Here is a 64,019-nt window from a genome sequence, read left to right as displayed (position 1 = left end):
CATGTTGTTCTTGAAATGCTGACTAGTATCTAATTAGTGGCAAGGTGGATTCACCCTTCTGTATTCTTAGTGGGGTGGGAGATATTATTCTGCATGTCTAGCATTCTTGCCCGTACTGGTAGACTGGGTATTTCAGCCAACACCCTTTGCAATTGCATGAATGTCTCTCCAATCAGTTCAATGGTGTTGGAATCAGGCCTTCTGGGTTACAATACTGTGCTGGACATATGACCAGGACAATAGCACAAACTGATAAATTAAATGGTAATAAGTCACCAGGACCAGATGGTGTTCACCCAAAAGTTCAGAAGGAACTCATATATTAAATTGGAGAATTGCTAACGGTGGTAACTAGCCTATTGCTTAAATCAGCCTCTCTATGAGATGACTGGCAGATAACTAATGTGATGCCAATATTGAGAAAAGTCTCCTAAATTCAGTATCAGCTATATTGGTTGCAACTTGGTAAAGATCAGAATGATCAGCCACATCATAGAGTGGGGCAGAATCAATATGACTTTGTGAAGAGAAATCATCTCTTACCAATCATTAGAATTCTTTGAGTTGGTCAACAAATACGTGGAGAAGGATGTTCCAGAAGAGAATGTATACTTGGACTTTCAGAAAGTCTTTGACAAGCTCCTGCACTGAAAGCCCTTAAGTAAACTAAGCAGTTATGGGATAAGAGGGAAGATCCTCTCATGAATCAGTAACTGGTTAAAACATAGGGAGGAAAAGGGTAGGAAGAAAATGTTCAGTTTTCAAAGTGGAAAGAGGTAAATAGCTGGCTTCTTCAAGGATCTGTACTGGAACTAGTGCTGTTCAACTTACTCATAAATGAAAAAGGGGGTATACTGTGAGTTGGCAAAGTTTGCAGACCACACAAAATTACTCCAGATAGTTAAGTTGAAGCATAGTGCAAAGAGTTACAAAGGGATCTTACAAAACTGGGTGACTGGCAAGAAAATGGCAGATTAAATTGCATATTGGAAAAGGCAAAGTAATGCACATTGAAAAACATCACCCCAACTCTACATACACAATAATGGGGTTTAAGTTAGCTGTTACGCCTCAGGAATTAGATTTCAAACTCACTGCAGGAAGGTCTCTGAAAATATCTGCTCAATGTCCAGCAGCAGTCAAAAGTGCTAAGAGAAGGTTAGGAAGACAGAAAAACATTGTAATGCCACTGTATAAATCTATGGTGTGCCACCCCTGGAATACTGCATGCGGTTCTGGTCACCCCATCTCAAAAAAGATACAAGTCCAGAGAAGGGCAACACGAATGATTAAGGGTATAAAACAGCTTCCATATGAGGCAAGATTAAAATGACTAAGAGTGTTCAACTTGGAAAAGAGAGGACTGAGGGGGAACGTGACAGAGGTCTACAAAATCATGTATCATGTAATGGAAATGCATAAGGAAGTGCTTTTACCCATTCACATAACACGTGAACCACGGATCACCCAAAGAAATTAACAGGCAGCAAGTTTAAAACAAACATGAGGAAGTAATTTTTCATACAACACACAGTCAATCTGTACAACTTGTTCCCAGGGGACAAGGCCAAAATGATAACTGGATTCAAAAAAGAATTAGGCCCATAGAAGATAGGTCTATCTATGCCTAGTTACCCAGTTGGTCAGGAAGGCAACGCCATGTTCTGGGTGTTCTTGAACCTCTGACGACTAGAAGCTGGGACTGGATGACAAATTGCCCATTTCTGTTCCCTCTTGCTGAAGCATCTGGCACCGGCCACTGTTGGAAGATAGGATACTGGGCTAGATGGACCATTGTTCTAACCCTGCAGGGCATTCTTATATTCATGACTTATGCACAATGTGTTAAATGACTTTTTATTTCAATTTTCACCAGAAAGGTTAGTAATGATAAGAGGTCTAATGTAGTGAACGCCAGTGAAAATGAAGTAGGATCAGAGGCTAAAATAAGGAAAGAACAAGGTAAAAACAATTAGACAAATCAGATGTCTTCAAGTTACCAGGGCCTGATGAAATACATGTTTGAATACTCAAGGAGCTGACTGAGGTGATATCGGAGTCATTCGGGATCATTGGAGAAGAGAAAGAAAAATGATTAAAGGTCTAGAAAACATGACCTAAGAGGGAACATTGCAGAAATTGGGTTTGTATACTCTGGAGAGGAGAAGACTGAGAGGGGACATAATAACAGTTTTCAAGCACATAAAATGTTGTTAGTAGAAGGATGGAGATCTCAAGAGCAGGTTAAATAAACACCTGTCAGGGATGGTCTAGATAAAACTTAGTCCTGCCATGAGTGCAGGGGACTGGACTACATGACCTCCTAAGGTCCCTTCCAGTCCTACATTTCTGTGATTCTAGGATGGAGCGGACATTTTCAGAAAACTCCCCACAATAATTCCAAGATCTTTCTTGAGTGGCAACAACTAAATTAGACCCCATCATTCTTAGTGTATAATTGAGATTATATTTTCCAATCTGTATTACTTTGCATTTGTCGACTTGAAATCATACTACCATTTTCTTGCCCAGTCTTCCAGTTTTGTAAGATTTCTTTGTAACTCTTTTCAGTATGCACTTCACTTAACTATCGTAAGTATTTTGTGTGGTCTGCAGACTTTGCCGATTCAAAGTTTAGCTCTTTTTCCAGATCATTTATGAATACATTAAAGAGCACTGGTCTCTGTACAGCTCCTTGAGGGAGCCCACTGTTTACCTCTTTCCACTTTGAAAACTAAAAGTTTCCTGTCTACCCCTTTCCCATTATATATTAACTGGTTACTGATCCATGAGAGAACTTTCCCTTTTACCCCATAACTGCTTAGTTTGTTTAAGAGCATTTGGTGCGGAAGCTTGTCAAAGACTTTCTGAAACTCCAAGTCCCCATTCTCCACTGGATAACCCTCGTCCATATATTTGTTGACTGACTCAAAGAATTCTAATTATTAGTAAGCCATGACTTCTCTTCACAAAAGCCATATAGACTCTTAACCCAGAATACCATGTTCCTCTATATGGCTGAGAATACTGATTTTTACTATAGTTTCAAACAAGTTACCTTGTACTGAACTTAAGAACCATTTTTAAAAAATCGGCATCACATTAGATATCCGTCAATCATCTGATAGAGAGGCTGCTGTAAGCGATAGACTTCTTACCACAGTTAGTACTTAGGCAACTTCATATTTGAGTTCCTTCTGAACTCTTGGGTGAATACCATCTGGCCCTGGTGACTTATTACCATTTAATTTATCAGTTCGTGCCATTGCCTGGTCATGTGTCCACCACAGTATTGTAACCCAAAAGGCTTGGTTCCAAGGCCATTGAACTGATTGGAGAGACATTCATGCACTTCAAAAGGCTGTTAGCTCAAACATACATGGTATAGCTAAGGGTGGGAATACTAAGCATGCAGAATAATGTCTCCCACCCTAGAAGGATTTAGAAGGGTGAACTCCACCTTGTCACTAATTAGATACTAGTAGGGATTTAATGAAATAACATGGAATCCTGTATGTCACAACAGATTGTAATCTTGATACACCTCTGAGTCATCCTCTTATTTTGAAGTTTTTCAATGGAGTACTAATGAAATGGAACTGGATTTATATCTGTGTCAACACCAAGGAGATCAGAGGGATAATATCAGGGAGGTATCTTGCCCATAAAGATTTAAGATGAAATGTTCATGTCATCTATGTGGAACTGAGAACTGAGTAATTGATTAATCACGATCAAGGTTATTGTACTTATTAGAGGTGTTACCCATCGAGAAAAACACTTTGTTTTGTTACCAATAAGTTCTTAGTACAGAAAGGGTGTCACCTAGCCTTCTCATTGGCTAAGAAGGCATACAAAAGTGCTCGCCAGGCTGGGTTCTTCTATCCCTCTCTCTTGACTTCATCCCCTTGGTGAACTGGGTAAGTCTATTGAATTCAAACTACTTTAGTTGTTGGTTTAGAGATAGTTTAACTATGGACTGAACCTGCACCAACAGTCTGTAATATTAGCCATATTGAGGAGGTTAGTTCTTTCTTTCCAAAAGAGGCTCTCTGGAACTAGTCCATTGTAGGCCTTGGTGGATGCCGACTTTAAAAATATCATGCTAGGAAAACAAATGGAACTGGGACACCCATTCCCAATAATTATACTAAGGTAGGCTATGTAAATCCATTACACAATTCTGAAAAATTGCAGCCTTAAACAACTTAAACGACCCAACATAGATAAGTAAGATTGCCAGACCTTAAGCTGACTCCAATGGATTCAGATGTATTTGCATGAGGGGATGATCTGATCCTGCTGTTTCCATAAAACCCTGGAGATCAGTTTTAAAATATAACAATTGAAATGCAACCTGATTGTTCTTTTTTAGTTTAGTAGATGATCCAGATCAAGGTAAGTTTGAGAAGTTGGAAGTGCTAAATGTGAATTCCTCTTCAGGGCAATTCTAGTGTCTTCGTTAGTAATGTTAGGAAGAAATTCTCCTTATGAGCAGTTTCTTCAATAACGCGCCATTACAGGGCTCCTATAATTTCCTCGGAAAGGGGTGGTGCTGCACAACATTAGAGACAGGGTACTGAATGAGTTCAACCACTGAGCTTACCAGTATCGCAAAATGTAAAGTGTTATTGGTGCAACTTGTAATCTTCAATCCAGATCTGTACCTGGTGTAAGTTGAAATAAGACCTTTGAACTAAAGGTAGCTATGATGACTTAGATCATATCAGGGTTCTAGCCCCACTTTTGAGCTCAGTTAACAAGGCGACCCGCATTCTTAATAGTGTCTCTGCACTTCTTTCTGGTAAAACTTTCCAAACGATTTGAAAATTCCAGGCATCCATAAGGGAAATAGTTTCAACTGTGGGTTTAATAATTAGACTCTATGTTTTTTAACTCATTCCTCCTGGGCTGGTGAGAACAGAAGGTCCTGTGGTCAGGGCAGAGGACAAGGACTCAGTTAATCTGCATTAGGTTTCTGCATTTGATTTCCTGTGTGATGGCGGGCAAGTCCGATAGGACGAGCTTCTCAAACAGCTCAGCACTCAGACAGTGTAGCTGCATTGAAAGCTGGCACTCTAATTTCCTGAAGCTACATCAACAAAGAGACGTAAGCATCTAAGGTCCTCTCTAGCCAATGAAGTCCAACAATAAGGTGACACTGATGTCTTCCAAACTGCTAACACTGCAGGCACCTAAATTCTCTCAACATCTAAGTTTCTATTTGTGAACATGCACAAAACCACCAATGTCCTGATTCTCCCATGGTGCTCAGTGTCTTGGCCCCAGAGGGAATTTCCGCCTGATCTCTCCTATGGCTCATAGTGCATTAGGTTGCCTCAGGGCACACCTACCAGTTCAAGACGCACCACAGATACAATTGAAGGTGACCACATCGGGGCTTTGGTGGGCTAGTAGCATGGGAGTGATCTAGAATATCTGATAGACCAGTGGTTAGAGCACTGTGCTCAGATTTAGGAGACCTGTTTTCAGAATCTCACTCTGTCAAAGTCAGAGCAGCAACTTGACCCCAGATCTGACACCTCCCAGGTGAGCTCCTTATCCCTGGTCTTACTCTTTGTTTGTTGTACAGTGCCTGTCACAATGGGGCCCTAGTCTCAGTTGCAGCAATTAGGAGCTATTGGAATTTCCTAATGATCAATTCTATCACAAATAGCCACGAGGAAGGCCTAAATTCTGCTTCCAACTCATCCAATGACTCACCAATGATGGTGAGCAAGTCACTTGCATCTATCCTCTGTGCTGTTAATATTGTTTCCCAGCGAAAATAACCACTCACTTCACTTGTGTGTTGTGCAGCTTTATGCTTGCATGGAGAAGTGAAAAGGTAACTTCTCATGAAATAGCTTGGAATTGCTTTAGTTTATTTTTGTTTCTGAAGCCTAAGGGGCAAAGGGTTAAGAGGAATAGAAGGAAGAAACAGGAGCAGATATGTGGCCTTCAACAAAACTTATCAACCTACCTAGCCCCCATTATTCTAAAACTCAATGCCTGAATCTCTTTTTCCACTATCAGTTGTATCTTACATTTTCCTCCCTCCTGTGTTTTTCAGGATTCTCTCCATCACAGAAGATGTCTTACTCTTATTGCCCACCCCAGGATTGCTATCCTGATATAGTCCCACGCCCATGTATTGACGTCCGCAACGAGCCGTGTGTCACATCATGTGGAGACTCGAGTGCAGTGGTCTATGCGCCACCAGTTGTTGTGAGATTCCCAGGACCAACTCTCGCTACTTGCCCTCAAGACAGCATTGTGGGAACAACCTTACCATATTTGCCCGCAAGACCTGGAATCTCATATGGTTCTGGTGGAGGTTTCAGAGGCTCAATCGGTTCTGGGGTAGTTATGGTGGTGGTTATGGGGGAGATTATGGTGGTGGTTACGGGGGAGGTAACATTGTTGTTTATGGGGGAGGAGCCAGGGGTGGTTATGGGGGTGGTTATGGAGGCTCATATGGTTATGGGGGCTCATGTGGTTATAGCAGGAAGTCATATCGTACCATTTCTGGGGGAGGATATTCTGGGTCCAGCTATGGAAATTGTGGGCCATGTTAAACCCAGAAGAACGATCCATGGAATGAGAAACAATCAGGAAATGACAAGATAGAGATTCCGCACTGATCTGATTGACAATGATGCCTACAACTCTACTTGCATCATGTCTATAAATCAGGCCTATCTCTGTCTTCCACTTTTTACATATTAGTGTAGGTTTACGATGTAATGATTTTACAGCTTAGTCTTCTGCTCCTATTGTGCTTTGTGCTATTTCATGTTGAACTGGCTAAAACAAGTCACTTGGTTGAAAAAGGGACGTGATTTTCAAAATCAGCAGCTTCAAGACAGAAAGCACAACATCTTGTGTGAAAAGCAACACTTTGGAGCGGATGATTGGTTCTTGCTCGTACCGTAACCCTGAAAATACATTCTTTGTACTCTGCATTAATTCATTCTGCAAGTGTGTGCTCCGCTGCTCATTCTCATTAAAAATTATTCTGCATCATAGCATTGGCCTTCTGGTTTTACATTCTTCTCCCTTCGTTCTATCCAAAGCAATTTGGATGAAATTCACCACAGTGTAGATGCTCCGTATCTGCTCCCCTGCACTACAACCCTCCACCTCAAGGGAATAACTAAGCAGCAACTGGTTAATTGCATGGTGCTGACCATCTGCCCATTGGAGATATTCCGCCTTGTTCCAAAAGTTTCAGAAGGGAATTAGAATATATTTCCCTACTCTAAATATTACATATAATTGTAAAAAGAAAAGGAGTACTTGTGGCACCTTAGAGACTAACAAATTTATTAGAGCATAAGCTTTCGTGAGCTACAGCTCACTTCATCGGATGCTCTAATAAATTTGTTAGTCTCTAAGGTGCCACAAGTACTCCTTTTCTTTTTGCGAATACAGACTAACACGGCTGCTACTCTGAAACATATAATTGTAGAATCCTTGAATTATAGGGCTGGAAGGAATCTTGGGATGTCACCTAGTCCAGACACCTCTACAGACGCTGGACCTGACCTGACTGGTCTTTGTCAAACCTCTCCTGATAAACTGTCAGTGATTTACAACTTCCTGTGAAAGCCTGAATTCAATGCTTTACAATCATTATAGTTAGAAAGTTATGGCTAATATCTAACCTGTATCTACCATCACGCAGATGAAGCCACGTACATCTCATCTTATCTTCAGCAGACATGCAGAATAATTGATCACCATGCTCTTTAAAGTATGTTACGCATATTTGAAAGTGTTATCCAGTTCCCCGTCAGTCTGCTTTTCTTAACACTAACCAGGACCAGTGCTTTCAATTTTTCCTCAGACGTCAGGTTTCTAAAACTTTTGTCATTTTTGTAGCTCTCCTCTGGACTCTCTCCAGTTTGTCCACATCTTCCCTATTGAAGTATGATCCCCAAACTGGAGACAAAACTCCAACTTAGGCCTCACCAGTGCCTATCCGAGTGTGACAATTTCCTTCCCAATCTTCATACTTTGTACTTGCCTTTATTTCATTTCATTTTAATTATATCAGATGAAGTCTCCAATTAATGAAGCTCATTTTGAATTCTTATCCTGTCTGCCAAAGTGCTTGCAACTTTTCTCAGCTTGGTGTCCTCTGCAAATATTATCAATGAATTGTCCACGCCATTATTCAAGTTATTAGAGAATATACTGAAGAGTAAAAGACCCAGGATAACCTCCTCTGGGTACCGCCCTATGTATAGCGTTCTAGGTTGACGTGGTTGGGGTAAATGTTTCCCAAATTTGCTTATAAGAATATCTGGGGTGATTGTCGAATACTTTCCAAATATCAAGATATAGATTGGTCTCTAAAATAATAAAATCATAACCCTTAAGAGAATATGAGTGAAAGGATTTTTAATTGAATAATAATTTTTCTTCAACTGACACCTACTTACTATACTAGAAACACTTGGCTTGTTTCATGCCCGAAATTTTTAAGTCTCTGTTCCTGCAAAATGTATTCACAGAAGAACTGAAAACTAAGAATTTCAAAAGTGCATGGTCCTTGATCAATTGTTCTGAATGTCCGCTGAAGATAAGATGAGATGTAATTGGCTTAATCTGCCTGATGGGAGATACAGGTTAGACACTGGACATAACTTTCTAACTATGATGATTGTAAAGTATTGATTTCAGGCTCTCATGGGAAGTTGTGGAATCTCCATCATTGACGGTTTATAAGGAGAAGTTCGACAAAGACCAATCAGGTCAGGTCCTGCATCCGCACAGGGGGCTGGACTAGCTGACATCCCAAAGTTCCTTCCAGCGCTATATTTCCAGGATTCTATGATTTTATATCATATTTAGAGCAGGGAAATACATTCTAATTCCCTTCTGAGACTTTTGGAACAAGGGGGAATATCTCCCCTGGGCAGATGGCCAGCACCATGCTATTGACCAGTTAATGCACTTTGCTGCTTAGTTATTCCCTTGAGGTGGAGGGTTGTAGTGCAGCGGGCAGGTACTGAGCATCTGCACTGGGGTGAATTTAACTCACATTGCTTTAGGTAGAAAGAAAGGAGGAGAAAGTAAAAAAAGAAGGCCAATGCTATGATGCAGAATAATTTTTAATGGGAATGAGCATCGGAGCACACACTTGCAGATGAATTAATGCAGAGTACAAAAAATGTATTTTCAGGGTTACAGTACAAGCAAGAACCAATCACCCGCTCCAAAATTTCGCTTTTCACACAAGATGATCTGCTTTCTATCGTGAAGCTGCTGACTTTGAAAATCACGTCCCTTTTTCAACCAAGTGACTTATTTTAGCCAGTTCAACATCAGATAGCACAAAGCACAATAGGAGCATAAGACTAAGCTGCAAAACCATTGGATCATAAACCTACACTAATATGTAACAAGTGGCAGACACCGATAGGCCTGATTTACAGAGCTGATGAACACCCACAGTCTGCAAGTAGAGTTGTAGGTATCATTGTCCATTAGATCAGTACGGAATCTCTATCTTGTCATTTCCTGATTGTGTCTCATTCCATGGATCGTTCTTTTGGGTTTAACATGGCCCACAATTTCCATAGCCGGACCCGGAATATCTTCCTCCAGAAATGCTACGATATGACTTCCTGCTATAACCACATGAGCCCCCAGAACCATATGACCCTCCATAACCACCCCCATAACCACCCCAGGCTCCACTCCCATAACCACCATTGTAACCTCCCCCATAAACAACACCGTTACCTCCCCAGTAACCACCACCATTGTAACCTCCCCCATAACCACCACCATAAGTAACCCCAGAACCGATTGAGCCTCTGAAACCTCCACCAGAACTATATGGGACTCCAGCTCTTGCGGGCAAATTTGGTAAGGTTGTTCCCACAATGCTGTCTTGAGGGCAAGTAGCAAGAGTTGGTCCTGGGAATCTCACAACAACTGGTGGCGCATAAACTACTGCACTCGAATCTCCACATGATGTGACACACGGCTCGTTGCGGACGTCAATACAGGGGCGTGGGCATATATCATAATAGCAATCCTCGGGTGGGCAGTAAGACATCTTCTGTGATGGAGTGAGTCCTGAAAAACACAGGAGGGAGTAAAGAAAACATGAGACACAACTGATAGTGGAAAAAGAGATTCAGGCTTTGAGTTTTAGAGTAATGGGGGCTAGGTAGGTAGATAAGTTTTGTTGAAGGCCACATATCTGCTCCCGTTTCTTCCTTCTATTTCTTCGCACCCATTCCCCTTAGGCTTCAAACACACACTAAAAAATAAAAACAAAAAAAAATCCCAGCAATTTCAAAACAAGTTACCTTTTCACTGCTTCATGCAACCATTAAGCTGCACAACACCCTGAGAAATCAGTGAGAGCTACTTTTAATTCAAAGCTGCTATTTCAGCTTCTACCAACTAAAGATCAGGATCGAACATTACAAGTTCTACCCTTAAGACTTTACATTTTGCCATAGTGGGTCAGCTCATGGTCCAACTCATCCAATGTCCTCGACGTGGCCCATTATGGAGGAAACTGCTCATAAGGAGAATTTCTTCTTAGCATCACTAAACTAGGGGCTAGATCTGCCCTGAAGGGAAATTCATTTAAAGCACTTCTAACCTCTCAAACTTATTTAGTACTTGATCATCCACTAAACTAAAAAGAACAATCAAGTTGCTGTTCCATTGTTACATTTCAAAACTGATCTCCAGCATTTTATGGAAACTGTAGGATCAGATCATCCCCACATGCAAATACCTGTGAGTCCAGTGAACTCAGCTGACGGTCTGGTAATTCTATTTATCTATAAAGAGTCAGAATAAAGCTGTCCATTCCTAAAGTAGTTTAAGGCTGAGAGTTTTTAGAATTGTGTAATAGATTTACATGCACTATCCTTTTATACTTATTGCAGATGTTTGTCCTAATCCCATATGTGGATTTGAAAATCCCAGCATGATATTTTTAAAGTCTGCCACTGCCAAGGCCTGCAACTGACTAGTTACAGAGTCTCTTTTGGAAAAAAAAACTACCCGCATTAATATTGCTAAAATCACACAGTATTGGTGAAGGTTCAATCCATAGTTAAAAGTAACACTAAAGCAACAACTAGAGTAATTTGAATTCAATAATACACTTACCCAGTTCACCAAGGGGATGAAGTCAAGAGAAGTGGATAGAACAACCCAGAGTTGCAAGCACTTTTATATGCTTTATTAACCAATGGGAAGGATAGGAGACACCCTTTCAATAACCAACCAACCAAAGTGTTTTCTTGCGTGCATTACCACTGACCAAACAAAATGTTTTCTTGCTTTATATGATCATTATTATTAGCCTATATTTATTTTAAAGACTTTGCCATGGTTCATCAATTACTCAATTCCCAATCCCACAAATGGATGACATGCGAATTACACCCTGAAGTTCCTTTAATCTGAAAGCTTTATGGGCAACATACCTTCCTGGTATCATCCCACTGATCTGCTTGGTGTTGACAGAGGTATAAATCCAGTTCCATTGCATTTCTTCTTCAATGAATAACTTCAAAATATGAAGGTGTATCAATATTACAATCTGCTTTGATGTACAGGATTCCACGTCACTCTTGAAATGCTGACTAGTATCTAATTAGCGGCAAGGTGGAATTCACCCTTCTGTATTCTTAGTGGGGTGGGAGATATTATTCTCCATGTCTAGCATTCCCTCCCTTACTGGTAGACCGGGTATTTCAGCCAACACCCTTTGGAATTGCATGAATGTCTCTCCAATCACTTCAATGGTGTTGGAACCAGACCTTCTGGGTTACAATACTGTGCTGGACACATGACCAGGACAATAGCACAAACTGATAAATTAAATGATAATAAGTCACCAGGACCAGATGGTGTTCACCCAAAAGTTCAGAAGGAACTCATATATAAAATAGCAGAACTGCTAACTGTGGTAACTAGCCAATTGCTTAAATCAGCCTCTCTATGAGATGACTGGCAGATAACTAATGTGATGCCAATTTTGAGAAAAGTCTCCTAAATTCAGTATCAGATAAATTGGTTACAACTTGGTAAAGATCAGAATGATCAGCCACATCATACACTGGGGCAGAATCAATATGACTTTGTGAAGAGAAATCATCTCTTACCAATCATTAGAATTCTTTGAGTTGGTCAACAAATACATGGAGAATTATGTTCCAGAGGAGAAGGTATACTTGGACTTTCAGAAAGCCTTTGACAAGCTCCTGCACTGAAAGCCCTTAAGTAAACTAAGCAGTTATGGGATAAGAGGGAAGATCCTCTCATGAATCAGTAACTGGTTAAAACATAGGGAGGAAAAGAGTAGGAAGAAAATTTTCAGCTTTCAAAGTAGAAAGAGGTAAATAGCTTCAAGTATCTGTACTGGGACCAGTGCTGTTCAACTTACTCATAAATGAAAAAGAGGGGATACTGTGAGTTGGCAAAGTTTGCAGACCACACAAAATAACTCCAGATATTTAAGTTGAAGCATAGTGCAAAGAGTTACAAAGGTATCTTACAAAACTGGGTGACTGGCAAGAAAATGGCAGATGAAATTGCATGTTGGAAAAGGCAAAGTAAAGCACATTGGAAAACATCATCCCCACTCTACATACACAATGATGGGGTTTAAGTTAGCTGTTACCCCTCAGGAAAGAGATTTTAAATTCACTGCAGGTAGGTCTCTGAAAATATCTGCTCAATGTCCAGCAGCAGTTAAAAGCGCTAAGAGAATGTTAGGAAGACAGAAAAACACTGTAATGCCGATGTATAAATCTATGGTGTGCCACTCCTGGAATACTGCATGCGGTTCTGGTCACCCCATCTCAAAAAAGGTACAAGTCCAGAGAAGGGCAACACGAATGATTAAGGGTATAGAACAGCTTCCATATGAGGCAAGATTAAAATGACTAAGAGTGTTCAACTTGGAAAAGAGAGGACTGAGGGGGAATGTGACAGAGGTCTACAAAATCATGTATCATGTAATGGAAATGCATAAGGAAGTGCGGTTTACCCTTTCACATAACACATGAACCAGGGGTCACCCAAAGAAATTAATAGGCAGCAAGTTTAAAACAAACATGAGGAAGTACTTCTTCATGCAACACACAGTCAATCTGTACAACTTGTTCCCAGGGGACAAGGCCAAAATGATAACTCAATTCAGAAAAGAATTAGGCCCATAGAAGATAGGTCTATCTATGCCTAGTTACCCAGTTGCTCAGGAAGGCAACGCCATGTTCTGGGTGTTCCTGAACCTCTGACGACTAGAAGCTGGGACTGGATGACAAATTGCCCATTTCTGTTCCCTCTTGCTGAAGCATCTGGCACTGACCACTGTTGGAAGATAGGATACTAGGTGAGATTGACCATTGTTCTAACCCTGCAGGGCATTCTTATGTTCATGACTTATCCACAATGTGTTAAATGACTTTTTATTTCAATTTTCACCAAAAAGTTTAGTAATGATAAGATGTCTAAAGTAGTAAACGCCAGTGAAAATGAAGTAGGATCAGAGGTTAAAATATGGAAAGAACAAGTTAAAAACAATCAGACAAATCAGATTTCAGGCTTGACAAAGCCCTAGCTGGGATGATTTAACTGGGACTTGGTCCTGCTTTGAGCAGGGGGTTGGACTAGATGACCTTCTGGGGTCCCTTCCAACCCTGATATTCTATGATTCTATGATTCTATGTCTTCAAGTTACCAGGGCCTAATGAAATACATGCTTGAATACTCAAGGAGCTGACTGAGTTGGTATCGGAGTCATTCGGGATCATTGGAGAAGAGCAACAAAAATGATTAAAGGTCTAGAAAACATGACCTATGAGGGAACATTGCAGAAATTGGGTTTGTATACTCTGGAGAGGAGAAGACTGAGAGGGGACATGATAACAATTTTCAAGCACATAAAATGCTGTTCGCAGGAGGATGGAGAAAACTTGTTCTCCTTAACCTCTGAGGATAGGACAAGAAGCAATAGTCTCAAATTGCAGACTGGGTGGTTTAGATTGGACATTAGGAAAAAATTCTGAACTGCCACGGAGGTTAAGCACTGGAATAAATTGCCCAGGGAGGTTGTGGAATCTCCATCAATAGAGATCTTAAGAGCAGGTTAGATAAACACCTGTCAGGGATGGTCTAGATAAAACTTAGTCCTGCCATGAGTGCAGGGGACTGGACTACATGACCTCCTAAGGTCCCTTCCAGTCCTATATTTCTGTGATTCTAGGATGGAGCGGACGTTTTCAGAAAACTCCCCACAATAATTCCAAGATCTTTCTTGAGTGGCAACAACTAAATTAGACCCCATCATTCTTAGTGTATAATTGTGATTATATTTTCCAATCTGTATTACTTTGCATTTGTCAACTTGAAATCGTACTACCATTTTCTTGCCCAGTCACCCAGTTTTGTAAAATTTCTTTGTAATTCTTTGCATTATGCATTGCCCTTAACTATCATAAGTATTTTGTGTGGTCTGCAGACTTTGCCGATTCAAAGTTTAGCTCTTTTTCCAGATCATTTGTGAATATATTAAAGAGCACTGGTCTCAGTACAGCTCCTTGAAGGAGCCCACTGTTTACCTCTTTCCACTTTGAAAACTAAAAGTTTCCTTTCTACCCCTTTCCCATTATATATTAACAGGTTACTGATCCATGAGAGAACTTCCCCTTTTATCCCATAACTGCTTAGTTTGTATAAGAGCATTTGATGCGGAAGCTTGTCAAAGACTTTCTGAAACTCCAAGTCCCCATTCTCCACTGGATCACCCTTGTCCATATATTTGTTGACTGACTCAAAGAATTCTAATTATTAGTAAGCCATGACTTCCCTTCACAAAAGCCATATTGACTCTTCCCCAGAATATCATGTTCCTCTATATGGCTGAGAATACTGATCTTTACTATAGTTTCAAACAAGTTACCTTGTACTGAACTTAAGAACCATTTTTAAAAATCGGCATCACATTAGATATCCGTCAATCATCTGATAGAGAGGCTGCTGTAAGCGATAGACTTCTTACCACAGTTAGTACTTAGGCAACTTCATATCTGAGTTCCTTCTGAACTCTTGGGTGAATACCATCTGGTCCTGGTGACTTATTACCATTTAATTTATCAGTTTGTGCCATTGCCCAGGTCATGTGTCCACCACAGTACTGTAACCCAAAAGGCCTGGTTCCAAGGCCATTGAACTGATTGGAGAGATATTCATGCACTTCAAAAGGCTGTTGGCTCAAACATAGTATATGGTATAGCTGGTATAGCTAAGGGTGGGAATACTAAGCATGCAGAATAATGTCTCCCACCCTAGAAGGATTTAGAAGGGTGAACTCCACCTTGTCACTAATTAGATACTAGTCGGGATATAATGAAGTACCATGGAATCCTGTATGTCACAACAGATTGTAATCTTGATACACCTCTGAGTCATCCTCTAATTTTGAAGTTTTTCAATGGAGTACTAATGAAATGGAACTGGATTTATATCTGTGTCAACACCAAGGAGATCAGAGGGATAATATCAGGGAGGTATCTTGCCCATAAAGATTTAAGATGAAATGTTCATGTCATCTATGTGGAACTGAGAATTGAGTAATTGATTAATCACGATCAAGATTATTGCACTTATTAGAGGTGTTATCTATCGAGAAAAACACTTTGTTTTGTTACCAATAAGTTCTCCGTACAGAAAGGGTGTCACCTAGCCTTCTCATTGGTTAAGAAGCCATACAAAAGTGCTTGCAAGGCCGGGTTGTTCTATCCACCTCTTTTGACTCCATCCCTTGGTGAACTGGGCAAGTCTATTGAATTCAAACTACTCTAGTTGTTGGTTTAGAGATAGTTTAACAACGGATTGAACCTGCACCAACAATCTGTAATATTAGCAATACTGAGGAAGTTAGTACTTTCTTTCCAAAAGAGGCTCTCTGGAACTAGTCCATTGCAGGCCTTGGTGGATGCCGACTTTAAAAATATCATGCTAGGAAAACAAATGGGAATGGGTGTCCCAGTTCCAATAATTATACTAGGGTAGATTATGTAAATCCATTACACAATTCTGAAAAATTGCACCCTTAAACGACTTTAGGAATGGACAGCTTTATTCTAACCCGTCATAGATAAGTAAGATTGCCAGACCTTGAGCCGACTCCACTGGATTCAGAGGTATTTCCATGAGGGGATGATCTGAGCCTGCTGTTTCCATAAAAGCCTGGAGATCAGTTTTAAAATATAACAATTGAAATGCAACCTGATTGTTCTTTTTAGTTTAGTAGATGATCCCGATCACGGTAAGTTTGAAAAGTTGGAAGTGCTATATGTGAATTCTTCTTCAGAGCAATTCTTAGCCTCTTCGTTAGAGACAGGGTACTGGATGAGTTCAACCACTGAGGTTACCAGTATCGCAAAATGTAAAGTAAATGTAAAATTTGTTAGTCTCTAAGGTGCCACAAGTACTCCTTTTCTTTTTGCAAAATGTAAAGTGTTATTGGTGCAACTTGTAATCTTTAATCCAGATCTGTACCTGGTGTAAGTTGAAATAAGACCTTTGAACTAAAGGTAGCTATGATGACTTAGATCAGATCAGGGTTCTAGCCCCACTTTTGAGCTCATTTAACAAGGCTACCTGCATTCTTAATAGTGTCTCTGCACTTCTTTATCGTAAAAGTTTCCAAACGATTTGAAAATCCCAGGCATCCATAAGAGAAATAGATTCTACTGTGGGTTTAATAATTAGACTCTATGTTTTTTAACTCATTCCTCCTGGGCTGGTGAGAACAGAAGGTCCTGTGGTCAGGGCAGAGGACAAGGACTCAGTTAATCTGCATTAGGTTTCTGCATTTGATTTCCTGTGTGATGGCGGGCAAGTCCGATAGGACGAGCTTCTCAAACAGCTCAGCACTCAGACAGTGTAGCTGCACTGAAAGCTGGCACTCTAATCTCCTGAAGCTACATCAACAAAGAGACGTAAGCATCTAAGGTCCTCTCTAGGCAATGAAGTCCAACAATAAAGTGACACTGATGTCTTCCAAACTGCTAACACTGCAGGCACCTAAATTCTCTCAACATCTAAGTTTCTATTTGTGCACATGCACAAAACCACCAATGTCCTGATTCTCCCATGGTGCTCAGTGTCCTGGCCCCAGAGGGAATTTCCCCCTGATCTCTCCTATGGCTCATAGTGCATTAGGTTGCCTCAGAGCACACCTACCAGTTCAAGACGCACCACAGATACAATTGAAGGTGACCACATCAGGGCTTTGGTGGGCTAGTAGCATGGGAGTGATCTAGAATATCTGATAGACCAGTGGTTAGAGCACTGTGCTCAGATTTAGGAGACCTGTTTTCAAAATCTCACTCTGTCAAAGTCAGAGCAGCAACTTGACCCCAGATCTGACACCTCCCAGGTGAGCTCCTTATCCCTGGTCTTACTCTTCGTTTCTTTGGTTTCAGAGTAGCAGCCGTGTTAGTCTGTATTCGCAAAAAGAAAAGGAGTACTTGTGGCACCTTAGAGACTAACAAATTTATTAGAGCATAAGCTTTCGTGAGCTACAGCTCACTTCATCGGATGCATTTGGTGGAAAAAACAGAGGAGAGATTTATATACACACACACAGAGAACATGAAACAATGGGTTTATCATACACACTGTAAGGAGAGTGATCACTTAAGATAAGCCATCACCAACAGCTGGGGGGGGAAGGAGGAAAACCTTTCATGGTGACAAGCAGGTAGGCTAATTCCAGCAGTTAACAAGAATATCAGAGGAACAGTGGGGAGTGGGGTGGGAGGGAGAAATACCATGGGGAAATAGTTTTACTTTGTGTAATGACTCATCCATTCCCAGTCTCTATTCAAGCCTAAGTTAATTGTATCTAGTTTGCAAATTAATTCCAATTCAGCAGTCTCTCGTTGGAGTCTGTTTTTGAAGCTTTTTTGTTGAAGTATAGCCACTCTTAGGTCTGTGATCGAGTGACCAGAGAGATTGAAGTGTTCTCCAACTGGTTTTTGAATGTTATAATTCTTGACGTCTGATTTGTGTCCATTCATTCTTTTACGTAGAGACTGTCCAGTTTGGCCAATGTACATGGCAGAGGGGCATTGCTGGCACATGATGGCATATATCACATTGGTAGATGCGCAGGTGAACGAGCCTCTGATAGTGTGGCTGATGTGATTAGGCCCTATGATGGTATCCCCTGAATAGGTATGTGGACAGAGTTGGCAACGGGCTTTTGAAGCAAATACTCACCAGCAACCACACACCACACAACAGAACCACTAACCCAGGAACCTATCCTTGCAACAAAGCCCGTTGCCAACTCTGTCCACATACCTATTCAGGGGATACCATCATAGGGCCTAATCACACAAGCCACACTATCAGAGGCTCGTTCACCTGCGCATCTACCAATGTGATATATGCCATCATGTGCCAGCAATGCCCCTCTGCCATGTACATTGGCCAAACTGGACAGTCTCTACGTAAAAGAATGAATGGACACAAATCAGACGTCAAGAATTATAACATTCAAAAACCAGTTGGAGAACACTTCAATCTCTCTGGTCACTCGATCACAGACCTAAGAGTGGCTATACTTCAACAAAAAAGCTTCAAAAACAGACTCCAACGAGAGACTGCTGAATTGGAATTAATTTGCAAACTAGATACAATTAACTTAGGCTTGAATAGAGACTGGGAATGGATGAGTCATTACACAAAGTAAAACTATTTCCCCATGGTATTTCTCCCTCCCACCCCACCCCCCACTGTTCCTCTGATATTCTTGTTAACTGCTGGAATTAGCCTACCTTGCTTGTCACCATGAAAGGTTTTCCTCCTTCCCCCCCCTGCTGTTGGTGATGGCTTATCTTAAGTGATCACTCTCCTTACAGTGTGTATGATAAACCCATTGTTTCATGTTCTCTGTGTGTGTGTATATAAATCTCTCCTCTGTTTTTTCCACCAAATGCATCCGATGAAGTGAGCTGTAGCTCACGAAAGCTTATGCTCTAATAAATTTGTTAGTCTCTAAGGTGCCACAAGTACTCCTTTTCTTTCTTCGTTTCTTGTACAGTGCCTGTCACAATGGGGCCCTAGTCTCAGTTGCAGCAATTAGGAGCTATTGGAATTTCCTAATAATCAATTCTATCACAAATAGCCACGAGGAAGGCCTAAATTCTGCTTCCAACTCATCCAATGACTCACCAATGATGGTGAGCAAGTCACTTGCATCTATCCTCTGTGCTGTTAATATTGTTTCCCAGCGAAAGTAACCACTCACTTCACTTGTGTGTTGTGCAGCTTTATGCTTGCATGGAGAAGTGAAAAGGTAACTTCTCATGAAATAGCTTGGAATTGCTTTAGTTTATTTTTGTTTCTGAAGCCTAAGGGGGAAAGGGTTCAGAGGAATAGAAGGAAGAAACAGGAGCAGATATGTGGCCTTCAACAAAACTTATCTACCTACCTAGCCCCCATTACTCTAAAACTCAATGCCTGAATCTCTTTTTCCACTATCAGTTCTATCTTACATTTTCCTCCCTCCTGTGTTTTTCAGGATTCTCTCCATCACAGAAGATGTCTTACTCTTACTGCCCACCACAGGATTGCTATCCTGATATAGTCCCACGCCCATGTATTGACGTCCGCAACGAGCCGTGTGTCACATCATGTGGAGACTCGAGTGCAGTGGTCTATGCGCCACCAGTTGTTGTGAGATTCCCAGGACCAACTCTCGCTACTTGCCCTCAAGACAGCATTGTGGGAACAACCTTACCATATTTGCCCGCAAGACCTGGAATCTCATATGGTTCTGGTGGAGATTTCAGAGGCTCAATCGGTTCTGGGGGTAGTTATGGTGGTGGTTATGGGGGAGATTATGGTGGTGGTTACGGGGGAGGTAATATTGTTGTTTATGGGGGAGGAGCCAGGGGTGGTTATGGGGGTGGTTATGGAGGCTCATATGGTTATGGGGGCTCATGTGGTTATAGCAGGAAGTCATATCGTACCATTTCTGGGGGAGGATATTCTGGGTCCAGCTATGGAAATTGTGGGCCATGTTAAACCCAGAAGAACGATCCATGGAATGAGAAACAATCAGGAAATGACAAGATAGAGATTCCGCACTGATCTGATTGACAATGATGCCTACAACTCTACTTGCATCATGTCTATAAATCAGGCCTATCTCTGTCTTCCACTTTTTACATATTAGTGTAGGTTTACGATGTAATGGTTTTACAGCTTAATCTTCTGCTCCTATTGTGCTTTGTGCTATTTGATGTTGAACTGGCTAAAACAAGTCACTTGGTTGAAAAAGGGACGTGATTTTCAAAATCAGCAGCTTCAAGACAGAAAGCACAACATCTTGTGTGAAAAGCAACACTTTGGAGCGGGTGATTGGTTCTTGCTCGTATCGTAACCCTGAAAATACATTCTTTGTACTCTGCATTAATTCATTCTGCAAGTGTGTGCTCCGCTGCTCATTCTCATTAAAAATTATTCTGCATCATAGCATTGGCCTTCTGGTTTTACATTCTTCTCCCTTCGTTCTATCCAAAGCAATTTGGATGAAATTCACCACAGTGTAGATGCTCCGTATCTGCCCCCCTGCACTACAACCCTCCACCTCAAGGGAATAACTAAGCAGCAACTGGTTAATTGCGTGGTGCTGGCCATCTGCCCATTGTAGATATTCCGCCTTGTTCCAAAAGTCTCAGAAGGGAATTAGAATATATTTCCCTACTCTAAATATTACATATAATTGTAGAATCCTTGAACTATAGGGCTGGAAGGAATCTTGGGATGTCACCTAGTCCAGACACCTCTACAGACGCTGGACCAGACCTGACTGGTCTTTGTCAAACCTCTCCTGATAAACTGTCAGTGATATACAACTTCCTGTGAAAACCTGAAATCAATGCTTTACAATCATTATAGTTAGAAAGTTATGGCTAATATCTAACCTGTATCTACCGTCACGCAGATGAAACCACGTACATCTCATCTTATCTTCAGCAGACATGCAGAATAATAGATCACCATGCTCTTTAAAGTATGCTACGCATACTTGAAAGTGTTATCCAGTTCCCCGTCAGTCTGCTTTTCTTAACACTAAACAGGCCCAGTGCTTTCAATTTTTCCTCAGACGTCAGGTTTCTAAAACTTTTGTCATTTTTGTAGCTCTCCTCTGGACTCTCTCCAGTTTGTCCACATCTTCCCTATTGAAGTATGATCCCCAAACTGGAGACAAAACTCCAACTTAGGCCTCACGAGTGCCTATCCGAGTATGACAATTTCCTTCCGAATCTTCATACTTTGTAGTCGCCTTTATTTCATTTCATTTTAATTATATCAGATGAAGTCTCCATTTAATGAAGCTCATTTTGAATTCTTATCCTGTCTGCCAAAGTGCTTGCAACCTTTCTCAGCTTGGTGTCCTCTGCAAATATTATCAATGAATTGTCCACGCCATTATTCAAATTATTAGAGAATATACTGAAGAGTAAAAGACCCAGGATAACCTCCTCTGGGTACCGCCCTATGTATAGCGTTCTAGGTTGACGTGGTTGGGGTAAATGTTTCCCAAATTTGCTTATAAGAATATCTGGGGTGACTATCGAATACTTTCCGAATATCAAGATATAGATTGGTCTCTAAAATAATAAAATCATAACCCTTAAGAGAATATGAGTGAAAGGATTTTTAATTGAAAATTAATTTTTCTTCAACTGACACCTACTTACTATACTAGAAATACTTGGCTCGTTTCATGCCCGAAATTTTTAAGTCTCTGTTCCTGCAAAATGTATTCACAGAAGAACTGAAAACTAAAAATTTCAAAAGTGCATGGTCCTTGATCAATTGTTCTGAATGTCCGATAAAGACAAGATGAGATGTAATTGGCTTAATCTGCATGATGGGAGATACAGTTTAGACACTGGCCATAACTTTCTAACTATGATGACTGTAAAGTATTGATTTCAGGCTCTCATGGGAAGTTGTGGAATCTCCATCATTGACGGTTAATAAGGAGAAGTTCGACAAAGACCAATCAGGTCAGGTCCTGCATCCGCACAGGGGGCTAAACTAGCTGACATTCCAAAGTTCCTTCCAGCGCTATATTTCCAGGATTCTATGATTTTATATCATATTTAGAGCAGGGAAATACATTCTAATTCCCTTCTGAGACTTTTAGAACAAGGGGGAATATCTCCCCTGGGCAGATGGCCAGCACCATGCTATTGACCAGTTAATGCACTTTGCTGCTTAGTTATTCCCTTGAGGTGGAGGGTTGTAGTGCAGCGGGCAGGTACTGAGCATCTGCACTGGGGTGAATTTAACTCACATTGCTTTAGATCGAAAGAAAGGAGGAGAAAGTAAAAAAAGAAGGCCAATGCTATGATGCAGAATAATTTTTAATGGGAATGAGCATCGGAGCACACACTTGCAGATGAATTAATGCAGAGTACAAAAATGTATTTTCAGGGTTACAGTACAAGCAAGAACCAATCACCCTCTCCAAAATTATGCTTTTCACACAAGATGATCTGCTTTCTATCGTGAAGCTGCTGACTTTGAAAATCATGTCCCTTTTTCAACCAAGTGACTTATTTTAGTCAGTTCAACATCAGATAGCATAAAGCACAATAGGAGCATAAGACTAAGCTGCAAAACCATTGGATCATAAACCTACACTAATAAGTAACAAGTGGCAGACACCGATAGGCCTGATTTACAGAGCTGATGAACACCCACAGTCTGCAAGTAGAGTTGTAGGTATCATTGTCCATTAGATCAGTGGTGAATCTCTATCTTGTCATTTCCTGATTGTGTCTCATTCCATGGATCGTTCTTTTGGGTTTAACATGGCCCACAATTTCCATAGCCGGACCCGGAATATCTTCCTCCAGAAATGCTACGATATGACTTCCTGTTATAACCACATGAGCCCCCAGAACCATATGACCCTCCATAACCACCCCCATAACCACCCCAGGCTCGACTCCCATAACCACCATTGTAACCTCCCCCATAAACAACACCGTTACCTCCCCAGTAACCACCACCATTGTAACCTCCCCCATAACCACCACCATAACTAACCCCAGAACCGATTGAGCCTCTGAAACCTCCACCAGAACTATATGGGACTCCAGCTCTTGCGGGCAAATTGGGTAAGGTTGTTCCCACAATGCTGTCTTGAGGGCAAGTAGCGAGAGTTGGTCCTGGGAATCTCACAACAACTGGTGGCGCATAAACCACTGCAGTCGAATCTCCACATGATGTGACACACGGCTCGTTGCGGACGTCAATACATGGGCGTGGGCATATATCATAATAGCAATCCTCGGGTGGGCAGTAAGACATCTTCTGTGATGGAGAGAGTCCTGAAAAACACAGGAGGGAGTAAAGAAAACATGAGACACAACTGATAGTGGAAAAAGAGATTCAGGCTTTGAGTTTTAGAGTAATCGGGGCGAAGTAGGTAAATAAGTTTTGTTGAAGGCCACATCTGCTCCCGTTTCTTCCTTCTATTTCTTCGCACCCATTCCCCTTAGGCTTCAAACACACACCAAAAAATAAAAACAAAAATAAAATTCCAGCTATTTCAAAACAAGTTACCTTTTCACTGCTTCATGCAACCATTAAGCTGCACAACACCCTGTGAAGTCAGTGAGAGCTACTTTTAATTCAAAGCTGCTATTTCAGCTTCTACCAGCTAAAGATCGGGATCGAACAGCACAAGTTCTACCCTTAAGACTTTACGTTTTGCCATAGTGGGTCAGCTCATGGTCCAACTCATCCAAAGTCCTCGACGTGGCCCATTATGGAGGAAACTGCTCATAAGGAGAATTTCTTCTTAGCATCACTAAACTAGGGGCTAGATTTGCCCTGAAGGGAAATTTATTTAAAGCACTTCCAACCTCTCAAACTTATCTAGATCTTGATCATCCACTAAACTAAAAAGAACAATCAAGTTGCTGTTCCATTGTTACATTTCAAAACTGATCTCTAGTATTCTATGGAAACTATAGGATCAGATTATCCTCTCATGCAAATACCTGTGAGTCCAGTGAACTCAGCTGACGGTCTGGCAATTCTATTTATCCCTAAAGAGTCAGAATAAAACTGTCCATTCCTAAAGTAGTTTAAGGCTGAGAGTTTTCTGAATTGTTTAATGGATTTACATTCACTACCCTATTATATTTATTGCAAATCGGTGTCCCAATCCCATATGTGGATTTGAAAATCCCAGCATGATATTTTTAAAGTCTGCCACTGCCAAGGCCTGCAACTGACTAGTTACAGAGAGTCTCTTTTGGGAAGAAAAACTACTGCCATTAATATTGCTAAAATCACACAGTATTGGTGAAGGTTCAATCCATAGTTAAAAGCAACACTAAAGCAACAACTAGAGTAATTTGAATTCAATAATAGACTTACCCAGTTCACCAAGGGGATGAAGTTAAGAGAAGTGGATAGAACAACCCTGAGTTGCAAGCACTTTTATACATTTTAAGCATTACCACTGACGAAACAAAATATTTTCTTGCTTTATATGATAATTATTTTTATCCTCTAATTATTTTAAAGACTTTGCCATGGTTCATCAATTACTCAATTCGCAATCCCACATATGGATGACATGCGTATTACACTCTGAAGTTCCTTTAATCTGAAATATTTATGGGCAACATTCCTTCCTGTTATCATCCCACTGATCTCCTTGGTGTTGACAGAGGTATAAATCCACTTCCATTGCATTACTTCTTCATTGACTAACTTCAAAATATGAAGGTGTATCAATATTACAATCTGCTGTGATGTACGGGATTCCATGTTGTTCTTGAAATGCTGACTAGTATCTAATAAGCGGCAAGGTGGAATTCACCCGTCTGTATTCTTAGTGGGGTGGGAGATATTATTCTACATATCTAGCATTCCCGCCCGTACTGGTAGACTGGGTATTTCAGCCAACACCCTTTGGAATTGCATGGATGTCTCTCCAATCAGTTCAATGGTGTTGGAACCAGGCCTTCTGGGTTACAATACTGTGCTAGACACATGACCAGGACAATAGCACAAACTGATAAATTAAATGGTTATAAGTCACCAGGACCGGATGGTGTTCACACAAAAGTTCAGAAGGAACTCATATATAAAATTGGAGAATTGCTAACTGTGGTAACTAGGCTATTGCTTAAATCAGCCTCTCTATGAGATGACTGGCAGATAACTAATGTGACGCCAATTTTGAGAAAAGTCTCCTAAATTCAGTATCAGCTATAGTGGTTGCAACTTGGTAAAGATCAGAATGATCAGCCACATGATACACTGGGGCAGAAACAATATGACTTTGTGAAGAGAAATCATCTCTTAAAAATCATTAGAATTCTTTGAGTTGGTCAACAAATACGTGAAGAAGGGAGTTCCAGAGGAGAATGTATACTTGGACTTTCAGAAAGTCTTTGACAAGCTCCTGCACTGAAAGCCCTTTAGTAAACTAAGCAGATATGGGATAAGAGGGAAGGTCCTCTCATGAATCAGTAACTGGTTAAAATATAGGGAGGAAAAGGGTAGGAAGAAAATGTTCAGTTTTCAAAGTGGAAAGAGGTAAATAGCTGGTTTCTTCAAGGATCTGTACTGGAACTAGTGCTGTTCAACTTACTCATAAATGAAAAAGGGGGTATACTGTGAGTTGTCAAAGTTTGCAGACCACACAAAATTACTCCAGATAGTTAAGTTGAAGCATAGTGCAAAGAGTTACAAAGGGATCTTACAAAACCTGGTGACTGGCAAGAAAATGGCAGATGAAATTGCATGTTGGAAAAGGCAAAGTAATGCACATTGGAAAACATCATCCCAACTCTACACACAATGATGGGGTTTAAGTTAGCTGTTTCCCCTCAGGAAAGAGATTTTAAACTCACTGAAGGTAGGTCTCTGAGAATATCTGCTCAATGTCCACCACCAGTCAAAAATGCTAAGAGAATGTTAGGAAGACAGAAAAACATTGTAATGCCACTGTATAAATCTATGGTGTGCCACCCCTGGAATACTGCATGCGGTTCTGGTCACCCCATCTCAAAAAAGATATAAGTCCAGAGAAGGGCAACACGAATGTTTAAGGGTATAGAACAGCTTCCATATGAGGCAAGATTAAAATGACTAAGAGTGTTCAACTTGGAAAAGGAGGATTGAGGAACGTGACAGAGGTCTACAAAATCATGTATCATGTAATGGAAATACATAAGAAAGTGCTGTTTACCCTTTCACATAAGACATGAACCAGGGGTCACCCAAAGAAATTAATAGGCAGCAAGTTTAAAACAAACATGAGGAAGTAGTTCTTCATGTAACACACAGTCAATCTGTGCAACTTGTTCCCAGGGGACAAGGCCAAAATGATAACTGGATTCAAAAGAGAAATAGGCGAGTTCAGAGAAGATAGGTCCATCTGTGCCTACTTACCCAGTTGGTCAGGAAGGCAACGCCATGTTCTGGGTGTTCCTGAACATGTGACGACTAGAAGCGGGGACTGGAGAACTAAATGCCCTTTTCTGTTCCCTCTTGCTGAAGCATCTGGCCCCGGCCACTATTGGAAGATAGGATACTGGGCTAGATTGACCATTGTTCTAACCCTGCAGGGCATTCTTACGTTCATGACTTATCCACAATGTGTTAAACGACTTTTTATTTCAATATTCACCAAAAAGGTTAGTAATGATAAGATGTCTAATGTAGTAAACACCAGTGAAAATGAATTAGGATCAGAGGCTAAAATAAGGAAAGAACAAGTTAAAAACAATTAGACAAATCAGATGTCTTCAAGTTACCAGGGCCTGATGAAATACATGCTTGAATACTCAAGGAGCTGACTGAGTTGGTATCGGAGTCATTCGGGATCATCAGAGAAGAGCAACAAAAATGATTAAAGGTCTAGAAACATGACCTATGAGGGAACATTGCAGAAATTGGGTTTGTATACTCTGGAGACGAGAAGACTGAGAGGGGGCATGATAACAATTTTCAAGCACATAAAATGTTGTTAGTGGGAGGATGGAGAAAACTTGTTCTCCTTAACCTCTGAGGATAGGACAAGAAGAAATAGTCTCAAATTGCAGATTGGGTGGTTTAGATTGGACATTAGGAAAAAATTCTGAACTGCCACGGAGGTTAAGCACTGGAATAAATTGCCCAGGGAGGTTGTGGAATCTCCATCAATAGAGATCTTAAGAGCAGGTTAGATAAACGCCTGTCAGGGATGGTCTAGATAAAACTTAGTCCTGCCATGAGTGCAGGGGACTGGACTACATGACCTCCTAAGGTCCTTCCAGTCCTATATTTCTGTGATTCTAGGATGGAGCGGACGTTTTCAGAAAACTCCCCACAATAATTCCAAGATCTTTCTTGAGTGGCAACAACTAAATTAGACCCCATCATTCTTAGTGTATAATTGTGATTATATTTTCCAATCTGTATTACTTTGCATTTGTCGACTTGAAATCGTACTACCATTTTCTTGCCCAGTCACCCAGTTTTGTAAGATCTCTTTGTAACTCTTTGTAGTATGCACTGCACTAACTATCGTAAGTATTTTGTGTGGTCTGCAAACTTTGTTTAGCTCTTTTTCCAGATCATTTATGAATACATTAAAGAGCACTGGTCTCAATACAACTCCTTGAGGGAGCCCACTGTTTATCTCTTTCCACTTAGAAAACTAAAAATTTCCTTTCTACCCCTTTCCCATTATATATTAACTGGTTACTGATCCATTAGAGAACTTTCCCTTTTACCCCATAACTGCTTAGTTTGTTTAAGAGCATTTGGTGTGGGAGCTTGTCAAAGACTTTCTGAAACTCCAAGTCCCCATTCTCCACTGGATCACCCTTGTCCATATATTTGTTGACTGACTCAAAGAATTCCAATTATTAGTAAGCCATGACTTCCCTTCACAAAAGCCATATTGACTCTTCCCCAGAATATCATGTTCCTCTATATGGCTGAGAATACTGATCTTTACTATAGTTTCAAACAAGTTACCTTGTACTGAACTTAAGAACCATTTTTAAAAATCGGAATCACATTAGATATCCGTCAATCATCTGATAGAGAGGCTGCTGTAAGCGATAGACTTCTTACCATAGTTAGTACTTAGGCAACTTCATATCTGAGTTCCTTCTGAACTCTTGGGTGAATACCATCTGGTTCTGGTGACTTATTACCATTTAATTTATCAGTTTGTGCCATTGCCCTGGTTATGTTTTCACCACAGTATTGTAACCCAAAAGGCCTGGCCTGAACTGATTGGAGAGACATTCATGCACTTCAAAAGGGTGTTGGCTCAAACATACATGGTATAGCTAAGGGTGAGAATACTAAGCATGCAGAATAATGTCTCCCACCCTAGAAGGATTTAGAAAGGTGAACTCCACCTTGTCACTAACTAGATACTAGTCAGGATTTAATGAAATAAAATGGAATCCTGTATGTCACAACAGATTGTAATCTTGATACACCTCTGAGTCATCCTCTTATTTTGAAGTTTTTCAATGGAGTACTAATGAAATGGAACTGGATTTATACCTGTGTCAACACCAAGGAGATCAGAGGGATAATATCAGGGAGGTATCTTGCCCATAAAGATTTAAGATGAAATGTTCATGTCATCTATGTGGAACTGAGAATCGAGTAATTAATTAATCATGATCAAGACTATTGCACTTATTAGAGGTGTTACCCATCGAGAAATACACTTTGTTTTGTTACCAATAAGTTCTTAGTACAGAAAAGGTGTCTCCTAGCTTTCTCATTGGCTAAGAAGGCATACAAAAGTGCTTACAAGGCTCGGTTGTTCTATCCACCTCTCTTGACTTCATCCCCTTGGTGAACTGGGTAAGTCTAGTGAATTCAAAGTACTCTAGTTGTTGTTTTAGAGATAGTTTAACTATGGACTGAACCTGCACCAACAGTCTGTAATATTAGCCATATTGAGGAGGTTAGTTCTTTCTTTCCAAAAGAGGCTCTCTGGAACTAGTCCGCTGCAGGCCTTGGTGGATGCCGACTTTAAAAATATCATGCTAGGATTAACAAATGGGACTGGGACACCCATTCCCAATAATTATACTAGGATAGGCTATGTAAATCCATTACACAATTCTGAAAAATTGCAGCCTTAAACGACTTTAGGAATGGACAGCTTTATTCTGACCCGTTATAGATAAGTAAGATTGCCAGACCTTGAGCCAACTCCACTGGATTCAAAGGTATTTGCATGAGGGATGATCGGATCCTTCTGTTTCCATAAAACCCTGGAGATCAGTGAGCAAGTCACTTGCATCTATCCTCTGTGCTGTTAATATTGTTTCCCAGCGAAAATAACCACTCACTTCATTTGTCTGTTGTGCAGCTTTATGCTTTCATGGAGCAGTGAAAAGGTAACTTCTCATGAAATTGCTTGGAATTATTTTAGTTTATATTTGTTTCTGAAGCCTAAGGCAGAAGGGTTCAGAGGAATAGAAGGAAGAAACAGGAGCAGATATGTGGCTTTCAACAAAACTTATTTACCTATCTAACCCCCATTACTCTAAAACTCAATGCCTGAGTCTCTTTTTCCACATCAGTTGGAGCTTACGTTTTCCTCCCTCCTGTGTATTTCAGGATTCTCTCCATCACAGAAGATGTCTTACTCTTATTGCCCACCCCAGGATTGCTATTATGATATATGCCCACACCCATGCATTGACGTCCGCAACGAGCCGTGTGTCACATCATGTGGAGATTCGAGTGCAGTGGTTTATGCGCCACCAGTTGTTGTGAGATTCCCAGGACCAACTCTCGCTACTTGCCCTCAAGACAGCATCGTGGGAACAACCTTACCAAATTTGCCTGCAAGACCTGGAGTCTCATATGGTTCTGGTGGAGGTTTCAGAGGCTCAATCGGTTCTGGGGGTAGCTATGGTGGTGGTTATGGGGGGGGTTACAATGGTGGTGGTTACAGGGGAGGTAACATTGTTGTTTATGGGGGAGGAGCCAGGGGTGATTATGGGGGTGGTTATGGAGGCTCATATGGTTATGGGGGCTCATGTGATTATAGCAGGAAGTCATATCGTAGCATTTCTGGGGGAGGATATTCTGGGTCCAACTATGGAAATTGTGGGCCATGTTAAACCCAGAAGAACGATCCATGGAATGAGAAACAATCAGGAAATTACAAAATACAGATTCACCACTGATCTAATGGACAATGATGCCTACAACTCTACTTGCAACACGTCCATAAATCAGGCATATCTCTGACTTCCAGTTGTTACATATTAGTGTAGGTTTATGATGAAATTGTTTTACATCCTGGTCTTATGCTCCAATTGTGCTTTGTGCTATTTGATGTTGAACTGGCTAAAACAAGACACTTGGTTGAAAAAGGGACGTGATTTTCAAAGTCAGCAGCTTCAAGACAGAAAGCAGATCATCTCGTGTGAAAAGCATCACTTTGGAGCGGGTTATTGGTTCTTACTCATATTGTAACCCTGAAAATACATTCTTTGTACTCTGCATTAATTCGTTCTGCAAGTATGTGCTCCACTGGTCATTCTCATTAAAAATTATTCTGCATCATAGCATTGGCCTTCTGCTTTTACATTCTCCTCCCTTTTTTCTATCCAAAGCAATTTGGATGAAATTCACCCCAGTGTAGATGCTCCGTATCTGCATCCTGTACTGCAACCTTCCACCTCAAGGGAATAACTAAGCAGCAACTGGTCAATACCATGCTGCTGACCATCTCCCCAGGGAAGATATTCCCCCTTGTTCCAAAAGTCTCAGAAGGGAATTAGAATATATTTCCCTGCTCTATATATTACATAATATTGTAGAAACCTTGAACTATAGGGCTGGAAGGAATCTTGGGATGTCACCTAGTCCAGACCCCTCTACAGGCGCTGGACCTGACCTGACTGGTCTTTGTCAAACCTCTCCTTATAAACCGTCAGTGATTTACAACTTCCCGTGAAAGCCTGAAATCAATGCTTTACAATCATTATAGTTAGAAAGTTATGGCTAATATCTAACCTGTATCTCCCATCATGCAGATTAAGCCATGTACATCGCATCTTATCTTCAGCGGACATGCAGAATAATTGATCACCATGTTCTTTAAAGTATGCTATGCATACTTGAACACGTTATCCGGTGCCCCGTCAGTCTGCTTTTCTTAACACTAATCAGGCCCAGTGCTTTCAATTTTTCCTCAGACGTCAGGTTTCTAAAACTTTTGCCTTTTTTGTAGCTATCCTCTGGACTTACTCCAGATTGTCCACATCTTCCCTATTGAAGTATGATGCCCCAAACTGGACACAAAACTCCAGATTAGGCCTCACCAGTGCCTATCCGAGTGTGACAATTTCCTTCCCAAACATCATCCTTTGTAGTAGCCTTTATTTAATTTCATTTTATTGATTTCAGATGAAGTCTCCAATTAGTGAAGCTCATTTTGAATTCTTATCCTGTCTTCCAAAGTGCTTGCAACCTCTCTCAGCTTGGTGTCCTCTCCAAATATTATCAGTGAACTGTCTACGCCATTATTCAAGTTATTAGAGAATATACTGAGGAGTAAAAGACCCAGGATAACCTCCTCTGGGTACCCCCCTACATATAGAGTTCTAGGTTGACGTGGTTGAGGGAAATGTTTCCCAAGTTGGCTTATAAGAATATCTGGGGTGACTGTCAAAAACTTTCCTATTATCAAGATATAGATTGGACTCTAAAATAATAAAATCATAACCCTTAAGAGAATATGAGTGAAAGGATTTTTAATTGAATAATAAATTTTCTTCAACTGACGCCTACTTACTATACTAGAAACACTTGGCTTGTTTCATGCTCGAAATTTCTAAGTCTCTGTTCCTGAAAAACGTATTCACAGAAGAACTGAAAACTAAGAATTTCAAAAAAGCATGATCCTCGATTCTGCTTGAGAGGTATTCATGAGAACAGGGGTCCAGAGAATAGACAGTGAGTACTTCTAAAAACAAGGATTTTTTCAAGATGTCTGAAGTTAGGATCCAAAATCACCAGTTGCTTTTGAAAATTGACATCTTGGGTTTCGCCAAAGGGGTCTTGAGTGATCTTTGCTAAATAAATATTCTCTTTCATCTCCCTATAAGTAAAAAGGGTGGTGGTGATAAATCACTCATTCTGGGGAGATTACAATCTATTTATCTATCTAAGGACTGGTCTACACGATGAGGGGTGGGAATCGATCTAAGATACGTATCAAGCAGAATCTAGCACCCAGCACTTTTGAAATTCTTAGTTTTCAGTTCTTCTGTGAATACATTTTGCAGAAAGAGAAACTTGGTGGTTTTGTGTAGGGCCATTTTAAAGAGCATGGTGATTAATTGTTCTGCATGTCCACTGAAGATAACATGAGATGTAATTGGCTTAATCTGCATGATGGGAGATACGGGTTAGATACTGGCCATAAATTTCTAAGTATTATGATTGTAAAGCGTTGATTTCAGGCTTTCACGGGAAGTTGTGGAATCTCCATCATTGACGGTTTATAAGGAGAGGATCAACAAAGACCAGTCATGTCAGGTCCTGCGTCCGCACAGGGGGCTGGATTAGGTGACATCCCAAAGTTCATTCCAGCGCTATAGTTCCAGGATTCTACGATTTTATATCATATTTAGAGTAGAGAAATATATTTTAATTCCCTTCTGAGACTTTTAGAACAAGGGGGAATATCTCCCCTGGGCAGATGGCCAGCACCATGCTATTGACCAGTTAATGCACTTTGCTGCTTAGTTATTCCCTTGAGGTGGAGGGTTGTAGTGCAGGGGGCACGTACTGAGCATCTGCACTGGGGTGAATTTCATCCAAATTGCTTTAGATTGAAAGAAGGGAGGAGGAAATAAAAAAAGAAGGCAAATGCTATGATGAAAAATAATTTTTAATGGGAATGAGCATCGAAGCACACACTTGCAGAATGAATTAATGCAGAGTACAAAGAATGTATTTTCAGGGTTGCAATACGAGCAAGAACCAATCACCCGCTCCAAAGTGATTCTTTTCACACAAGATGATCTGCTTTCCGTCTTGAAGCTACTGACTTTGAAAATCACGTCCCTTTTTCAACCAAGGGACTTATTTTAGCCAGTTCAACATCAAAGAGCACAAAGCACAATTGGAGCATAAGACTAAGCTGCAAAACCATTAGATCATAAACCTACACTAATATGTAACTAGTGGAAGACACCGATAGGCCTGATTTACAGAGCTGATGATCACCCACAGTCTGCAAGTAGAGTTGTAGGCATCATTGTCAATTAGATCAGTGCCGAATCTCTATCTTATCATTTCCTGATTGTTTCTCATTCCATGGATTGTTCTTCTGGGTTTAACATGGCCCACAATTTCCATAGCTGGACCCAGAATATCCTCCCCCAGAAATGGTACGATATGACTTCCTGTTATAACCACCTGAGCCCCCAGAACCATATGACCCTCCATAACCACCCCCATAACCACCCCAGGCTCCACTCCCATAACCACCATTGTAACCTCCCCCATAAACAACAATGTTAACTCACCCATAACAACCACCATAATCTCCCCTATAACCACCACCATAACTACTCCCAGAACCGATTGAGCCTCTGAAACCTCCACCAGAACTATATGGGACTCCAGCTCTTGCGGGCAAATTTGGTAAGGTTGTTCCCACAATGCTGTCTTGAGGGCAAGTAGCGAGAGTTGGTCCTGGGAATCTCACAACAACTGGTGGCGCATAAACTACTGCACTCGAATCTCCACATGATGTGACACACGGCTCGTTGCGGACGTCAATACATGGGCGTGGGCATATATCATAATAGCAATCCTGGGGTGGGCAGTAAGACATCTTCTGTGATGGAGAGAGTCCTGAAAAACACAGGAGGGAGGAAAGAAAACATGAGGCACAACTGATAGTGGAAATGAGATTCAGGCTTTGAGTTTTAGAGTAATGGGGGCTAGGTAGGTAGATAAATTTTGTTGAAGGCCACATATCTGCTCCCGTTTCTTCCTTCTATTTCTTCGCACCCATTCCCCTTAGGCTTCAAACACACACCAAAAAATAAAAACAAAAAAAAAATCCCAGCATTTCAAAACAAGTTACCTTTTCACTGCTTCATGCAACCATTAAGCTGCACAACACCCTGTGAAGTCAGTGAGAGCTACTTTTAATTCAAAGCTGCTATTTCGGCTTCTACCAGCTAAAGATCGGAATCGAACATTACAAGTTCTACCCTTAAGACTTTACGTTTTGCCATAGTGGGTCAGCTCATGGTCCAACCCATCCAATGTCCTCGACGTGGCCCATTATGGAGGAAACTGCTCATAAGGAGAATTTCTTCTTAGCATCACTAAACTAGGGGCTAGATTTGCCCTGAAGGGAAATTCATTTAAAGCACTTCCAACCTCTCAAACTTATTTAGATCTCGATCATCCACTAAACTAAAAAGAACAATCAAGTTGCTGTTCAATTGTTACATTTCAAAACTGATCTCCAGTATTCTATGGAAACTGTAGGATCAGATCATCCCCTCATGCAAATACCTGTGAGTCCAGTGAAGTCAGCTGACAGTCTGGCAATTCTATTTATCTATAAAGAGTCAGAATAAAACTGTCCATTCCTAAAGTAGTTTAAGGCTGAGAGTTTTCAGTATTGTGTAATGGATTTACATGCAGTACCCTCTTATATTTATTGCAAATCGGTGTCCCAATCCCATATGTGGATTTGAAAATCCCAGCATGATATTTTTAAAGTCTGCCAATGCCAAGGCCTGCAACTGACTAGTTACAGAGAGTCTCTTTTAGAAAGAAAAACTATCCACATTAATATTGCTAAAATTACCCAGTATTGGTGAAGGTTCAATCCATAGTTAAAACTAAAACTAAAGCAACAACTAGAGTAATTTGAATTCAATAGACTTATCCAGTTCACCAAGGGGATGAAGTCAAGAGAAGTGGATAGAACAACCCAGAGTTGCAAGCACTTTTTTATGCTTTCTTAACCAATGGGAAGGATAGGAGACACCCTTTCAATAACCAAACAACCAAAGTGTTTTCTTGCGTGCATTATCACTGACCAAATTAACCAAAATATTTTCTTGCTTTATAAGATTATAATTATTATCCTCTAATTATTTTAATGACTTTGCCATGGTTTATCAATTACTCAATTCCCAATCTCACATATGGATGACATGTGTATTACACCCTGAAGTTCCTTTAATCTGAAAGCTTTATGGGCAACATACCTTCCTGGTATCATCTCCTGATCTATTTGGTGTTGACAGAGGTATAAATCCAGTTCCATTGCATTACTTCTTCATTGAATAACTTCAAAATATGAAGGTGTATCAATATTACAATCTGCTGTGATGTACTGGATTCCATGTCGTTCTTGAAATGCTGACTAGTATCTAATTAGCGGCAAGGTGGAATTCACCCTTCTGTATTCTTAGTGGGGTGGGAGATATTATTCTGCATGTCTAGCATTCCCGCCCTTACCGGTACAATGGGTATTTCAGCAAACACCCTTGGAATTGCATGAATGTCTCTCCAATCTGTTCAATGGCCTTGGAACCAGGCCTTCTGGGTTACAGTACTTTTTGGACGCATGACCAAGACAACAGCACAAACTGAAAGATTAAATGGTAATAAGTCACCAGGACCAGATGGTGTTCACCCAAAAGTTCACAAGCAACTCATATATAAAATTGCAGAACTACTAACCGTGGTAACTAGCCTATTGCTTAATTCAGCCTCTCTATGAGATGACTGGCAGATAACTAATGTGATGCCAAATTTGAGAAAAGTCTCCTAAATTCAGTATAAGGTAAATTGTTTACAACTTGGTAAAGATCAGAATGATCAGCCACATAGATTAACAGGATATAGTGGGGCAGAATTAATATGACTTTGTGCAGAGAAATCATCTCTTAAAAATCATTAGAATTCTTTGAGTTGGTCAACAAATACGTGGAGAAGGATGTTCCAGAGGAGAATGTATACTTGGACTTTCAGAAAGTCTTTGACAAGCTCCTGCACTGAAAGCCCTTTAGTAAATGAAGCAGTTATGGGATAAGAGGGAAGGTCCTCTCATGAATCAGTAACTGGTTAAAACATAGGGAGGAAAAGGGTAGGAAGAAAATGTTCAGTTTTCAAAGTGGAAAGAGGTAAATAGCTGGCTCCTTCAAGGATCTGTACTGGGACCAGCGCTGTTCAACGTACTCATAAATGAAAAAGGGGGTATATTCTGAGCTGGCAAAGTTTGTAGACCACACAAAATTACTCCAGATAGTTAAGTTGAAGCATACTGCAAAGAGTTACAAAAGGATCTTACAAAACTGGGTGACGGGCAAAAAAATGGCAGATGAAATTGCATGTTGGAAAAGGCAAAGTAATGCATATTGGATAATATCATCCCAACTCTACATACAAAATGATGGGGTTTAAATTAGCTGTTACCCCTCAGGAAAGAGATTTCAAACTCACTGAAGGTAGGTCTCTGAAAATATCTGCTCAATGTCCAGCAGCAGTCAAAAATGCTAAGAGAATGTTAAGAAGACAGAAAAACATTGTAATGCCACTGTATAAATCTATGGTATGCCACCCCTGGAATACTGCATGCGGTTCTGGTCACCCCATCTCAAAAAAGATATAAATCCAGAGAAGGGCAACACGAATGTTTAAGGGTATAGAACAGCTTCCATATGAGGCAAGATTAAAATGACTAAGAATGTTCAACTTGGAAAAGAGAGGACTGAGGGGGGAACATGACAAAGGTCTACAAAATCATGTATCATTTAATGGAAATCCGTAAGGAAGTGCTTTTACCCATTCACATAACACATGAACCAGGGGTCACCCAAAGAAATTAATAGGCAGCAATTTAAAACAAACACGAGGTAGTACTTCTATATGTAACACACAGTCAATCTGTGTTCCCAGGGGACAAGGCCAAAATGATTACTGGATTCAAAAAAGAATTAGGCCCATAGAAGATAGGTCCATCTATGCCTAGTTACCCAGTTGGTCAGGAAGGCAACCCCATCTTCTGGGTGTTCCTGAACCTTTGACGACTAGAAACTGGGACTGGATGACAAATTGCCCATTTCTGTTCACATTTGCTGAAGCATCTGACACCGGCCACTGTTGGAAGATAGGATACTGGGCTAGATTGACCATTGTTCTAACCCTGCAGGGTATTCTTATGTTCATGACTTATCCACAATGTGTTAAATGACTTTTTATTTCAATTTTCACCAGAAAGGTTAGTAATGATAAGATGTCTAATGTAGTAAACACCAGTGAAAATGAAGTAGGATCAGAGGCTAAAATAGGGAAAGAACAAGTTAAAAACAATTAGACAAATCAGATGTCTTCAAGTTACCAGGGCCTGGTGAAATACATGCTTGAATACTCAAGGAGCTGACTGAGTTGGTATCGGAGTCATTCGGGATCATCAGAGAAGAGCAACAAAAATGATTAAAGGTCTAGAAAACATGACCTATGAGGGAACATTGCAGAAATTGGGTTTGTATACTCTAGAGAGGAGAAGACTGAGAGGAGGCATGATAACAATTTTCAAGCACATAAAATGCTGTTAGCAGGAGGATGGAGAAAACTTGTTCTCCTTAACCTCTGAGGATAGGACAAGAAGCAATGGTCTCAAATTGCAGATTGGGTGGTTTAGATTGGACATTAGGAAAACTTCCGAACTGCCAGGGTGGTTAAGCACTGGAATAAATTGCTCAGGGAGGTTGTGGAATCTCCATCAATAGAGATCTTAAGAGCAGGTTAGATAAACACCTGTCAGGGATGGTCTAGATAAAACTTAGATCTGCCATGAGTGCAGGGGACCTGACTACATGACCTCCTAAGGTCCCTTCCAGTCCTACATTTCTGTGATTCTAGGATGGAGTAGACGTTTTCAGAAAACTCCCCACAATAATTCCAAGATCTTTCTTGAGTGGCAACAACTAAATTAGACCCCATCATGTTAGTGAATAATTGAGATTATGTTTTCCAATTTGTATTACTTTGCATTTGTCGACTTGAAATCATACTACCATTTTCTTGCCCAGTCGCCCAGTTTTGTAAGATTTCTTTGTAACTCTTTGCTATATGCACAGCACTTAACTAGCATAACTATTTTGTGTGGTCTGCAAACTTTGCCGATTCAAAGTTTAGCTCTTTTTCCGGATCATTTATGAATACATTAAAGAGCACTGGTCTGAGTACAGTTCCTTGAAGGAGCCCACTGTTTACCTCTTTCCACTTTGAAAACTAAAAGTTTCCTTTCTACCCCTTTCCCATTATATATTAACTGGTTACTGATCCATGAGAGAACTTCCCCTTTTACCCCATAACTGCTTAGTTTTTTTAAGAGCATTTGGTGTGGGAACTTGTCAAAGACTTTCTGAAAGTCCAAGTCTCAGTTCTCCACTGGATCACCCATGTCCATATATTTCTTGACTGACTCAAAGAATTCTAATTATTAGTAAACCATGACTTCCCTTCACAAAAGCCATATTGACTTTTCCCCAGCATATCATGTTCCTCTATATGGCTGATAATACTGATCTTTACTATAGTTTCAAACAATTTATCTTGTACTGAACTTAAGAGCCATTTTCAAAAATCGGCATCACATTAGATATCCATCAATCATCTGATAGAGAGGCTGCTGTAAGAAATAGACTTTTTACCACAGTTAGTACTTAGGTAATTTCATATTTGTGTTCCCTCTGAACTCTTGGGTGAATACCATCTGGCCCTGGTGACTTATTACCATTTAATTTATCAGTTTGTGCCATTCTCCTGGTCATGTGTCCACCACAGTATTGTAACCCAAAAGGCTTGGTTCCAAGGCCATTGAACTGATTGGAGAGACATTCATGCACTTCAGAAGGGTGTTGGCTCAAACATACATGGTATAGCTAAGGGTGAGAATACTTAGCATGCAGAATAATGTCTCCCACCCTAGAAGGATTTAGAAAGGTGAATTCCACCTTGACACTAATTAGATACTAGTCGGGATTTAATGAAATAACATGGAATCCTGTATGTCACAGCAGATTGTTATCTTGATACACCTCTGAGTCACCCTCTTATTTTGAAGTTTTCAATGGAGTACTAATGAAATGGAAATGGATTTATACCTGTGTCAACACCAAGGAGATCAGAGGGATAATACCAGGGAGGTATCTTGCCCATAAGGATTTAAGATGAAATGTTCATGTCATCTATGTGGAACTGAGAATTGAGTAATTGATTAATCATGATCAAGACTCTTGCAAACATTAGAGGTATTACCCATCGAGAAAAACACTTTGTTTTGTTACCAATAATTTCTTAGTACAGAAAGGGTGTTTCCTAGCCTTCTCATTGTCTAAGAAGGCATATAAAAGTGCTTGCAAGGCCGGGTTGTTCTATCCACCTCTCTTGACTTCATCCCCTTGGTGAACTGGGTAAGTCTATTGAATTCAAACTACTCTAGTTGTTGGTTTAGAGATAGTTTAACTATGGATTGAACCTGCACCAACAGTCTGTAATATTAGCAATATTGAGGAGGTTAGTTCTTTCTTTCAAAAAAAGTTCTTTCTTGAACTAGTCCGTTGCAGGCCTTGGTGGATGCTGACTTTAAAAATATCATGCTAGGATTAACAAATGGGACTGGGACATCTATTCTCAATAATTATACTAGGGTAGGCTATGTAAATCCAATTACACAATTCTGAAAAATTGCACCCTTAAACGACTTTAAGAATGGACAGCTTTTTTCTAACCCATTATAGATAAATAAGATTGCCATACCTTGAGCCGACTCCACTGGATTCAGAGGTATTTCCATGAGGGGATGATCTGATCCTGCTGTTTCCATAAAACCCTGGAGATCAGTTTTGAAATATAACAATTGAAATGCAACCTGATTGTTCTTTTTAGTTTAGTAGATGATCCAGATCAAGGTAAATTTGAGAAGTTGGAAGTGCTATATGTGAATTCTTCTTCAGGGCAATTCTAGCCTCTTCGTTAGAGGCAGGATACTGGATGAGTTCAAGCACTGAGCTTACCAGTATCGCAAAATATAAAGTGTTATTGGTGCAACTTGTAATCTTCAATCCAGATCTTTACCTGGTGTAAGTTGAAATAAGACCTTTGAACTAAAGGTAGCTATGATGACTTAGATCAGATCAGGGTTCTAGCCCCACTTTTGAGCTCAGTTAACAGGGCTAACTGCATTCTTAATAGTGTCTCTGCACTTTTTTCTGGTAAACTTTCCAAAACAATTTGAAAATTCCAGGCATCCATAAGGGAAATAGATTCTACTGTGGGTTTAGTCATTAGACTCTATGTTTTTTAACTCATTCCTCTTGAGCTGGTGAGAACAGAAGGTCCTGTGGTCAGGGCAGAGGACAAGGACTCAGTTAATCTGCATTAGGTTTCTGCATTGGATTTCATATGTGATGGTGGGCAAGTCCTATAGGACGAGCTTCTCAAACAGCTCAGTACTCAGATAGTGCAGTTACATTGAAAGCTGGCACTCTAATCTCCTGAAGCTACATCAACAAAGAGACTTAAGTATCTAAGGTCCCCTTTAGGCAATGAAGTCCAACAATAAGGTGACACTGACGTTTTCCAAACTGCTAACACTGCATCTGATGAAGTGAGCTGTAGCTCATGATAGCTTATGCTCAAATAAATTTGTTAGTCTCTAAGGTGCCACAAGTACTCCTTTTCTTTTTGCAAATACAGACTAACACAGCTGCTACTCTGAAAGCTAACACTACAGGCACCTAAATTCTCTCAGCACCTAAATTTCTATTTGTGCACATGCACAAAACCACCAATGTCCTGATTCTCCCATGGTGCTCAGTGTCCTGGCCCCAGAGGGAATTTCCCCCCGATCTCACCTATGGCTTATAGTGCATTAGGTTGCCTCTGGGCACACCTACCAGTTCAACACGCACCACAGATACAATTGAAGGTGACCACATTTGGGCTTTGATGGGCTCGTGGCATGAGGGTGTTCTAGAATATCTGATAGACCAGTGCAAAAAGAAAAGGAGTACTTGTGGCACCTTGCATGCATCCGATGAAGTGAGCTGTAGCTCACGAAAGCTTATGCTCTAATAAATTTGTTAGTCTCTAAGGTGCCACAAGTACTCCTTTTCTTTTTGCGAATACAGACTAACACGGCTGCTACTCTGAAACCTGATAGACCAGTGGTTAGAGCACTCTGCTCAGATTTAGGAGACCTGTTTTCAGAATCTCACTCTGTCAAAGTCAGAGCAGCAACTTGACCCCAGATCTGACACCTCCCAGGTGAGCTCCTTATCCCTGGTCTTACTCTTTGTTTGTTGTACAGTGCCTGTCACAATGGGGCCCTAGTCTCAGTTGCAGCAATTAGGAGCTATTGGAATTTCCTAATGATCAATTCTATCACAAATAGCCACGAGGAAGGCCTAAATTCTGCTTCCAACTCATCCAATGACTCACTAATGATGGTGAGCAAGTCACTTGCATCTATCCTCTGTGCTATTAATATTGTTTCCCAGCGAAAATAACCACTCACTTCACTTGTGCGTTGTGCAGCTTTATGCTTGCATGGAGCAGTGAAAAGGTAACTTCTCATGAAATTGCTTGGAATTATTTTAGTTTATTTTTGTTTCTGAAGCCTAAGGGGCAAAGGGTTCAGAGGAATAGAAGGAAGAAACAGGAGCAGATATGTGGCCTTCAACAAAACTTATCTACCTACCTAACCCCCATTACTCTAAAACTCAATGCCTGAATCACTTTTTCCACTTTCAGTTGTATCTTACATTTTCCTCCCTCCTGTGTTTTTCAGGATTCTCTCCATCACAGAAGATGTCTTACTCTTATTGCCCACCCCAGGATTGCTATCCTGATATAGTCCCACGCCCATGTATTGACGTCCGCAACGAGCCGTGTGTCACATCATGTGGAGACTCGAGTGCAGTGGTCTATGCGCCACCAGTTGTTGTGAGATTCCCAGGACCAACTCTCGCTACTTGCCCTCAAGACAGCATTGTGGGAACAACCTTACCATATTTGCCCGCAAGACCTGGAATCTCATATGGTTCTGGTGGAGATTTCAGAGGCTCAATCGGTTCTGGGGGTAGTTATGGTGGTGGTTATGGGGGAGATTATGGTGGTGGTTACGGGGGAGGTAACATTGTTGTTTATGGGGGAGGAGCCAGGGGTGGTTATGGGGGTGGTTATGGAGGCTCATATGGTTATGGGGGCTCATGTGGTTATAGCAGGAAGTCATATCGTACCATTTCTGGGGGAGGATATTCTGGGTCCAGCTATGGAAATTGTGGGCCATGTTAAACCCGGAAGTACAATCCATGGAATGAGAAACAATCAGGAAATGACAAGAAAGAGATTCTTTACTGACCTAATAGACAATGATGTCTACAACTCTACTTGCAGACTCTGGATGTTCATCGCCTCTATAAGTCAGGCCTATCTGTGTCTTCCACTTGTTACATATTAGTGTAGGTTTATGTTGTAATGGTTTTGCAGCTTAGTCTTATGCTCCTATTGTGCTTTGTACTCTTTGATGTTGAACTAGCTAAAACAAGTCACTTGGTTGAAAAAGACACGTGATTTTCAAAGTCAGCAGCTTCAAGATAAAAAGCAGATCATCTTGTGTGAAAAGCATCTCTTTGGAGTGGGTGATTGGTTCTTGCTCATATTGTAACCCTGAAAATACATTCTTTGTACTCTGCATTAATTCATTCTGCAAGTGTGTGCTCCGCTGCTCATTCCCATTAAAAATTATTCTGCATCATAGCATTGGTATTCTATTTTTACATTCTCCTCCCTTCTTTCTATCGAAAGGTATTTTGGTGAAATTCACCCCAGTACAGATGCTCAGTATCAGCCCCCTGCACTACATCCCTCCAACTCAAGTGAATAACTAAGTAGCAAATCAGATAATCTCAAAAGGGAATTAGAATATATTTCCCTGCTCTAAATATTACATAAAATATGTAGAATCCTTGAAATATAGGGCTGAAAGGAACCTTGAGAGGTCACCTAGTCCAGCCCCCAGTGCAGAGGGAGCACCTGACCTGACTGGCCTTTGATTATATGTCTTTATAAACACCTTCAATGATGGAGATTCCACAACTTCCTGAGGGAGTGTGAAATCTATGCTTAACTATGATAGTTAGAAAGTTATTGCTAATATCCAACCTCAGTCTCCCTTGCTGCAGATTAAACCAATTACAACTCATCTTATCTTCATCAGACACGCAGAACAATTGAACAGGATGCTCTTTATAACAGCCCTTCACATACTTGAAAACTGTTATCCATTCCTGCATCTGTCTGCTTTTCTCAACACTAAACATGTCCAGTGTTTTGAACTAGTCCTCAGAGGTCAGGTTTCTAAACCTTTTGTTATTTTTGTAGCTCTCCTCTGGACTCTCTCTAGTTTGTCCACATCTCCATTTTCTCCAACTGACAGTTACTACACTAGAAACAATTAGCTTATTTCATGCTCCTCCCTCCTCTCCCGCCCCCGCCAAAAAAAATTCCAAGGCTCTGTTTCTGCAAATGTATTCACAGAAGAACTGAAAGTCAAGAATTTCAAATGTGAATGGTCCTGTTTCCTGCTCAAGACACCTTCGTGGAAATTGAAAAACAGGATTTTTCAAGGTGTCTGAAGTTGGGCACTAAAATGAATAGTCACTTTTGAAAATCTTGGCCTTGTGTTTAGCCACGCACGTCTTGAGCGATCGTTGGTAAATCAATAACCTCTCCTCTCTCATCTCTCCATGTGAAAAGGGTGATGGTGGTACATTTTCTCATTCTGGGAGCATTCCAATCTATTTACGGTATCTATCTGAAAATTTTGCATAGTCCTAGTAATACAGGATCTAAACTTTTCCTAGGTGAACTTCTCTGAAACAGATGTTATTGAGTATTATTTCACAAAGAATATAGGACCCGAAGAATCACAGAACAATTCCTGTGTTCCTGAAGTCCCATAAAGAGTTCTTTAGGAAACGTCATATAACCTTTTATTCTTCCTACTTCCCTGGTTATAGGAAGTGCAGGTTATAGCGTAGATAGCAATTTAAGAACTATTCTGGCCATGGCGGGGTAGTTTGCTGAAAGAGAAGGGCCTTCTGTCCTGTGCTAAAGTTGGTCAGAGTCTGAATTATTTGATTTCCTCTAGAAACTTATTCCTCAACCATCCTTCCCAATGACTAAGCAGGCTTTATATTGGTCTCTTTCTTCTCTTTGTCAGGTGCATTGTCTGAGAAAAACACCACTGTCTTGTTAGGTCATAGGATTAAAATCTTGACTGCATCTCTATCTAAAACTTTATACAACCCTGACCTCTTTCCTTTCACCTACTGCCACTTTTCGCCACAATTCAGAAGTCTCCATTGGGTCACCTTTAGGTGTCCTGTTCTGCTCATCACTTGAGTCCCTGAGCTTTCACCATATTTCACTTGACTGGATGCCTCTTCAGACTGGAGGGTCTAATTTCATTAGGTTGAGTTAAGTCAGCTCTAGGCACAGGGGTGAACACAAAATAAATGTATCATTTTGATCCTGCTTCAGTTCCACTTTCAAGGCTGAGAATAGAGCGAATTTGTGCATAGGTCATGAAGATAAGAACACAAGAATAGCCCTGCAACGTCGGACCAGTGGTATCTTGCTAGTGCCCAATGCTTCAGAGGGATTGAAAAGAGTGTAATGTACATGTTATCCTATGTGTGAATGGGAAATGTTTCCTTAGTTTGTTTATAAGACTCTCCTGTGGGACTGTGTCAAAAGTCTTACTAATATCAAGATATACTTGGGACTCTACAATAATTACTTACCATCTAATTTCTTATAACTGTAACACCTTCTGCTAGATGAAATCAGCAGCAACAAGGGCTAGATTCATTATCTGGGGTTTCCCCTTAACAATACAAAACAGAATTTACTTGAGCCCCATCCAGTAATCTGGGAAAACTAAACACCCAATATTTCCCCTCTTGCAAGCACTGAATTTGTGTATAATAAAAGAGTTTTAACTAACAGGGAAAGGGACCAAGTATTAGTTTAGGAAAACAGCACAACCACATTCAAAAACATGCAACCATAATCAATTCTGACCCCACAGTGCACTGGGCAGCGTGCTTTGCCTCAGTTTCCAAAGTTCGACAAAAGAATGTCCCTTTAATGCATCATTCCCTTCTTCTTCTGCTTCTGCTGCAACCCACTCACTGTTGGCTGTCCTGGATAAGCAAAGATCTAGAGGTGCATTCACAGGTGTCCACCTCCCATCCTTGGCATGTGTGGGGGCATTGTCTAGCTATGCCTCCACTTCTGCTAGCCTTCTTCTGCCACTATCTCTCTTCCATCACTAGCCACTGTCTCTCTGCTGCCACTAGCTGCCCACTGCTGCTTGCTGCCCCCACAGCATCAAATTCTGAGATTCTGCCACATAACCCAGCTCTCAGTGACTGAAATAGGTAGTGGGGAATCTTACAGCCAATGAAGTCTCTGTGTTATCTTTTACCGCCACATGAAAAGTCTAAGGCAGAGTCCCTAGACCCATGCAGCAGTGATACCAGCTCTAGTACTCACCAACCAGAAACAAGGACTCTTAACTGAGTCTAATCAACTCAGTCATTAAACATTGGAAGGTCAAAAGGTGTCTGGGGCTCTTCAGGCAGCATCCACGTTGGGCTGGGCTGGGCTGGGCTGGGCTGCTGTCACCCCCCTCTCCCTCCATATTCCTTGGTATTTGGCATCCCTACCCCCTGCTTAGCAACCACGGTTCAGTTAAGGTGACTCCCTCACTCAGGGCATGCTAAGCCCAGTTCTGTTGCCATTCACTCGTACAATCAGGATAACAACACTTCATTACCCCTGCATTCAATAATAGAGTAAATTGTAACTCCAAATCAGCCAAAACTAATCATTTTGGCAGAGCATCGCCATCAGCTGTGCAGCTGGGCAGAGTAGGCATGTCTATGCAAATGCACTCTGCTCCTGAAGTCTTTTCCCCAAGTTCATCACAAGGTGTCAGGGGAGAGCTCACTCAGACCCTGCTTGCATAATGTTTAAGGAGCTGTGAATGCTACTCATAGAAAAATCTGAAAGGTTTTTAGTTGAATAATAAATTTTCTCCAACTGACACCTCATAAATACGCTAGAAACACCAGGATTGTTTCATGCCAACAAAAAACTCTAAAAACTGTGAAACATATGCACATGCTTTATTTTGAAGGATGTGAGTTGTCCACTTGAACTTAATAAGATTTCTTACATGGTTCATGTGAAGCACCTGTGTAAGCCCTAGAAGGCTTGTGATGCAAGAAAAGAAGTAAAAGAAAATTCCTTTCCTCTTTCCTTTTTCTGATGGGACTCACACTGATGAGTCTCACAAAGACTTACAAAAAGAAAAGGAGTACTTGTGGCACCTTAGAGACTAACAAATTTATTAGAGCATAAGCTTTCGTGAGCTACAGCTCACTTCATCGGATGCATCCGATGAAGTGAGCTGTAGCTCACGAAAGCTTATGCTCTAATAAATTTGTTAGTCTCTAAGGTGCCACAAGTACTCCTTTTCTTTTTGCGAATACAGACTAACATGGCTGCTACTCTGAAAAAAGAGATTTACAGTGATTAGAATCCAGATAGGGAGTAATAATTTACACTAGTACAAAAGGAGTGTGGAATGCTTCTAGATAATGCACTTTACACCTACTTTGAATTCACTTTACACTCCTGCAAAAGACTGTGGGAGGAAGAGAAGACTGGAGAATTTGTCACACCATTTCAGTTTCAAATTAAAACCTTGGATTCCTGTTCATTATGAGAAACAAATTAACATAATCCCCTTCTCATGGTTAGTCTTGAGGTGTTCATAAACAATTGAAAATGGGCTTAACGCATTCGTGTGCTGATAGACAACATTTAGGACAAGCAGTCGGTTTTACCCTTGGGAGACTGTACTGGATATACCTGCTGACTCAACATTGTTGTGATCTTAACATAACCTTTGAGGTTTCTTTGATTTCCATACATTTCAGTATATTACATCACAATTTGGGAGCATATGTCATTTTTAAAGCGGTGTATATTTATTCAGTGTTTGAGGAGAGATGGAGAGTACTTTGGGGGTATACTTTCAACTTTCTTCATGGAACTGAAATGTAGCTGGGACTGAAAGACTCACCACAGAGAATATCCCTGTTTCCAGATCCTTCATCCCTGCAGCTTCTAATCTTTCCTTTTACAACTTCATACACTAGGAAGAACACCGCCTATCCATTTCACAGCAACTTATGGTTTTGCTGCTTTATGAGATCAGTAATTCTCACAACACCTTTATGAAACAGGTAGTTATTATCTTCTTATTTAATAAAGGATGACTGATGCCCAGAGCCCAACTGAATTGCCCAAGGCTACTTCAGTGGAAAGACTGGGACTAGAACTCAGGCACGCCTAATTATTAATAATATTATTGGTTACAATTTGAACTTTTGTATCTCCAGGATGCAACCAGTAAGATCTGGGCCCCATCATATTGCTTGTGATACAAGCACAGAGTCTGAGACAATATCCATCTTGAAGAGTTAACAAACTAACTACATAAGACAGCGGAATGGTGGGAGGAAGGATTATGAGTCCCATTTACAATGGGGAGGTGATGAAGAGCAAGGTTTTCAATACAGTTAAGCACACTGAGTGCTGAGCTCTTCTGAAAATCTCACCGCAATTGACTTGCCCAACGTACCACGGGAAATGAGCAGCGGAGCCAGTATAGTGGAACTCATATTTTCTGTGTCCTAATCCATAGCCTTAACCACAAGCTCATTCATCCTTTCTAAGATCCCCATTAGTTATTCAGTTCTGTACACTTAATTGTGGTTTTTTTTTGTTATTCTCTTTTGAGCTCTAAATCCTGCAGTTCCCTAGATTTATGCTGGTAAAACCCACAGAAGATCGAAATCCAATCATGACAGGTCAGTTAAATCTCTGACTGTAAACAAAAAGAACATGTCAGATTTAGAATATTTCTGTCATGGACCTGTAGTACTTTGAAATGAACATAGAAAATTATAACAAGGAATAGGGCGGAGACAATGTCAATCATGCCAGTTCCCTTGGAAAGATTTAATCTCAGGGCATCTTTCCAATGAGTTGTTTTGCCTTCGAATATGGCCCTATGAGTGCCAAACCTCTCCTTGAGAAAGGGCCAGCAAAAGGACTATGCACCATTTAGATCTCTCTTAAACATTCACTGAAGTGGAGCATAGGTCTCTGGGCTGGCCTGCTGCTCTGGGGATAATTTCATTCTCCCATACTTAGAAACTCAGCTGTGAAGGCTCCTCGGGTCATAAGAGTCTTGTATCCATGCTAATGACTTTGTTCCTCTTTAAATCAGTTGAAAATTTGGCCTTATCTTTCAAGTAATATGTTCCCAGGCATTCCAGCTCTAGCCCTGATGTGACTTCCACCATTCTTAATAGGAAAAGCACCCTCAATTTTTTAGATATGTCTATTCCTTTCTTTAGCAGGCTGCTCTGGCTCTACGTGAAAGCTCCCATGTCCTTGAATGTAAAGTGTGAGGAAAGGAATGCCAAGAATTTCAAAAGTGACTGGTGATTCCTGGTGCCCACTTGAGGCAGCTTCAGGAGCACCAAGCTCCAGAGAGCAGGAACTGAGCACTTTTGAAAACTGAGGTTCTACAAGGTATCTGAAGTGGGGCACCAAAACCACTAATCACCTTTGAAAATCTTGTCCTTGTGTTTAGCCACAGACATCTTGGTGATCTGTGCTTAATGTATAACCTCCCTCCTCTTTCATCTCCCCATAAGGGACAAGGGTGATGGTGATCAAGTACACTTTCTGGAAGATTTACGATCAATTTCCTTATCTGAGAATGTTGCATAGTCCCCACAAACTTAGCATCTAAACATTTCCTAGGTGAACTTTTCTGAAAGAGGTGATAGTGGGTATTGTTGCATGAAGGAGATAGGAATAAAGCCATCGCTGGTCAATTCCTATGTGCCAGGATATTCATAGAAAGCTTCACAGAGTCTTTTCTTCTTTCTACCTCCCTGGTTATAGAAAGTGCTGCTTAGAGTGTACAGAAGTTATAAAAACCACTCTAACAATGGTCAGGTAGTTTTCTAAAAGAGAAGGGCCTTGCATCTTGCGGTAGATCATATTCTGGATTAGTCTAATTTCCTCTGGAAGCTCATTCCTCAGCCACCCCCACCATCAGTGAGTGGGCAGTATTTCCATCTCTTTTGTGTTTGAGCCACTACTCAAACACGAGTTCTTCCTGGGCTTTGTCAGGTGCACTGTTCCAAAAGAAAACCACTGACTTGTTAGGTCCTAAATGGAGATGTAGTTCCAAAATTTTAATCCTAAATCTTTATACAACACTGCACTCTTTCCTTTCACCTACTGCCACTTATTGATGCAATTCAGGCGGAAGCCTGTAATAGGTGGACCCTGGGGGTCCTGTTCATCACCTGAATCCTTGACCCTAAAACACAGATCACTTGACTGGACATCTCTTCAGACTGGAATGTCTAAAAGCATTAGGCTGAAAGTCAGGGGTAAACACAAATAAAATGCACCATTTTGATGCTGCTTCAGGTCTACTCTGAAGGATTAAGAGGGATTGAATTTAAGCATAGGGCATGCACTGCCCTGTTTTCAGGAGAGTATTGTAACCCAGAAGGCCTGGTTTGAAAGCCATTGAATTGACTGAAAAGACATCCAAGGATTTTAAAAACATATTGGTTCAAACGCAGAGTGAAGAGTTATAAGTGGGGATTCAAAGCATGTCGAATAAATTCTCCCATTCTCCAAGGAGTTGCAGGGGTAAACGCCACCAAGCTACTTACTGTTCTGCAGGTATAAAGAACTAATACAGAATCCTATATGTGACAGCAGATTGTACCATTGATACACCCCTGAGTCACCCTCATACTCTGAAGTTAATCAAAGCAGAATGAAAGAAACTGAACTAGATTTAGTCCCCGGTTAACACCTAGAAAGTCAGGAGGATGATACCAGGAAAGTAGCTGGCCCATAAAGATACATGAATAAAGGAAACTGCAGGGTGTAGCATGCAGGTCATCCTGCGTGGGGCTCGGAATTGACTATTTATCATTAACCATGATCAAAACAATTATAATAATTAAAGGAGTTACCCAGGCAAGAAAACATTCTGTTTGGTAATGATCAGGTCTCAGTGCACAAAGCACGTTTCTTGTGCTTCCCATTGGCTAAGAAAGCATATAAAAGTGCTTGGAGCTTCAGGTTGTTCTATCGACTTCTCTTGACTTCATCCCCTTGGTGCACTGGGTAAGTCTACTTGACTCACATTACTTCCATTGTTGCTTTATTGATAGTCTTAGTTATGGACCTAATCCTGAGCGAATAGTCTGCATTGCTAGAGCAGTTGGAGTCTTATTTTCCATAAGAGATTATCTGTAGCTCATCAGTTTCAGACGTTGGAAGATGCTGTCTTAAAGAAAGCAGGTTGGGATGTTCAAATTTACATATGGAATGCAGAACCCCCTCTTCCAAAAAGTTACAGTTGTATTTTAGACATGGAAATGCCTTAGAGAATTATGACAAATCTCAGCCACAGTCTACTTTGATAATAGTCTGTACTATTCTGACACTTTATATATAATATACACATTACCAGATCCTCAGTTGACTTCATTGGAGTCAGAAAGGTTTACCTGGACTCATGATCTGATCCTGGTGTTTTCGTAACACAAGGGAGATAAGATTTCATATCGAGCTATCGAACAGCAACTCGACTGTTCTCTTCAGTTGAGTCGATAGAGCTGTAGCTGTAGTTGAAACCAAGAGTTTGAAGAGATAGATGTGTTCTCCTCCAGGGCAAAGGTAGCCTCTGCTTTAGGTGTCTTCATAACTTGTTATAGGCAGTTGACTCCATAATGGACAAGTCAGGTTTCTTATACATTAATCTGAAGCACGTGGTGCTGCACACTGTTAGAGACAGGGTACTGGATGAGATGGGCCACTGATCTGACCCAATACAGCAATTCCTAATTAGTGATTGGTATAATTTGTAATTTTAGATCCAGATATTTAACAGATGTGATTAAAAGTAGCACAATTGAAATATAGGTAAGTATGATGATTTAGACAAATTGAGTGATTTACTGCCGATGCTGAACTGGTTTAAAAAAAAAATGCATTATTAACTGTTTCTCTGAACTAAGCTATGCCATTTTTATCTAAAATGGTTTGAAAATTGGAGGTGTCCATGATGGAAATATTCTATATGTTGGTTTAGTAATTTGACTCAGTGTTTAATTACTCCTCCCTCCTGAGCTATTGGGAATGGAAGGTCTTACGGACAAGGCACAAATAGGCCTCAGAAAATCTGCTTTGGGTCCTCCTCTCTGCTACCAGATTCTCAAAAGGACTCACCACTCAGTAATCATAGCTGTATTGGAAACTGCTTTAATCTTCTGAAACCAAATCCACCAAAAGACAAGGAGTACTTATGGCACCTTAGAGACTAACAAATTTATTAGAGCACAAGCTTACGTGAGCTACAGCTCACTTCATCGGATGTGTACATCCGATGGAACCTGGTAACACCTGGTAACACCCATTGTTTCATGTTCTCTGTGTATATAAAATCTCCCCACTATATTTTCCACTGTATGCATCTGATGAAGTGAGCTGTAGCTCACTAAAACTTATGCTCTACTAAATTTGTTAGTCTCTAAGGTGCCACAAGTATTCCTTAGGCTAACAGACTAACACGGCTGCTACTCTGAAACAAATCCACAAAGAGACTTAGGCATCTAAATTCCTATTTAGTCAGCAAAATCCAAGAATTTGGTGACATGGGGATGCTCAAAATCGCTCACTCTGTAGGAACCTACATTCCCATGGCATCTGCCTTTGTGCTGCTTGGAATATGCAAAACCATCAACCCCCTGATACTTCCAATCTGATCACAGCCCTAGTCACAGTGGGATTCTCAAACTAGGCATTCACTTCCCTAATTTACCTGATGGTCCAGATCCTTCTCAGAGAATATCCACCAGTTTGGGGATCACAGAGAAGACATCTGAGGATTACTATGTCAGGAATATAGCAGGCTGGCTGGCTGGCTGGCATGGATTTGTCTAAGAATATCCCAGTTCAAGGGGTTAGGGCACTCTGTTGGAATGTGGGAAACCTGTTTTCAAATCCCCATTCTGCCTCATTTACAGAAGGGATTTAAAACTATCTCTGACCTCCTGGCTGGCTGGGTGCCCTCAGTGCCAGCTGAGGGTCTCTTACCTTTTGCCCGTTCAATGGGGCCCCATTCTCAGTTGTAGCATGTAGGAAATACTGGAGTTTACATGAATAATTCTATTATTAATATCAATCTGGAGGACTTGAGTTCTCTCCCAGTTCAACCATGGACTCACCTGGCAGTGGTGGGCAGCTCACTTCCACTGAGTATCTATAACCTGCCACAGGGATAATAACTGCTCCTTTCACAAGGGTTCTGGGCAGCTTAATGGCTGCATGAATCAGTGAAAAGGTAATTTACTATGAATACTTTTGATTGATGTTAGAAGATTTAGAAGGAAGGGTTAGGGGTTGGATGGGAGTAGCTTCAAGAAACAGGGAGCAGAAGAACTAGATGGATGAAACCATGGGATGGGATTGGTGCTAGCTCCAAGCAGTACTGATGTCAAGGAGAAGTGGCCAATCAAGGCTTAGCAGATGGAGAACATTTCCTGCATGGGACCCAAAGAAATAGGGAAGTTGCTTGGCCTGGGAAGGGCATGGGAACGAGGAAGCCAGGATGTAAGAAGGGTTCACAGGGGATGGTTAAGAAGAAGACTAAGGGTAAATGGGTGAATAGGAGTAGAAGGAATAAATAGGATCAGATACAGAGCCTGTAAGAAATGGAATTACCTAGCGTCTATTACTGCATGACATGAGCTCTGAGTCTCCTATGCCACTGTGAATTGTGTGTTATGCTCACTCTGCTCTTTACTATGTGTTTCAGGTTTACCACAATCACTAAAGATGAAAGATCTGTGTTACCCACCCCGCCCATATTGTCCTGACATTTGCCCAGATCCATGTGCTTATGTCTGCAATGAGCCTTGTATTACATCATGTGGCGACTCGAGCGCACTGGTCTTTGCACCCCCAGTTGTCGTGAGATTCCCTGGACCAACTCTCACTACTTGCCCTCAAGACAGCTTCGTGGGAACCACCATACCAAATTTTCCCTATAGATCTGGGGCTGGTCTTGGAGGTGGTGTGGGTGGTGGTGTTGGAGTTGGTGGTGGAGGTAGTTATGGTAGTGGATTTGGGGCTGGAGGTGGATTTGGGGGAGGATCCAGGGGTGGTTATGGGGGTGGGTATGTGGGCCAATATGGGTATGGGGGGAGATATGGTAGGCACTGCTCGTATACCAGCTATAGATGTCCATGTTAAACCCAGAAGAAAGATCCACAGAACAAGAAATACCCAGGAAATGAAAGACAAGATAGAGATTCCCCACACAGCCAATGGAGAACGAGCATCTGCAACTCCACTCGAAATCAGAGGGGGTTGTGGGTATTTGTCATCTGTATAAAACAGGCCTATCTATGCCTTCCTTTTGTTACATATTACCTGAGCTTTATGGTCTGTCTGGTATTGCAACTTAATCTTTTGCTTCTATTGTGCTTTGTTCTTTCTGATGCTGAGCCATCTACAACAAGAGACTAAACCTGGTGGAAAATGCGACATGATTTTCAAGCTCTGCAGCTGCAAGGAAGAGAGCACAACACGTTGTGTGAAATGCACCACGTTGGAGCTGGTGACTGGTTGGAGCTCTGATTGTAATCCTGCCAATGCATTCTCTGTACTCTGCACTAATTCATTCTGTCTGTGTAAAGTCTGCTGCTCAGTCCCATTAAAAATTAGGCTGCATCATATTATCGGCCTTCTTGTTTTCCTTTCCCCTCCATTCTTTCTTCCAAAACATGAGTTGAGACAATTGAACCAAAACAGTTTGGCTAAAATCAAAACAATGTTCAAAGTATACAATTAACATGCAAGAAATTATTTTTCCCTCCCAATTTCCCCTTGTTATAATTAGCATGGCCCAGGCTTCCCTTCCAGAGGGTTAACAATACCACTAACCTGCTGCAAAATGCTTCAGAGTTAGGGAAAACAACCTGCTTCCTGCTCCTGGGCTCAGCTTTTCCCAACTCACACAGGGCACATGGCCCTTTGTTATGCAGCTGCCCTGACTACTCACCCTCCTGGAGTCTGACCCCAGCAACAGGGAACTTATTGGAGCAGACCCAAAAGGACCACAGCTAAAATCCAGAAGCTTCTGGATGTGGAGGATTAAATCTGCCTAGCAACAATGATCCAGACACAACTCATTCCTACCCACCCACCTCCCCCCTTGCCCATGAGACTCTTAAAGAGATATCTCCCTATTAGGTCCATGTGTTACATATGCACTAATCAATCCCTCTCAAACCCATAAGAAAGAAGAGAATCAGGTACATTACTTGGTTAATAGCATTGTGCAGGGCCTCTGCACAGGAAGGAATTATCCCCTTGTAACAAGTCTCCGATAGAAGGGAAATAGATCAACTAGAACAGATTTCCCTGCCTTAAATATTATACAAAATCTACTCGTTGGGGAATTCTGAGACAATACATTAAAAATTCTGCAAAATTCTGCATATTTTATTTGTCAAAATTATGCAATATAATCACACCAGTTTCACTAATTTTGGTAATTTATTTTTAAACTACCATACAGAAAAGAGGGACACAGAGTAACTGACTTAATCTGCAGCAAGAGAGATTCAGGTTAGATTCGCAGAAAGAAAAGGAGTACTTGTGGCACCTTAGAGACTAACAAAGTTATTAGAGCATAAGTTTTAGAGAGCTACAGCTCACTTCGTCGGATGCATTCAGTGGAAAATACAGTGGGGAGATTTATATACACAGAGAACATGAAACAATGGGTGTTACCATACACCCTGTAAGGAGATTGATCACTTAAGGTGAGGTTTCAGAGTAGCAGCCGTGTTAGTCTGTATTCGCAAAAAGAAAAGGAGGACTTGTGGCACCTTAGAGACTAATATTTATTTGAGCATAAGCTTTCGTGAGCTACAGCTCACTTCATCGGATGCAATTTATATGAGCATTTTTTTTCACTTAAGGTGAGCTATTACCAGCAGGAGAGCGGGGATGGGGGGAAAAACCTTTTGTAGTGATAATCAAGGTGGGCCATTTCCAGCAGTTGACAAGAACATCTGAGGAACAGTGGGAGGTGGGGGGGGGGAATAAACATGGGGAAATAGTTTTACTTTGTGTAATGACCCATCCACTCCCAGTCTCTATTCAAGCCTAAATTAATTGTATCCAGTTTGCAAATTAATTCCAATTCAGCAGTCTCTCCTTGGAGTCTGTTTTTGAAGTTTTTTTGTTGAATAATTGCAACTTTTAGGTCTGTAATCGAGTGACCAAAGAGACTGAAGTGTTCTCCAACTGCATCATGCATCCAATGAAGTAAGCTGTAGCTCACAAAAGCTTATGCTCAAATAAATTTGTTAGTCTCTAAGATGCCACAAGTCCTCCTGTTCTTTTTGCGAATACAGACTAACATGGCTGCTACTCTGAAACCTCAGGTTAGATTATAAGCATAAATGTTCTAACTTCAGTGATAGTAAAGCAGCTGGAGCAGCTGGCAGAGATGCAGATCACTGAGGGGGAGGAAGACTGGGCGTAAGTGCATGCATCCATGGAGAGATGTTAGGGGTGCAGGGCTGGACGCTTGCCTACGTGTGAACAAGTGAGAGAATCACTCTATCCTTTTTGCTCGCTGTTGCGGCACCCCTGGCTTGGAGGGATATGGTTTGTGAGGCAGGTTCTGTCCCTGATGCAGAGCAGAAATGTAGCAACTAAGAAGGCAGGCTGCTAATGTTCCCATTGACAATTAATTGTTCCCATTCAAAGCCCTGGTATACAATAGGCGTTGAGGTCAAATTTAGAAGCGTTAAATCGATGTAACCCTGCACCCGTCCACATGACAAAGCCCTTTTTTTCGACTTAAAGGGCTCTTAAAATCAATTTCCTTACTCCACCCCCAACAAGGGGATTAGCGCTGAAATCGGTTTTGCTGGGTCGAATTTGGGGTACTGTGGATGCAATTAGATGGTATTGGCCTCCGGAAGCTATCCCAGAGTGCTCCATTGTGACCGCTCCGGGCAGCACTCTCAACTCAAATGCACTGACAAGGTAGACAGGAAAAGGCCCGCAAACTTTTGAATTTCAATTTCCTGTTTGGCCAGTGTGGCAAGCTGCAGGTGACCATGATGAAGTCCCAGAATCGCAAAAGAGCTCCAGCATGGACCGAACGGGAGGTACGGAATCTGATCGCTCTATGAGGAGAGGAATACGTGCTATCAGAACTATGTTCCAGTTTTCGAAATGCCAAACATTTGTGAAAATCTCCCAGGGCATGAAGGACAGAGTCCATAACAGGGACCTGAAGCAATGCCGCGTGAAACTTAAGGAGCTGAGGCAAGCCTACCAGAAAACCAGAGAGGCGAACGGCTGCTCCGGGTCAGACCCCCAGACATGCCACTTCTATGATGAGCTGCATGCCATTTTAGGGGGTTCAGCCACCACTACCTCAGCTGTGTTGTTTGACTCCTTCAATGGAGATGGAGGCAACACGGAAGCAGGTTTTGGGGATGAGGAAGACAATGATGATGAGGTTGTAGATAGCTCACAGCAAACAAGCAGAGAAACCGGTTTTCCCGACAGCCAGGAACTGTTTCTCACCCTGGACCTGGTGCCACTACCCTCCGAACCCACCCAAGGCTGCCTCCCAGACCCACCAGGTGGAGAAGGGACCTCTGGTGAGTGTACCTTTTAAAATACTATACAAGGTTTAAAAGCCAGCAAGTTCAATGATTAATTTGCCCTGGCATTCGTGGCTCTCCTGGATATACTCCCAAAGCCTTTGCAAAAGGTTTCTGGGGAGGGCAGCCTTATTCCATCCACCATGGTAGGACATTTTACCACTCCAGGTCAGTAGCACGTACTCGGGAATCATTGTAGAACAAAGCATTGCAGTGTATGTTTGCTGGCGTTCAAACAACATCCGTTCTTTATCTCTCTGTATTTTCCTCAGAAGAGTGATATCATTCATGGTCACCTGGTTGAAGCAGGGTGCTTTTCTTAAGGGGACATTCAGAGGTGCCCGTTCCTGCTGGGCTGTTTGCCTATGGCTGAACAGAAATGTTCTCCGCTGTTAGCCATGCGGTGGGGGGAGGCAAAATGCTACCTTGTAACAAAAGCACATGTGCTATGTATGTAATGTTAACAGCAAGGTTTACTGTGAAAGAGTGTACCCATTGTTCTAAAAAATGTGTCTTTTCAAATACCACTGTCCCTTTTTTCTTCTCCACCAGCTGCATGTGTTTCAAGGATCACAGGATCTTCTCCTTCACAGAGGCTAGTGAAGATTAGAAGGCGAAAAAAATGCACTCGCGATGAAATGTTCTCTGAGCTCATGCTGTCCTCCCACACTGACAGAGCACAAACGATTGCATGGAGGCAGACAATGTCAGAGTGCAGGAAAGCACAAACTGACCGGGCAGAGAGGTGGCGGGCTGAAGAGAGTAAGTGGCAGGCTGAAGAGAGGGCTGAAGCTGAAAAGTGGCAGCAGCGTGATGAGAGGAGGCAGGATGCAATGCTGAGACTGCTGGAGTATCAAACTAATATGCTCCAGCGTATGGTTGAGCTGCAGAAAAGGCAACAGGAGCACAGACCGCCACTACAGCCCCTGTAACCAACCACCCTCCTCCCCAAGTTCCATAGCCTCCTCACCCAGACGCCCAAGAACGCAGTGGGGGGCCTCCGGCAACCCAGCCACTCCACCCCAGAGGATTACCCAAGTAACAGAAGGCTGGCATTCAATAAGTTTTAAATTTTTAAAGTGCTTTGTGGCCTTGTCCTTCCCTCCTCCACCACCCCTCTTATGCTACCTTGGTAATTATTCCCCTATTTGTGTGATGAATTAATAAAGAATGCATGAATGTAAAGCAACAATGACTTTATTGCCCCTGCAAGTGGTGATCGAAGGGAGGTGGGGAGGGTGGTTAGTTTACAGGGAAGTGGAGTGAACCAAGGGGTGGGGGGTTTCATCAAGGAGAAACAAACAGAACTTTCACACCGTAGCCTGGCCAGTCATGAAACTGGTTTTCAAAGCTTCTCTGATGTGCACCGCACCCTCCTGTGCTCTTCTAACCGCCCTGGTGTCTGGCTGTGCATAACCAGCAGCCAGGCAATTTGCCTCAACCTCCCACTCCGCCATAAATGTCTCCCCCTTACTCTCACAGATATTGTGGAGCACACAGCAAGCAGTAATAACAGTAGGAATATTGGTTTCACTGAGGTCTAACCGAGTCAGTAAACTGCGCCAGCGTGCTTTTAAATGTTCAAATGCACATTCTACCACCATTCTGCACTTGCTCAGCCTGTAGTTGAACAGCTCCTGACTACTCTCCAGGCTGCCTATGTGTGGCTTCATGAGCCATGGCATTAAGGGGCAGGCTGGGTCCCCAAGGATAACTATAGGCATTTCAACATCCCCAATGGTTATTTTCTGGTCTGGGAAGAAAGTCCCTTCCTGCAGCTTTTGAAACAGACCAGAGTTCCTGAAGATGTGAGCATCATATACCTTTCCTGGCCATCCCACGCTGATGTTGGTGAAATGTCCCTTGTGCTCCACCAGCGCTTGCAGCACTATTGAAAAATACCTCTTGCAGTTTATGTAGTCACTGGCTTGGTACTCCGGTGCCACGTTAGGGATATGGGTTCCGTCTATGGCCCCACCACAGTTAGGGAATCCCATTGCAGCAAAGCCATCTACTATGACCTGCACATTTCCCAGGGTCACAACCCTTGATATCAGCAGATCTTTGATTGTGTTGGCTACTTGCATCACAGCAGCCCCCACAGTAGATTTGCCCACTCCAAATTGATTCCCGACTGACCGGTAGCTGTCTGGTGTTGCAAGCTTCCACAGGGCTATTGCCACTCGCTTCTCAACTGTGAGGGCTGCTCTCATCTTGGTATTCTTGTGTCTCAGGGCAGGGGAAAGCAAGTTACAAAGTTCCATGAAAGTGCCGCATGTGAAGTACGCATGTGAAAGTTTCGCAGCCACTGGGAATTGTCCCAGACCTGCAACACTATACGGTCCCACCAGTCTCTGCTTGTTTCCTGGGCCCAGAATCGGCGTTCCACCACATAAGCCTGCCCCATTAGCACCATGATGCCCACATTGCCAGGGCACGTGCTTTGAGAGAAGTCTGTGTCCATGTCCTCATCACTCTCGTAACCGTGCTGATGTCGCCTACTCGCCCGGTTTTGCTTTGCCAGATTTTGGTGCTGCATATTCTGCTGGATAATGCGTGTGGTGTTTTATGTACTCCTAATTGCCAAAGTGATCTGAGTGGGCTCCACGCTTGCCATGGTATGGCGTCTGCACAGAAAAAAGGCGCGGAACAATTGTCTGCTGTTGCCCTGACGGAGCGAGGGACGACTGACAACATGGCTTACAGGGTTGGCTTACAGGGAATTAAAATCAACAAAGGGGGTGGCTTTGTGAGAAACTGAATGGTCGCCTCAAGGATAGAGCTCAAAACCTCAAGGATAGAACTCAAAACTTGGTTTAGCAGGCTGTTGATTTCATAGAGGGAGGGAGGAGAAAATGAATATAAAACAAATCTGGTCTATTTCTTGTTTTGAGCCACTTCATCTATCTTTATACATCTTGCTGGCAGCAGACTGTGCAATACGGCCGCTAGCCATCGTCATTTCCTGGGTGCTCGGCAGAAGATGGTGCAGTATGACTGCTGGCCATCATCTTCTGCTGGCTGCAGATTAAAAGACAGTGCACTGCCGGTAGGAGTCAATTGCCATGAGACGAGACAAGGGAAATGACCTGGCTGAGTCACTCCCATGTTTGCCCAGGCGCCCGGTTAAAAGAACACCCAGGACTACGTCGACGATGGTTACCAGTCATACTGCACTGTCTGCTGCCAAAAGGCAATAAACTGCTGCTGTGTAGCAATGCAGTACCACATCCGCCAGCACCCAGGAGACATACGGTGATGATTAGCTGAGCGGGCTCCATGCTTGCCGTGGTATGGCGTCTGCACAGGTAACTCACAAAAAAAGGCGCAAAACGATTGTCTGCTCTTGCTTTTACGGAGGGAGGGAGGGAACGCGGGCCTGACAATATGTACCCAGAACCACCCGCGACAATGTTTTAGCCCCATCAGGCACTTGGATTTCTACCCAGAATTCAAATGGGCGATAGAGACTGCGGCATCTGTGGGATAGCTACCCACAGTGCAAAGCTCTGGAAGTCGATGGTTGCCTTGGTACTGTGGACACAGTCCGCCAACTACATGCACTTAGAGCATTTGTGTGGGGACACACACACCTGACTGTATAAAAACGCTTTCTACAAAACCGACTTCTATAAATTCGATCTAATTTCGTAGTGTAGACATACCCTTAGTCAATTTCCCCAGGAGCCTAAAACACATGGAAGAGTTTTAAGGCTCCTTTACATTGGCAGTGTGGTGTAAAGGAGCATTATGTGACTGTAAGGGAAACCTCTGTGAGGAAGTTCTATGTGCTTTCTCTCTTTTTTCCTGGGCCAGAGTGGCACAATGGGGTTAGATTACAGCTCAAGATCTATTTTACTTATTCATTTAAAACAAATTAAAGACAATGATTAGCAAAACTGCGTGAGTTTCGCCTGTGAAATTCTGACCAATTTAAAGAGACATTCTACTTTACTTTTATTTTGGTATTTGGCATTCTGTAAGTAATTTAAATGAAAATCCAGGATTATAACTGAAATGCAGGGTATTGGTTACCAAGTATTTCTAACTTAACTTTTATGTGTTTAGGAAATGCTGAACAATTAGTGATTTATTTTCTGTATGGTAGATTAAAAAATTTACCAGAATAAGTGAAACTGGTGTAATTATATTACATTATTTTGACAAACAGAATAAGCAGAATTTTCAGAATTTTTAATTTTCTGGCACAGAATTCACCCAGGAGTAGATTCTGTATCATATTTAGAGCAGGGAAATCTATTCCAGTTGAAAGTCATCTATCTATTTCCCTTCTATCAGAGACATGCTACAAGGGGGTAATTCCCCCCTGTGCAGAGGCCCTGCACAATGCTATTAACAAAGTAATGTACCTGATTCTCTTCTTTCTTATGGGTTTGAGAGAGATTGATTAGTGCATATGTAACCCATGGACCTAATAGAGAGATATCTCTTTAAGAGTCTCATGGGCAAGGGGGGGAGGTAGGTGGGTAGGAATGAGTTCTTGTGGCACCTTAGAGACTAACAAATTTATTTGAGCATAAAAATATGGAACGCTTCACGAATTTGCGTGTCATTCTTATTCATGAAGCGTTCCATATTTTTATGCTCAAATAAATTTGTTAGTCTCTAAGGTGCCACAAGTACTCCTTTTCTTTTTGCGAATACAGACTAACACGGCTGCTACTCTGAAACCTAGGAATGAGTTGTGTCTGGATCATTGTTGCTAGGCAGATTTAGCCATCCACATCCAGAAGCTTCTGGATTTTGTCTGTGGTCCTTTTGGGTCTGCTCCAATACGTTCCCTGTTCCTGGGGTCAGACTCATAGATTCATAGATTCATAGATACTAAGGTCAGAAGGGACCACTCTGATCATCTAGTCCGACCTCCTGCACAGCGCAGGCCACAGAATCTCACCCACCCACTCCTACGAAAAACCTCACCTATGTCTGAGCTATTGAAGTCCTCAAATCGTGGTTTAAAGACTTCAAGGAGCAGAGAAGCCTCCCTCAAGTGACCCGTGCCCCATGCTATAGAGGAAGGCGAAAAACCTCCAGGGCCTCTCCAATCTGCCCTGGAGGAAAATTCCTTCCCGACCCCAAATATGGCGATCAGCTAAACCCTGAGCATATGGGCAAGATTCACCAGCCAGATACTACAGAAAATTCTTTCCTGGGTAACTCAGATCCCATCCATCTAATATCCCATCTCAGGGGATTAGTCCTATTTACCCTGAATATTTAAAGATCAATTACTTACCAAAATCACATTATCCCATCATACCATCTCCTCCATAAGCTTATCGAGTAGAATCTTAAAACCAGATAGATCTTTTGCCCCCACTGCTTCCCTTGGAAGGCTATTCCAAAACGTCACTCCTCTGATGGTTAGAAACCTTCATCTAATTTCAAGTCTAAACTTCCTGGTGGCCAGTTTATACCCATTTGTTCTTGTGTCCACATTGGTGCTGAGCTTAAATAATTCCTCTCCCTCTCCTGTATTTATCCGTCTGATATATTTATAGAGAGCAATCATATCTCCCCTCAACCTTCTTTTAGTTAGGCTAAACAAGCCAAGCTCCTTAAGTCTCCTTTCATAAGACAAGTTTCAGAGTAGCAGCCGTGTTAGTCTGTATTCGCAAAAAGAAAAGGAGTACTTGTGGCACCTTAGAAACTAACAAATTTATTAGAGCATAAGTTTTCGTGAGCTAAGTGAGCTGTAGCTCACGAAAGCTTATGCTCTAATAAATTTGTTAGTCTCTAAGGTGCCACAAGTACTCCTTTTCTTTTTTCATAAGACAAGTTTTCCATTCCTCGGATCATCCTAGTAGCCCTTCTCTGAACCTGCTCCAGTTTGAATTCATCCTTTTTAAACAGGGGAGACCAGAACTGCACACAGTATTCTAGGTGAGGTATCACTAGTGCCTTGTATAACAGTACTAAAACCTCCTTATCCCTACTGGAAATGCCTCTCCTGATGCATCCCAAAACCGCATTAGCTTTTTTCACAGTCATATCACATTGGCAGCTCATAGTCATCCTATGATCAACCAATACTCCAAGGTCCTTCTCCTCTTCCGTTACTTCTAATTGATGCGTCCCCAACTTATAACTAAAATTCTTGTTATTAATCCCTAAATGCATAACCTTACACTTCTCACTATTAAATTTCATCCTATTACTATTACTCCAGTTTACAAGGTCATCCAGATCCACCTGTATAATATCCCGATCCTTCTCTGAATTGGCAATACCTCCCAGCTTTGTATCATCTGCAAACTTTATTAGCACACTCCCACTTTTTGTGCCGAGGTCAGTAATAAAGAGATTAAATAAGATTGGTCCCAAAACCGATCCCTGAGGAACTCCACTGATAACCTCCCTCCAACCTGACAGTTCGCCTTTCAGTAGGACCCGTTGCAGTCTCCCCTTTAACCAATGCCTTATCCACCTTTTGATGTTCATATTGATCCCCATCTTCTCCAATTTAACTAATAATTCCCCATGTGGCACGGTATCAAATGCCTTACTGAAATCTAGGTAAATTAGATCCACTGCATTTCCTTTATCTAAAAAATCTGTTACTTTTTCAAAAAAGGAGATTAGGTTGGTTTGGCACGATCTACCTTTTGTAAAACCATGTTATATTTTGTCCCATTTACCATTGACTTCAATGTCCTTAACTAATTTCTCCTTCAAAAGACTCCAGGAGGGTGAGCAGTCAGGGCAGCTGCATAACAAAGAGCCTTGTGCCCTGTGTGAGTTGGGAAAAGCTGAGCCCAGGAGCAGGAAGCAGGTTGTTTTCCCTAACTCTGAAGCATTTTGCAGCAGGTTAGTGGTATTGTTAACGCTCTAGAAGGGAAGCCTGGGCCATGCTAATTATAACAAGGGGAAATTGGGAGGGAAAAATAATTTCTTGCATGTTAATTGTATACTTTGAACATTGTTTTGATTTTAGCCAAACTGTTTTGGTTCAATTGTCTCAACTCGTGTTTTGGA

The 64,019-nt window shown here is 41.5% G+C and overlaps 6 protein-coding genes and 1 pseudogene across 6 annotated transcripts; 4 read left to right on the top strand and 3 right to left on the bottom strand.

The window, feature by feature from the left end:
- Positions 1–6,085: 6,085 nt before the first annotated feature.
- LOC119848028 (scale keratin-like) lies at positions 6,086–6,594 on the top strand. Its single transcript, XM_043502076.1, is given in 2 exon segments — positions 6,086–6,360; positions 6,363–6,594. Coding segments are annotated over 2 exon segments (483 nt in total). The 5' UTR covers positions 6,086–6,093; the 3' UTR covers positions 6,579–6,594.
- A 2,714-nt stretch (positions 6,595–9,308) lies between these two features.
- On the bottom strand, positions 9,309–10,293 carry LOC119847915 (scale keratin-like). The gene has a single exon (XM_038383148.2). The coding sequence runs from the start codon at positions 10,070–10,072 to the stop codon at positions 9,566–9,568; it is 507 nt and encodes a 168-aa protein (XP_038239076.1). The 5' UTR covers positions 10,073–10,293; the 3' UTR covers positions 9,309–9,565.
- Positions 10,294–19,605: 9,312 nt separating this feature from the next.
- Positions 19,606–20,107, top strand: LOC119848027 (scale keratin-like). The gene has a single exon (XM_038383387.2). It carries the CDS (start codon positions 19,606–19,608, stop codon positions 20,089–20,091), a length of 486 nt encoding a protein of 161 aa, XP_038239315.1. The 3' UTR covers positions 20,092–20,107.
- A 2,530-nt stretch (positions 20,108–22,637) lies between these two features.
- Positions 22,638–23,683, bottom strand: LOC119847924 (scale keratin-like). The gene has a single exon (XM_038383164.2). It carries the CDS (start codon positions 23,395–23,397, stop codon positions 22,891–22,893), a length of 507 nt encoding a protein of 168 aa, XP_038239092.1. The 5' UTR covers positions 23,398–23,683; the 3' UTR covers positions 22,638–22,890.
- A 6,028-nt stretch (positions 23,684–29,711) lies between these two features.
- Positions 29,712–30,305, top strand: LOC119848026 (scale keratin-like). The gene has a single exon (XM_038383386.2). The coding sequence runs from the start codon at positions 29,712–29,714 to the stop codon at positions 30,198–30,200; it is 489 nt and encodes a 162-aa protein (XP_038239314.1). The 3' UTR covers positions 30,201–30,305.
- A 2,689-nt stretch (positions 30,306–32,994) lies between these two features.
- LOC119847867 lies at positions 32,995–33,976 on the bottom strand (annotated as a pseudogene).
- A 5,547-nt stretch (positions 33,977–39,523) lies between these two features.
- On the top strand, positions 39,524–42,435 carry LOC119848025 (scale keratin-like). Its single transcript, XM_038383385.2, has 2 exons — positions 39,524–39,551; positions 41,930–42,435. The coding sequence occupies exon 2, from the start codon at positions 41,950–41,952 to the stop codon at positions 42,433–42,435; it is 486 nt and encodes a 161-aa protein (XP_038239313.1). The 5' UTR covers positions 39,524–39,551; positions 41,930–41,949.
- Positions 42,436–64,019: the final 21,584 nt, after the last annotated feature.

Source organism: Dermochelys coriacea, chromosome 24 (assembly GCF_009764565.3).
Source record: "Dermochelys coriacea isolate rDerCor1 chromosome 24, rDerCor1.pri.v4, whole genome shotgun sequence".
NCBI classification, from domain to species: domain Eukaryota; kingdom Metazoa; phylum Chordata; order Testudines; family Dermochelyidae; genus Dermochelys; species Dermochelys coriacea.
Note: the sequence above shows the minus strand (reverse complement) of the source record. Positions and strands in the feature narration are given on the sequence as shown.

Excerpts from the sequence above, each read along its gene's own strand:
- LOC119848025 (XM_038383385.2), top strand. The coding sequence starts at position 41,950 with ATGTCTTACTCTTATTGCCCACCCCAGGATTGCTATCCTGATATAGTC.
- LOC119847924 (XM_038383164.2), bottom strand. The coding sequence starts at position 23,397 with ATGTCTTACTGCCCACCCGAGGATTGCTATTATGATATATGCCCACGC.
- LOC119847915 (XM_038383148.2), bottom strand. The coding sequence starts at position 10,072 with ATGTCTTACTGCCCACCCGAGGATTGCTATTATGATATATGCCCACGC.
- LOC119848026 (XM_038383386.2), top strand. The coding sequence starts at position 29,712 with ATGTCTTACTCTTATTGCCCACCCCAGGATTGCTATTATGATATATGC.
- LOC119848027 (XM_038383387.2), top strand. The coding sequence starts at position 19,606 with ATGTCTTACTCTTACTGCCCACCACAGGATTGCTATCCTGATATAGTC.